The sequence below is a fragment of the Mangifera indica genome, chromosome 2, assembly GCF_011075055.1.
Source record: "Mangifera indica cultivar Alphonso chromosome 2, CATAS_Mindica_2.1, whole genome shotgun sequence".
In the NCBI taxonomy this organism is placed as follows: domain Eukaryota; kingdom Viridiplantae; phylum Streptophyta; class Magnoliopsida; order Sapindales; family Anacardiaceae; genus Mangifera; species Mangifera indica.
Genome location: NC_058138.1, coordinates 11,567,796 through 11,639,884, shown reverse-complemented (window position 1 = coordinate 11,639,884; position 72,089 = coordinate 11,567,796). Strand labels below are relative to the sequence as shown.

At 31.2% G+C, this 72,089-nt stretch overlaps 3 protein-coding genes across 3 annotated transcripts; 2 read left to right on the top strand and 1 right to left on the bottom strand.

The window, feature by feature from the left end:
- Window positions 1-14,846: 14,846 nt before the first annotated feature.
- LOC123208764 (dnaJ protein homolog) lies at window positions 14,847-17,171 on the top strand. The gene is made up of 6 exons (XM_044626283.1): window positions 14,847-15,133; window positions 15,508-15,673; window positions 15,762-15,900; window positions 16,001-16,277; window positions 16,370-16,568; window positions 16,654-17,171. The coding sequence occupies exons 1-6, from the start codon at window positions 14,984-14,986 to the stop codon at window positions 16,974-16,976; spliced, it is 1,254 nt and encodes a 417-aa protein (XP_044482218.1). The 5' UTR covers window positions 14,847-14,983; the 3' UTR covers window positions 16,977-17,171.
- A 480-nt stretch (window positions 17,172-17,651) lies between these two features.
- Window positions 17,652-20,919, bottom strand: LOC123208765 (probable receptor-like protein kinase At1g49730). The gene is made up of 7 exons (XM_044626284.1): window positions 20,569-20,919; window positions 19,646-19,901; window positions 18,882-18,934; window positions 18,727-18,794; window positions 18,353-18,442; window positions 18,134-18,203; window positions 17,652-18,030 (listed from the first exon to the last, which is right to left on the bottom strand). Exons 1-7 carry the CDS (start codon window positions 20,630-20,632, stop codon window positions 17,696-17,698), a joined length of 936 nt encoding a protein of 311 aa, XP_044482219.1. The 5' UTR covers window positions 20,633-20,919; the 3' UTR covers window positions 17,652-17,695.
- Window positions 20,920-37,996: 17,077 nt separating this feature from the next.
- Window positions 37,997-43,255, top strand: LOC123203654 (putative phosphatidylglycerol/phosphatidylinositol transfer protein DDB_G0282179). The gene is made up of 4 exons (XM_044620102.1): window positions 37,997-38,255; window positions 38,504-38,605; window positions 41,281-41,441; window positions 42,975-43,255. Exons 1-4 carry the CDS (start codon window positions 38,156-38,158, stop codon window positions 43,080-43,082), a joined length of 471 nt encoding a protein of 156 aa, XP_044476037.1. The 5' UTR covers window positions 37,997-38,155; the 3' UTR covers window positions 43,083-43,255.
- The last annotated feature ends 28,834 nt before the right edge of the window (window positions 43,256-72,089 follow it).

Sequence of the window (72,089 nt, the reverse complement as noted above, 5' to 3'; positions counted from 1 at the left end):
CACTTTCACGCACGCGACAAAAGAGCCAATCACGGGACGTGTGTAACCGAGTCGGTTAGCCGACGCCCCCACAACGTCTCATCCTCGGCGCATTTTAGCAGAAACACGACTGCAACTAAAATTTAAACATCGACAAAAAGACAAGAGTTGGAGGGAAATATGATTATAATAAATCCTGATAAGGAATTTTTGACTGAGAATGATTTTACACGTGGGATTTGGCATAAACTAATAATTTTTTAATCTTCTCTGCCGTACTTTTTAAGTAAATTTGAAGGGTAAATTTAATAATGCCATCACCCTCATCATTAAATTATTTAACAAAATAAATTGTAATTAAACAGTCTACAACAAATAACCAACAATTTTAACTTTATATTAATTTAGCTAATTAACTTAATTAGACACCATTCTCATTTCTGACTCTCCTGCAAAGCCTTAAATTAAACCATCAATCCAATCCATTTTTAACTATCATTTGCAATATCTCACACCTAAACCCCTTGCCTAGCATATTTATTGTGCTAACCCCTTTGTTTCACATATTTTATTTATTATAATTAAATTCACGTATTATTTTAATTAGGATTCCTAGTTTGATTTTCTAATTTTTAAATATTTTGATATTTTATCTATTATCAAAATGGCATATATGGCTACCTTCATCGGGTGTAAAAGTGACAAACAACAATGGAGGATAATACAATAAATATTATTGGGGGAAAAAGGTTAAAATTCATCTTAATATGATGTACGATAGATTGGTTGAGTTATTGAATGATTGTCTATATATTGATTCTAGGAAAATATTAATCAAATAGTTTGAAACCCAAGATGCAATAAATAGGGCACCTTATGACATCTAGAATGATATTGATGTCACTCATTATATTGTTTTTTGTTAGAAAAACTTTGACTTATTTGTTTTTCTATTTGATACGGATTCTTAAAATTCAAGAAGAGCATCTCCAATTCTTTGTTGTGAAGCAGATAGATTTGGAAGTGTTGATAACCTACATAACAAGCCAATACATATAATCATGAACCTTCAATTCCAGTATGTGAAAGATAATAACAATTTGCCTTGATAACCAACATTAAAGTTGAACCCCTCAGAGTGATGTCGAGGAAGGTAATAAATTCCTTTTGGATGAGCTAGAAAAGTGTAATGTAATGTAGATGTTAATGACTTGAATGTTATGTTGTGTCTGGTTTAGATTTATTGGAAATTGTTGAGGATTGGGTTAATGGACAAAAGTAAAATTCACTAAATTGGGGTTGATTTGATAGTGGTGATGAAACGGATCATGTTTTGATCAATAAACCCAAGTTTGAAGAGATAATGAATGTTATATGAGGTGAAAATGGTGTTGAATGTTGTTCAAAGTCAAGCTTACATACATTGCATGTCATGCCTAAGCTCGTCAATGAAGTACCACTAGTTGAAGACAAAGAAAAAGGCATTTTATGATTCAATCCACTAGTTACCTTCTTTCATTAAGCAATCAAAGATGTTTAATATTACTGGCGTGGCAAGAAGGCTCAACAATTTATGAGTAATAGATATTTTCATAGATAAAGAGTTTTAACAAGATGTATAAAAGAGACATACTTTGTTTTTTCGGTTTTTAATTAAAGGTATACAAGTCAACAAAGTATAAATGAGAGATTAAAAGTTATCCTAAACTATATAAATGACATGAAAGGATGGTGAAGTTAAAAGGTTATGAGTATTTTCAACTTTAGCTTTTTACTAACCAAGTAGGTTTTATATCAAATCATACCTTATCATAGACAGGTAGATGCCTATTCAGTTGGTCAAATCTTGAAAATAATGTTTATCATGATAGACTGAATATACAAGCCAAAGGAAATTATGGTTGATTTGCAAAGAGACACAAGATTAATATATCTTATATGTAAGCATGACAGATTAAAAATTCGACATTGAATGCATTGAGAGATTTACATAAGGAGTTCTTTTACTATAATTTAGAGTTCCACAATCCACTTTTTGTTACACAAATTGAGACAAATTTAAACAATTGGTTTAAGTATTTCTTCATGGTATAAGATTGTTATATAAGAGCCTTTAAGCTCAAATTCGTCGTGTGATTTGTGTTTGTTATTTTTTATAGTGAACACTTGCTAGTTTTAATAATACAACCCTAACTACCATTTTTTTTTATGACGTCCAAATATTGAGAATAATGTTTATACTATTCACCCAAATTCAATTAATATCATATCCAAAATGTTTTAGAAAGGTTGTGAATTTTATATATTTTTAAGGTTTATACTAATGAAATTATTGATAAATGTGAAGGATGACTTGACAAAATTCTTAAAATTTGCAAGTGCTTACTATAAAAATGGCTAACATTATATATTTTGGAAACCATCAGATGCTCAATGGATAATGATAAAATACAATGGTGTTTATTGAAAAAACCTTCTTACTAACGAAATAAATAAATAAATAAGACTTTTTATCTTTAAATGCATACATGTAACATCTGCTTAAATGGTTTAACATACAAAATTGCAAAGTTATGTGCTTGTAGTAGGAGATAAGTTTAGTGCCAAAAAATGTCTAAAGAATGAGGTTGAAAAGGAATTCATATGGAATGTCTCTTATGTTGAGGCTATTGAAAGTTTGATGTGTACACAAGACTTGATATCGTTTTTGCATTTGATGTTTTCAATTGATACCTTCTATATCAAGTACATTTCATGCTTGCTAGAGGAGTCATATATTAGAAAAATGTTAAGTAGTCGTTAGTAACATATTCAACCATGTACACTAAATTTGTAGCCTGTTATGAGGTAGCTCCTTAAGTTATTGTAATACTCATCTCCAGATATATACCCACGTGCATAATATACACTCAAAAAGATGTGTCAACTTAGACCTTTCCCAAACACCCGTAATGATAAAATAAATACACGATATTAAATACATATCCCATAATCCCAAAAGGTGTATTTATTAAAAACATAAAAAACACAACAATTCAATTTCATAATAGAGTATGTGAAATTCACAAGTACAAAGCCCAAAATGGATATGTAATCACAAACATACAAACAACATATCAGAGGTCCAAAATTACAAATGATCAAATTGCCCATTGTTTTATGCAACGTCTTGTGCTAACTCACTAACTCTGTCGCCACCCTACTGCTCTAAGAACCTACTTATAAAATCGTAAAAGGAACACAGTGAGTGAAATATATTCAACAACTAGGTAACCTATCGTCACCATGCACACAATAATAAAACAATAACTATGATCTCTAAATGTTCCGTATTCAAACTTATTGTCGTATTTTAGATGTTTCACTTGCATCTTAGATACCTATTGGAATATTTTAGCACCTTGTGTCTTATCTCCAATGGTTGTGTTATCCCAAATGACTAATATTAAATGATGTATATAGACGTCCCGAATGTTTACTGAAAGCATGTGATTTCCTAAATGTCAAATGTAAAATGCACTTATTACACTTATCGGTTGGGCTTTAGACTAAAGATACTCTATCACAAGATGAGTAAGATCCTAAGTCTCTCCAAATATTGCATAAACATCTCAAATGCTAAGATGTCTCATGCTGGTGTATAATAAATATACATGTATCAAGATCACATAGATTACCCTTAATATTTTCCAAGCCACACTATACATCGCTCAATGGTGAGAATAAGATAATACATCATTTTTTACTTCTTGACTCAAAATCATTATGATCTATGTCTGTGTTATTATACACATCATTAGGTATCCTAATCACTCATCGTCTCATATTGCTTTCGTTAGGGCCACAATACTCACAATCGCCTTCATTAGGCCCACAATATTCATAACTGCTTTTGTTAGGGCCTAAATCATATTAATCCTCTTATTCTCCTCTTACAAGGATAAAATAGTCATTTTCATAACTATACACTAGTATCACAACTCTATACAAGCATTGCTAGCTTTATACATGTTCATCTCCAAATTTCTCCAAATATACACAAAGATGTGTCTTTCATACATAAAGGTGTATGTATGCATCCAAATACACAAATGGGCATAGATAAAATGATACACAAGCATGCAACTTAAGATAGGATATAGGACCGTTTGTCTCATACCACACGGGCATGTGTTTGATCCTAAATATATACACTCATGAATTTCACTTATGTAGGACTATTCTTGCCTAATTATACAAGATCGTGTATCTAACCATGTATGGGCGTGTAACGTCCTTCCCACATATTAGACTTCATCTGTGTTCATGTTTTCTAGCTAACCAATTCAAAATTTCAGACACCTAAACTACTTTCAAACAATCATATGTCGAGTTTAAGCATGAATCCATACATTCTATATTGAAATATGATATCCCTCTCTAGGTACATACTCATAGCAAGAGTATGTACCCGAAGTGATGTGTCACCCCTAAAAAATTTTCAAATGACATTTATAAGAACAAACAATTAAATAATTAGATGCATGGTTCCTAATATAAACAACCATAGACCCAAAGGTGCAATTAATAAATATCATAAATATCCCAATCCAAAACAACATATTTAAACATCAACAATCATAAAAAGTATAGTGCATAAACAATCCCAACATGAATATATGTAAATAAAGATTTATAGTGCAAAATGACCAAAGTAACTAAAATGCACCTGTCATCATGCAATGTCTCTGGTTGAACCACTACCTCCACCATTGTTTCGTTACTCCATAAATCTACTTAAAGAATCACAAGGGAACATAGTGAGTGAAACACACTCAGTAAGTAGGTAAACCCATATCATTTTTATCATTAATTATTTCTTAGGTGTTCCAACTTTATCAATGGTATGGTATTTTGAATGTTTCACCAACATCTCAAATGCCTATCCAACTTATTCGATATCCTATGCCTATGTGACATCTTTGATATTAACTATATAATGTACTTTGCACACGTGTTGGTTGAGCTTAAGGTTGGGTTCATGCCATCGTCCCAATAGTCGAGCACCCTTATAATATTTTTCTATTATTAATAGTCTTTGTTAGGGTCTTTCTCCTTGTTTTTCCCTTAATTATTCCCCTTCAAAGATAAAATAGTTATTTCTATAAATATATGCAACACTTTCATATCTTATATCCCTAAATTACATTTTTTCCCAAAAATACACAAGGGTATGTCCCTTACACACGAGGGGTGTTCTCTCTCCTAACACACACCCATGTATACGATCATGTGTTGCATGACACATAAGTAGACATGTTAATGGGTTAGGCCGAGCCAACTTCGGCTCGACCCATCGAGCCCTTAGGCTGGGCTGGGTTTTAGGCCTACATAGTAATGGGCCTGCAGGTGGCTTGACCCATCGAATTTTGAAGGCCCAAGGTTGGCTCAAGGTCGGCCCTATATATATAAGGTCAGGTTGGCCTATTTAAACAATTTTTTAATTTTAATTAAAAATGTAAACACAAATTATTTTTCAATTATTAAAACCAAGGACAGTGCTCCAAATATTTTATTTATAATCTCTCACTTGTGGCAGAAGAATACGTGGTTATATAATGAAAAATATTATAAGTTTATAACATAATACAAATAAATTAATTTATATACTATATAATTACAAGCATAAATAAAATATATATATACCGTACCATTTTTCTACTCATTTTCAATGTCCAAATCTCTGAATTCTTTAGAAATATCTTTTATCACCTGATTTTGTAATTTGAAATTAGTTTTGACTTAATCTTTCATATACATTATTGACTCGATTATATTTGGATGAAAATCGGATCGTCTATCATCCAACATGCATCCATCTGCACTAAAGATGGATTTTGATGCTATAATTGACACCAAAGGTGTTAGTAGATCTTGGCTTATGGTAGCAATCATAGGAAAAGTTTATGTCTTGTCTTTCACTATGCCAAAATATCTAGTTTTTCAGCATTATATCTTTGAATAATTTTTGAATAATGGTCAATATTGATATAATTATAAAATTAATCATAATTTGTACTTTAACTGGCAGGTTGCTTACCTTTGAGCAAAAGAGTCTAAATGTGTGATTTGTTTTTGTTTAAACTACCGAAACTTACCTCTGGTACAGAACTTTGTCATGTCCTTTCATATTTTTGTTCATAAATACTATACATTTCAAATAAAAAATCTTAAACATATTCAACAAAATTAACATTGTTGTTAATTGATAAATTTTCATTAATCATATCAAATAAATTTTTAGTTTATTAGTTTTTGCCCTAGGATCTAAAACAGTAACTATAGAATAAAGTAAAGAAATTTCGTTCCAATATTTTTTAAATTTTTGTTTCATTTGCCTAGATATATTCTAAAAGTATGATAAAAGTCACGAGACCTATGTTTTTTTAAAAATATCATTTTTTTTTATCATATTGTATATTATTGAATAAGTGGTTGGATAACACACACTTGAGCAATGGTCAGTGGCTGTCTTTAATAACTCTAATATGTTCATTAGAGTAATAACTATCTCCCAATTTTGATCTATAAAAAAAAAAAATAGAATTTGTTGAATCTTTTGGTTGAGTCTTGAAGTACCATGTTGCATGAACTTCATACGCTTTCAACAAGAGGTATGTTGAATTCCACCTAGTATTAATATTCACTTTTAATTTTTTTCTTCTCAACCTCATTGATTTACATAACTGATGATCTGTTTGTACCTGTAATAAGGATAATGAAATATATATAATGACATGTCTAATTATTTGTATATGTTTTTTAGTCAAGTTCAAGCTTTTTTGAGTTATTAAATTAATAATATGACATACATATCTAATAAGAAATAATTTTTCATTAAATGGAAGAGAAAAATAATTATACATATATTTAATAACTTTACCATTATTTTTAGCATTATCAAAAGTAATAAAAAAATAAAATTATTAATTTTATATTCCTAAAAAATATTTGTTAATGCATGATAAATTATAAGACTATCATGCGGATATTCAAATTTTCTAAATGCAATAATTTTTTTTGCAGAACTATCAATCAGAATTAATATAATGGGCAATTGCATTGCATAAAGAGACCCTATATCTTGATTTGTGGCAGTCTATAAATCAGAAGTTATTGAAATAATACTATTAAAATTACTTAATTCTTTGATAGCTTAATTCATAATTTCTCAGAATGTCTGACCTAAGAGTTGACCTAGAAATTCTTTTAAATACCGGCTAAACACTATTTTGTATCATCTATTTTAAAATTTCATCTTCTACATAACTAAAAGGTTTTTCAAAGGTAACTATATTCCTGGTCATGTAGTCTTATTTCTTCATTTGATCATATATAAAAGTTGACATTTCTCCTATATATCTAAAATTGCTCGAACCTCATGCTAAATTGGCTCGGGACCAACAAATTGCAATCGGGTGAATGCAATTTGTTTTTGTTCTCTGAGCTCATGTGAAATTTTTTTACAGTAATCAATATTGTATTGGCAAAGATGCCTGTGTCACTCGTACTTGCACATGTCAAATAAAAACCACAATGTTTACATATTGTTTGACGAATTAATTTTTCTTCAATTGTTTTTTCTATTCAATCAAAGTGCTCTCACACCATTGATGTTTATTTTCTTTTTCTCCCTGTCGAATGCGAACCTATACTTGTACCGTTTTCACCTATCAGTGCTCTACTTATTTCACCTTGTGCATTATCAATAATATCATAAGCACCAGCATGATAATATTCAAATAGATTAAATTTATTTGACATTTGATCCATTTATAATATTTTGTAATGATAAAATTGAAATGAAAACAAAATTATAAACACAAAGAATTATTATTTATGAATTTAAACAGTTTTCGAGAGAGAATTGGTGAGAGAAAATGAGATTGAGAATATAATGAAAGGATTGAGATTGAGAAATTGAGAGATTTATAAATAAAATTGGAAATGAAGAAGATTTAGATTGGTTTATATAGAAGAAAAAATTAAACAACGACTACTGGCTAGGGCCATTTTGCTTTTGCCTATGTGGCAGAAACCATTCTAGCTTTTGTTTGTGGCAAAAGCTTCAATTGCTTCTATAATAAGCATAAGCAATTTAATTTTTTTTTTATATTTTTAAACAATGTCTAGTTAGGCCAGGTTGGCTCATGAACTTAGTATTAAAGCCTGTAACCTAACCTAACCCAGAAGGCCTATGGGTTAGGCCTGACATACTATAGTGTCATGTCGAGCCTTTTTTGGGTTAGGCCTAAATTTCGTGTTTCGGGCGAGACCTCCATTTAGTCTGACCCAACTGAAGTACCTACACACAGGCGTGTGTTGTGGAATTTCTAGAATTTCAATTGCCAAAAGATCATATAGTCTGACTTCCATAATTTAAATTCAGGTATCCCAACTACTCAACTCAATTCATCCAACAACAACAGGCTCTTTTTCACATTTTCAAACTGTTAATCATTATGATAACAATTTCATTCTACTAACTTACATATAGTCTACAATTACTTTATACTTCAACTAATAGAATTCATAATTTTATAGCGTACAATGTATGAGTACTAATTCATCATTAATATGAGTAATTTCAATTCTAAAGATCATCCTTATTCATCACGTAATGGCAATATTCTTAACCCTAGACCATATATAGGCATGTAAACATTCACATAAACGTGTAAGCTGCAATACACACTTGAATTATTCTTGATATTTCATCAACTCAACATAGTCATTTATGAGATAGTAATTCACAAACTCTATTTCCAACCACATAACAAATCAAACAATAGAATTTTGGCATATTCTTTCAAAATTATCAAAAGAGCAAAACGCCATACTTACCTCTCCTCTAGGGGTGCAAAAAGTCCTCATGTGGCAAGGACAACAAACCTCTAATGGCTTCCTTTTGGATATGTCTTCCCTTGGCTCACTCTTATCACTTTTAATTTTATGAAGTTTAGTGTGAATATGAGCCAAAATGTGTATGGATGTGTTTTTGTTTTCACTATAATTAGTGATACACGGATATATACTATTCATACACAGTCGTTTATGTTATTATACAAAAATGACAATTTCTGAAATCCTTGCAAAACTGCTCCTTATCCAAAAATTTAAATGCACTGATGATGCACAAGTGTAAACTATTCATACACGATCATGCATGCCTTCCAAACTTAGCTAAATTGTTTGGAAAAATATCATTTTGCCCCTTGCCACCACACACACGAGAGTGTGGTAACCCCTATACAGTCGTGCATCACATATTTAAACACATAATTAATTAATCACATATGGATACATGCGAGACCAAAGAGACTAAAATTCTCTTGGGCATACCTGTTGGTGTTACATAAAATCTTTCTAATATCCACACCTCATGTGAATCATTCCTTCATTTATTACATATCATTAACATAGTTAATCTTCAATTTTATCTGCACGATCTGCATCTCAGGTCACAACTAAATTCAATCAACATTGCACAACAATCTAAATTATTCCAACTAATAATTACAAGGCATGAATGGACACAAATTTTCAGGTTCATGTAGATACCATATCATTTAGCACATGTGTTACCGAATTCTCAATAATGCAAACCATATACGAATTGCTCAATTTCAAAATATCATGCATATATATATATATATATATATATATAGACACACACACAAATATATATGATCATGCAAATAATGTAGAAATTTGTTAAACACAAGAACCATCATACTTACCTTTTCTTTGATATCTTAGCACGTCTTCACGTGGCAAGGCAACTCTGAAAAGGTCCTCTATGACTTCCTTGGCTCCAAGAATCTCCTTGGCTCCAAGAATCTCCTTGGCTCTCTTAGCCTCTCTAATTTTTCTGTGAATATCGTAGCAAAAGTGAACCAAAACACATCTAGACTCTTTTTGTTTTAGTTGAAAACCATGATACATGATCATGTGGTTCATATATACAGACATATATGTCGTTACCTATTAATGACAATTTTCAAAACATTATGAAATTGATCTTTATCCAAAATTTAAATATGTTGACCACATGAGTGTGCAGCACAACATACACTGACATGTGTGCCTTTCAGACTTAGCCACTTTTCACACACTTAGCAAAAAAGACCATTTTGCCTTTACCAACGCATACACAGGCATGCAGCCTTCCAACATAGTCGTGTACCTCAAAAGTTACTTATATTAAATAAACAAACATAATTCAAGAGGTAAAAGACAAAAACACCCTTGGATATGTCTATAGGTGCTACAATTGTGTGGTTAAAGGATTACATGTTCAGATTGCTTGTTGTCAATAGGTAACTTATGATTTACTGTGACAACAGTGCAACTGTATTCTTCACTAAGAACAACAAAACCACCAATAGATTGAAACACATAGAAATAAAATAGCTTATAATCAACAACCTAACAAAAAAAAAAAAGAGAAATAATAGTAGAATACATAAATAAAAAGTTGATGTCAACTAATCCACTAACTAAAAGACTAAAGCTTGTAGCCTTTTTGACCATATTGAAAAGATAAGAGTGCTTGGGGTATTTTTTCATTTAAGATTAGTGGGTGCCCCTAACATAAGGGCTAAGACTTGAAACTTTTAAGATCATATTGAAAACTTAAGGGGGGGGGGGGGGGGTTTGGTTCAAGGATAAAAGAATTACTCTGGTAATCTATATTTTATTATTTATATTATTTTGTTTAGTTTATAAGTAATAAAAAGTTTCGATAATCTTCTATTACTAATGATGATGTAACAAGTAATATAAAAAAAAAATTATTACCAACACTACTTTAGATATTAAAATAATACTGAAGTAATATTTATTTTCTTATATATTTATATTTAGGGCAAAAAGACTAATTCTCACCCAAAGAATGTTGTTTTCAAAATTACCACTTTTTAACTTTGAAAATTTTATTTATCCACTCATGGACTATTAAGTTTGTAAGTTTTAAAGGCAAAATAAACTAAAATATTAATTATATTAGTTTTAAGGGCAAAATCGTTATTTTATTTATAATATTAAAAATAAACTAAAATTTTATCTCTTTTTCCCTCAAACCCTAAAAAGTAATATTTCCCCTATAAGCCAAGTTTTAAAAAAATCACTTTTCCTACCTAAGGTTTAACTTCAATATCCGACCACTTCCTCTAGCATCATCTCTTGCAATTTCTCCCTCTCGACGGTTCATCTTCTTTCGATGGTCTACCTTAGAGTCTCTTCTCCTTCCAACGACTGTGCATTACTCATCTAGAAAAACAAATTGTCTTTTCAGACAAAGACGAGATTGTTGTCAATCTTGTCTTTGTCTGGGAAGACAATCATCTTCCCAAAAGAAAATGAGTCATCTTTTTCTTTCAGACAACTCGTTTTCTTTTAGAAAGATGATTGTCTTCTCAAACGAAGACAAAATCTCTCATCTTTTTGGTTTGAATAACCAGTTGGAAGAGAGAGAGATGATGAGAAAGACACTACTAGAGGAAGAGAAAACATTGGGAGGGAGAGGCTGCCAATGATGGCATTGGAGATGTTGTCGAAAATTGAAAACTATACCCTAAGGGGAAAAATGATGTTTTTTAAACTTGGTCTAAGGAGAAATTGTTGTTTTTTAGAGTTTATGAGGTAAAAGGAGATAGAATTTTAAGAAATTAAGCTTTCGTTAACTTTAACCCTTTATAGGTGAGTAAATGAGATTTTTATAGTTAAAGGATGAGAACTTAGAAAATTAGCAAACTTTGGGTGGGAATTAGTCTTTTTACCTTATATTTACTTATTAAGTTTTTAGGATAAAAATACCTTTATTTTCAATTATAATAATAAGTAATATGAATAATATTTATAATAATTATATCTAATGATATTTAAGTAAAATAACACTTTAGTAATATTTTATTATACTCAATTAAACACAATTATTATTTATTTTTATCAAATTTTATCAAATATAATAATATTTTATACCCAATAATTTTTCATGTAATCTATCTTTCATGATAATATTTCATTTTTGATAATAAAATATCACCTAAATCAAATGCACCCTAAGAGTGTTTAAGATTTTTTGATACTTAGGGTTTATAGAAGTTTTACATTATAACAATGACATTTATTTTATTATTAAATTGACATTTTTCTTGATCGTGCTCTTTCTGATTTGTTTGTTTGTATATGTGCACACATGATAATGGCCTTTTTTGTTTTAATGTTATCTTTAAACTATTTTGTTAACTTTGAAGTTTTTTTTTTTTTTTTGGAAAATAGTAATCACTTCAAAGAAAATATTGGTTACTCGAGAGTAAAAAAATACTTTCCTTTTCTTACAAATAAAATAGAAATAATTAGTGTTACACAAGTGAAAAAAAAGTTAGAAATTTTTTGAATATGAGTTAACATTAATTATAATTTGATTTAATAAAATGAGATAATTAAATAATTTGATTAAAATTTACGAATGTATTTAATATGATCAATAAAAATAATCAAATACACTTTGCATTTTATAATTTTGATAGATAACATTAGTATAAATTTTATGATAAACTGGAACTTTAGGGAGAGAATTTTTTAATAAAATATTATATATTAGTCAGATCTCCTTCTCAAACCTAACAATTTATCGTAATTCAATAAAGTTCAAGAAAATAAAGACATGTCTCCACAATACCAAAGAAGTTCAGGAGCTTTATAGATTCAATTAATTATTCATATTAACCTTACGCTAAATTTATTTTTTTATAATTTGTGCAAAAGTCCTACGGATTGAATCAATTTTATTTCGTTAATGTATATTTAATATTACAAAAGACAATCAATTTAGTATGGTGCAAAATTTTTCGATCAATAAATCCTACTATCATAGAAGGTTTATTTGTAAACTCTCGAATGCTCAATCTTTTTGGGTAAGCACTCACTAATTTTAGAAATGCAAGCCTAACCCTTATGTCTTTGTCAATTTTTGTAGTGCTAGTTTTTAAAACACAACCATAACTCCCAATTTTTTTTTTTTTTAAATGAATCATTAGATTATTTTATTTAAGTTGGAAAGAAACGATGTTTATGCCATTACCCCAAACTCCAAAATCTTTCAACAAAATTAAGAATTTAATATAAGCCAGAAGGTTTATTCCTACCCAAGATTTCATGTAAAGATAAGGCCAAACGACTATTTCCCACCCAAGGTTTAGCGTATTCTCAAATGTCTCCCCTTTAACTATGGAAACACCAAACACCCACCCATGGTCGGTTAGATTTAACAGAACCCTAACGCCTAAAACTTCTATCTCTTTTTGCCCCCCTAAACTTTAAAAACTAACATTTTTTCCTAGCCTAAGTTTTAAAAAATCACAGTTTCACCCTAGGGTTTGGTTTTGAAATCTCCGGCGACCTCTCCGGCTCCGTTGCCGACGGCATCTCCCTCCCGAAGCAACCTCTCCTTCCGGCGATTTCTTTCCTCCCATTTGGAGGTCCGATCGGCGCCCGGAGATTTCAAAACCAAACCCTAGGGTGAAACTGTGATTTTTTAAAACTTAGGCTGGGGGAAAATTTTAGTTTTTAAAGTTTAGGGGGGCAAAATTATATTCTATTTTAGTTTATTTTTAATATTATAACAAAAATGACGATTTTACCCTTACCACCATTAGAGTTTTGTTAAATCTAACCGATCATGGGTAGGTGTTTGGTGTTTCCATAGTTAAAGGGGGGATATTTGAGAAAACGCTAAACCTTGGGTGGGAAATAGTCGTTTGGCCTAAAGATAAATACATACCTATAAGTTTTTATAAATCTAAGTATCTATCCAAAATTTAGTTTATTTTTATATATTTAAAATTTTTTTATTAGGATTAAAGATAAAATCATCATTTTATTAATAATAATAAAATAAATAAAATTATATCTTATTTTTCTCTCTTTAGTTTGAAAAGTTAACAATTTTTTTATAAAAGTAAGTTCTAAAAAATTTACTTTTCCTCATAGGGTTTGGAAAACAAATCTAACAAACAGCAACTTCATTCTCTGACAATTCTCTCTCGAGATCTTGTTAGAGAAGTAAAGAGACAATAATGACGATGGTTTAGTGTGAAAATGAGAGGTTGTTGATAGTCAGAAATGTGAAGAAAAAAACCCCTAAGTTTAAGAAAAAATATGACTTTCAAAATTAGAAAACTTTAGGTAGGACTCAAATAATTGACTTTTAAAACTTAGAGAAAAAAATACAATAAATAATATATTTTTTTAATATTATTATTAAAATAATGATTTTATTCTTATATTTAATTAGGAATTTTAATAAAATTTGATTCATCAACGAGAGTTTACATTTTTGAAAATTGACATATATAAAGTAAAATTATATCAAACCTTTCGTGGGAATAAGTCTTATGGCCAAAAAAACAAAAAAAAAAGAAAAACCTTCCTACCAAATGATGGTGGACACTTCAAAATCCAATGTCACATACACAGCTTTATTTCTTTGCATATTTTGAAGTTAAAATACCAAAAACGATACAAATCAACTAGACTTTAATTAATATTTGAGATGCTTCATTGATTAATGTTACATGTGTAACGGTAACATTTTCCATTACCGATATTTGCATAGCTTTTTGAAATATCCAAAATTTAAAATGAAAAACGAGTGCTCTATGGACGAAGCGTCTAGAATAAAATCTCCACCGTCCAAAGGAATCCCACTAAACAAAACTAAAGAGAATTCCAGACCCTTCGCATCCAAGGTTTCCTTTAATCAGGAAACAATCTGGACCGTCCATTCGTAAAAATTTCCCTATAATACAGTCCCCACAGCTTCGATCTGTTAACTTTCTGTGCAATGTTCTTTATTCCTGGCTTGTTTGGAGCAAATTCTGTTGAATAAAGGAGTAGATTTTGGGGCTTAAAACTTTTTTATCATTCTTGATTTTGATCTCGAAACTGTCAAGAGAAGAAGATGTTCGGGAGAGCGCCGAAGAAGAGCAATAACACAAGGTACTATGAGATACTGGGCGTCTCCCAGAATGCTTCACAGGACGATTTGAAGAAGGCTTACAAGAAAGCTGCAATCAAGAATCATCCCGATAAGGGAGGCGATCCTGAGAAAGTGAGTTCTCTTTTACCAACTTGCTTCTAGTCCGGTACAGTGAGTTTTAATGAATTATGCGCTGGAATGTTCTGCCGTTTTGATTTCCATTTTTGGCTTTTGGGGGTTTGCTAATTTTTGGGAATTGTACATTTATTCATTTTCGCGGATGTTAGTTATTCTTTAGCTTTTCCGTGGAATTTTAGTGGGAAATGATATATATGTGGAATCGATGGTTGAGACGGAGGAATGAAAGGAAATTTTTAGTGGTGTTGTTGATTCTTTATTAGGGTTTATAGATTTTGCGATTGATTTCATGTGAGAAATGTGGCTTTTAGCGTTTGAATGGACTGTAGATGGTTAAGATTGAATGTTTGAATTGGTCTCTGTTGCAGTTCAAGGAGTTGGCACAGGCGTATGAGGTCCTGAGTGATCCCGAGAAACGTGAGATATATGATCAGTATGGTGAGGATGCACTCAAGGAAGGAATGGGAGGTGGCGGTGGTGGCCATGACCCATTTGATATCTTCCAATCTTTCTTCGGTGGGAGTCCATTTGGAGGTATGGACTTTGTATGATTTAGAGGTAGTATTGTATTAAATTAGGCGGTGTATTTTTACTCAAGTACTGATGATCTGTTTTTGAACAGGTGGTAGCAGCAGAGGACGTCGCCAGAGGCGGGGAGAGGATGTGGTTCAGCCTTTGAAGGTTTCTCTTGAGGACCTTTACCAAGGTACCACAAAGAAGCTCTCACTCGCACGAAATATGATATGTTCTAAATGCAGTGGGTGAGTACTGATTTTTTCTATAATGCTCTTTTAAAGATTATTTCCACTGTTAGTTAATAATGTGCCACATGGGGTGGATGCCAATTTTGATCTATGACAGCAAAGGATCAAAATCCGGAGCTTCAACGAAGTGTGCCGGTTGCCAAGGAACTGGTATGAAGGTTACAATAAGGCACCTTGGTCCCTCAATGATTCAACAGATGCAGCATGCTTGCAATGAATGTAGGGGTACTGGTGAAACTATTGATGACGAGGACCGATGCCCGGCATGCAAGGGAGAGAAGGTCGTTCCAGAGAAAAAGGTGCTTGAAGTTTTTGTTGAGAAGGGAATGCAGAATGGGCAGAAGATTACCTTCCCTGGTGAAGCTGACCAAGCGGTATGCTCTGGTTTTGGTTATTGTAGCTTCTTTATATATATATTGGCTTTATGTAATGAGCTCTGCTTGTTTCTCTTATGTGTGTTCTGCAGCCTGATACAGTCACTGGAGATATAGTGTTTGTCCTTCAGCAGAAGGAACATCCTAAGTTCAAGAGGAAGGGTGAAGACCTCTTTTATGAGCACACATTGTCTCTCACTGAGGCTCTATGTGGTTTTCAGTTTGTATTGACACACCTGGATGGCAGACAACTCCTTATCAAGTCAAGCCCTGGGGAAGTTGTCAAGCCTGGTGAGTAATTATACCTGCATAACTTTGTAGAATTTTCAGATTGTATCAATAACTATTATAATCAGCTTGTAACTTTCTTGGACAGATTCATTCAAGGCTATTAATGATGAGGGGATGCCTTTGTACCAGAGGCCTTTTATGAAAGGGAAGCTGTACATTCACTTCACAGTGGACTTCCCTGACTCTCTTGCCCCAGATCAGGTGAAGGCACTAGCGGCTGTTCTGCCAGCCAGGCCATCATCTGAGCTGACTGACATGGAGCTGGACGAGTGTGAGGAGACAACGTTGCATGATGTTAACATAGAAGAGGAGATGCGAAGGAAGCAACAGTCTCAGGCACAAGAGGCATATGATGAGGATGATGACATGCACAGTGGTGGTCAAAGGGTGCAATGTGCACAACAGTGATGATGGAGAATAATGATAGATCCCAGTGTTTTGGTGTACTAGCATAATTGAAGCTAATGTGACCAGTTCTTGAGAACTTGGGCATGTGGTGTTTCTGATGGGCAGAGACAACGGTGTAGGGATTTAATGGACAACTCTTCTAATGTTCTTTAAGGCAATTATATTGGTACATGTATAATCATTAATGGTCTGAAATCTTTTGTTTTGTGATGGTTGAATTGGGACCATGATTTCTGGCTAAACTAAGCACCCGCTTCGAACTCATTGATCGGGCCCTTAGTTAGCCTGTACTAAAATCATCTGTTTTTCCGGCGAAATTACATCTTGGTGTGCCTGAGCGCAGCGGATTTTGTTTCATCAACCGATGAATTAATATAATTTGGATTCAAATTAAATCATAAGCCATCCAGCCTACAATCTACTACCATCGGTGACCGTTTGCTATTTCCTATGGAAATCATCTCACTGCCCTTCTAGTAGCCCAACTCTTTGACCGCTTATGTAACAACTTATTTTTCATCCCTCTCAATAGACTGGTCTTTCTTCGACCACTCGGTATGCCATTTTTATAAAATCTAATCACATTACTATTATATGCATTTATGATGAAGATTAATTTGATATCAATGTTATACTTAAAAAAGAAAAGCCACCTCCCAAGCAAAAGAGCAACAGTTTAAAGGAAACAAATAGCCTGAATATCATATAAGATGAAAACTTCATATAAAAGAAACCTGAGGGCACAAAAACTGTTGCCTTGGAACATCTACCTTCTTCTGGAGGTACCGAGAAATCTGTGGGATAGAAAATGTTGGGTTATCCTTAGTTTTAATACATAATCTTGCTACAGCTAAAAGCTTTTTGAGCTCTCTAGAATCATAATTATTCCCAAGATCTGGGTCTATCATCCTATCAACTGAACTGCTCAAACACGATTCTTGGATCCATTCAATTAAATCTTCGCCTCCTTCCTCTGATGACTGCCCGGTTATTAGCTCCAGGATCAGCATGCCTAGCTGAAAGATTATGCTACTGCAATGCTGATTCATACGATCTAAGAAAAAGGGGAAATTAATGAATAGATACTTGAAGAGAAATTTCTTACATATTACATGTTGTCAACTTGTCGTAAGGCTAGTAGCAGAATATTATTTTACCTTCTGAACATGAAGTGTTAGGCACAGTGACATAATTTCCAACAGAACTGAGAATGCCAACATCGGAGACCTGGAAGAAGAAAAGAGCACAGCAAATTCAAGATTGAAATTCAATTACTTGTCACTGCAAATTTGATAACAAGATTATTAAAAAAGTTGAATTATGTGCATGGCAAAATGCTAAAAATGATTACAAAAAAGAGAGGTCGTCAACCAAACCTTTGCAGTGAAGTTTTCATCTAACATGATACTGCTTGAGCTGATGGAGACATGATATATTGGTGGGTTACTAAAAAGCAACAAATATTCCTGCAGTGTATTATCACCTTAATCAAAAACCGGGAAGTTACTTGTACATGGATTTACTCAAGAAACTAGAAAGATTTATTCATAGAGATCGAGCTGCTTATTATTGTGGATCTGTTCCCTCAATCAATTAATAAACATCAGTGTCAAAGGCCACGTGCCTTTAGGTTAACACCAAGATTAAATTAAGATACCTTGTAGTTCCTTGACGAACAAATTAAAAAAAATGCATCCTTTTGGTACAGGTTCTTGGACTAACAAATATTAAGAGTGTGTAATGCACATACCAGTGCAGCTGCCACACCAGTGGCTATTTGAAGCCTCGTCTTCCAATTTAACGGGGTTTTCAGAGGATCTGCCAAACACCAATAGCTGTCAGCGCAAATTATTTTTTACAATTATGGGAAGGATTTTCTAGCACGAGTTTCACTCTTAGGATTACCATTAAGATGTTCTTTCAAGCTTCCATTTTCTATGTTATCAAACACAAGCAACCTGCCAAAGTTAAAAGAAATGAAAACTTTGAGGTGACAACTTTAATCTGTGGTTTACACTGATGAACCAAACAAAGTATAAGCACTGATTGATTATATACATAGGCAGAATATGATACCATTTATTTAGACATTCTAAATAATCCTATATAATACATTAACACCAGAACATGATCTAAATCATATATGCTCCTAAATGACACTGCCAAATCAATTCTTCGTCAAATATCTAGGCTGAGCTTAGAGAACCAATTCTCAAGATTTTTACATCTTCACCAAAAAACTGACAAAACACACACATAGATTGTGCCCTATTATATCAAAAAAACTAGTTTTGTCTTTTTTTTTTTTTTTTCAATTCTCATCATTTACCTTCCTACAAATGAAGTTGTAAGTAACCTATCCCTTTTACAATATACCACTGAGTCTAAAATTACAGGCCGATACTAAATGCAAAACTCCTAAAAAATTTTTAAATGATACTCAAGTCATGCTTTTAGCCAGAGGAGAATTCATCAGAATTCCCACAAAAGTAAAAGGTCTAGAAAGAATATGAGTGATATCGAATGTTTTATAACTAAGGAAATTCCAAAATCTCTTATAGATCAGAGAGTTTGTACATTCCCAGATTACTAATGCAATTATGAAATGACCTCATTCCCATCTCTATCCTCTGTCATCAGGAAAAATATGTCAGAATTCAGATTCAAACCTCTTCCGTCCAGTGGAAAACCCTCGAAGTGCAAGAAGGTGGCGGTGATGTAATCGCCCCAATAGTTGCACTTCTCTGTAGAAGGCATCTTTTTTTACATTAAGAGTTTGCACTTCTCTTACCAAAGCAACCTCACCATCTTGAAATCTTGCCTTATAAGCAGCCCCACGGGAGTTCGTGTAAAATATTCTGTGAAAACTATCCGTTGCTCTCTTAATTTCCTTGTAAGAAAAACGCCTTAGAAAAGATACTGGGCCTGGAACAATAACTTGCCGAATTTCATATGTAATTTAACAAGAATCTGACTTAAAAAAATGACAGACTATATCATAAATTTGACAGAACTTAGTATGACAAAATGGTTGTTCAAGTGAAGCAATTACTAGAGAATAGAATAGCTTCTACAATTAACATTTAAAATTTCATGTTTCTGAGAGAGAGACTCCATTAATTCTCCACAATTAGGAGGTCCTTTCTAATTATACAGGAAAGAATTCATTGTAATCTAACCTCCAGAGTTCAAGTTACTGGCAATTTCAAACCAAAATGTCAGTACATTTATGTAAATTTCAGAAAAAAAAAAAAAAAAAAAAACCCTTCTAACCAATCTAGTTATTTCCACTCATTAATTCTTCAGAATTTCGTGCATAACAAATAAATCTACTAATATTTTCACATTCTTCAGAATGAAGCATATCACAGAGATTGAGGCCAATCCAAAATACAATTCAGCAAACTCAAGTTGCAATCCTTCAAATTCCATTGATTTACACACAATTCAGCAAAATCTTAAAAAAACCACCATAACCCCACATAAAATTCAAGAAAATTAAGTCCAAAAACCAACAACTTCACTTGAAAGACTCCACTACAGGCACTGAATAAGCTTAGAATTACGAGATTAAAGAGAAAAAAGAAGATACCAGAACGAGATCGATGCAGCCATGCAAGAAGAAGACGCCTGAATTTGATGGTGAAGCGATCCATTAATTATGAATCGAAGCACATGGGGTTCGCAAGTTTTTAACAGAACAGCACAGAATCTCCTCTTTCAAGGCTTTGATAAATCTTTTGCTTTATTTTAAACACAACAAAAGAGAAAAGTGATTAAATGAGTTTGCGGCAGTGAAAACAGTTATGAACCATCGAATGACACGTCAGTTTTTGGGTAAGGTTGCCGGGGAACAGTGGTGGTTAATTATTGAGTTGAGATATCTTCTAGTGGCCGGTGACCTGGCAACCCTGCAAATTCCAGTTCAATCTGTAGAGTTACATGCCAAGTGTGGGGAGCCTTGTTCCAAAGAAGTGTCGTTTTTGTATGGCCAAGGTGCTATGCCCCACCCAAGTTTTAGCGTATCCCCAAAAACCTATTTATGTCATTTTCTAAATATTTATATCAAAACTATTATATTTAATTAAAATTACTAATTATAAAAAATAAATTTATTATTTTATCAATAATATTAAAATTCATAAAATTATATTTTATTCCTTTCTCTTTAGTTTATAAAACTAATAAATTTTTTAAAGATTAACTTTTATAAAATTCACTTTTTCTCTTTAAAGTTTGAAAAAAAAAATCCAACCAACTATCTGGTGAACAACAATCCCCCTCTCCAATGACCTTTTTGGTTGTCCAGACAACAAAGATGTTATCCTTCGCCATTTGAATGATGCTTTTATCATCCAAACAAAACGTTGTCTAAGTAACGAAGGATGATGCCATCGTCATCTAGATCTGGATAAAGAACGTTGTCCTTCAAAGTAGTGGATGGTCGTCTTTCGTTGTTCTTTGTGATCAAATTTGAAAAATAGTTGAAAAATCATTAGGCGTCCATCAAAATGGTGGTTGGAAAAGGAAAACAAACTCTACAAATAAAATGTTAACTTTTCAAATTTTGAGAATGGGGGTGAAGTGCTAGTTATCTATGAAGGAAAATAATATTAACTTTTAGGGTTTTAAGATTTAATGGTAAAACAACAATTTTACCCTTACTTATAATTAAAAATTCTAGCAGAAGTTAACCTATGAGTAAATGTTTATGTTTCTAAAATACCGTTATATATTTTTGAGATTAGATTAAAACTTGATTGGAAAATTGTCGTTCGGCTTTTTTATATTATTTAAATGGGTATTATTATTATTTTTAATGTGTTAAACACTAAAAACAGATATGTAATTTTAAATAATTAGTAGTCTCTGCAGACTATTTTTTAAAGTCAAATTAGATATTATTTTTCTTAAGCTTGTCGCAAAATTTACCTTTTTAAATACTAGAGTAGACAATTTCCCACCTATGTTTTCTCTAACAAATTTTGCGCCTTTTAAGTCTAACAAGTTAAATCCTTACTTTTCCTCTATTTTCGTAAATAAAATCTTTTAATGAAAAAATAATAGTATATATTTTTTATTTTATATTTTATCTTCAAAATAATATAAATTTAAGGATGAATTATAATTTTTGAAAATTATAAAGGTATTAAAAAATTTTTAAGGTTTTCCAAAAATTTAAAAAAGTTTAAGGGTGTTACTAAAAATTTTTAAATTTTCAATATTCCTTTTGATAGTTACATAAATAATAATTACATCCCAAAGAATTAAACAAAATATAACATTTTAATGTTGGTTAGAATTTTAATATTTTTAAAGGTTCAAGTGATAATTTTTTAAACTAATAAAAATATATAATAAGATGATATTTATATTAAGTGTTAATATAATTTTGTAATTTAAATAAAATAATAAAACAATCATATGTGAGAAAACTTTATAAAATTCACTAACGGAAGAAAATTACTAGTGAGAATTTAGCTTTGTAAAATTTTAAAAGTGAGAAATATTATTTCATCAAACCATGGGTGGGAAATAGTTATTTGGCCAATATAAGAAACAGATCCAAATCTTGCAATTTTTTAAAGTGCAAAAAGAAAACGAAAATTGCAAAACAAAGATAATTTATCACATTATTACCCGCGGGGTTCAAATAAATAATAAGGTATAAGAATAATATTATATTTCATATAAAAATATTAGATTATAATATAAAGATGAATTACATTATAATAAATGATATAATGCATAGCATCATAATATCCACATAACTAACGGCACTTTGTAAAGTATAAAGTATGGTGTATTAATTATAGAAAGCACATGGGGAATGGTGGTGGCCTTCATTGCCATTGGCCACCCTCTCATTTATTCCTATTCCTATTCCTATTCTATGTCTTTTGTCTTTTTTTCATAATATCATTACAACTATTTCCTACCATTCCAATTATCTTCGCCAAATACCATAAGCTTGGGTTGGTATAACAACCAATTTTAAATTTTACCCAATATTAAAGAGGCATATTAAGCACGTGATGCTGTAAATAAAACTATGGGCCAAAAGACTTGCTCCCACCCAAGGGTAAGTGTAATACTAAACTTTTAAACTTATGAAAAACCAAACGATATTGACCAAACCCCATTGACTGATGATATTGATTTCTTTTTATAAAGATAAAATTATCTTCGTTAGAGCAAATTAATGTAATTGATAGGTGAAAACAAGTAAGCAGAGGAGTTTAGTTAGAAATGAGAGACAATGCGACAGAAGACAATGAAATTCGTCATCTTTGATGATGGTTTTGAAACTCTAAGAGAGAAATTATCACTTTTTGAAATTTGGATGAAGAGAAATTATTAAATTTTTAAACTGAGAGAGAAAAAATCTAATAAAACTTTTGTTTTTCTAAAATTTTTCATTAAATGACAATTTTACTTTTTAACTTCAATTGAATTTTTTAACAAAATTTTATTCATGGATAAGAGTTTGAGTTTTTAAATTTTAGAAAGTATAAGTTTGAAATTATACTTAACCTTAGGTGGGAACAAGTCTTTTTTTTAAAATTATATATATTCAATTTTAAATATTTAATTAAGTATTTAAATAATATTAACTAAATAATTTTAAATTAATAAAAAATATTTATATATTTAATTAAATATTTAAAACTAAATATAGATAACAAATATATAGCATGCACTAGAATGATTTTGAGTACAAAATCTAATGTTCACTTTTATTATTTTTACTCTTCTTTCTCTTTTGACCATTTTCAAGTGTTTCTACTTTTACTTTCAAGTGGACCATATTACTAACTTTAATGCTCTGAATATTTTACACTGCGTATCAATCTTCTATGCAGTATATTTAAATGAAATTGCATAAGATCCCATTCCGATGCTAATGTATAGTTTATTACAGTTGTTTCTGTCTAATATCTTACTCTCATAAGTTGGGTTTTTCATCCATCATGAGCTCATCACCCTTTTTTAAAATTAAATTAGGGATTTTGGTCGCATTAGTTAGATAGATAAATTCGAGATATAATAATTAGATTTATAGGTATTACAATATATAAATTAATGTTTTATAAGTATAATAAAAAATCAAACTCAAACTTTCGTTTTGAAAATTTTAATACTGTACTTATTTTGTTAATTCTTAGAATCTACCCATCACCCATATTTGATCTTTACGGTAGACAGTGACGGATCCAACAGAGATCAATGACCCTTCTTTTTCAGATTCTCCTAATTTATTTCTTGTCTACATCATAAATTTAAGCACCCAATTTAGAAAGTTCTTTTTTTTTTTTTTTAAATGTACCTTGTGTGTTTAGTTTTTCTTTTTCAAATAAATATTTATGGGGTTTAGAACTATAATTATAATATTTGTTTATTTGGCTTTTTTTAGTGAGTGCTTGTTGATTTCAGAAATATGTTTTCAACTTCCTTTTCGTTTTTTGTTTTATTATTTTTTTCGCATACAGTTAAATTATTCTGTTTAAATTGAGGAATAACATTCTGACCTAAATTTGTCAACAGCGTTGAGAGGGTAATATGCTTTTAGAGGTAAAATTGATAAAATTGTTGATAAATTATAAAATTTTATTGTTAATATTTTTGAAAGCAATGAGTGTTCACTACAACAAGAAGACCAGACACACAAGGATGCCAACTAAGGCTAGATCATATTCCCGAAACTAAGAAATGCTCACTACAGCAAGATCAAACACACATAGTGATATATAGTAGTTCGTAGCCTACAAAAATTCTACTCGAAGCACATCCAAATGATTCTCAAATCTGTGATACCTTTAGGCGAATCCCACATCAACAAAGCACGGGAGAGATGATGGGTCTGTTTATGTATCCCACATTGGTTAGTGGTGGGAGAATTTGACTGGTTAAATAGCCTGTAAGCTCCTTAACTGTTAAGACGTGTTTTGGGTTACAAAGAGCAGAAGTAAAACCATGATGGACTGTAAGTCCAAAGTGGACAATATCTTGACAGTGGGCTGGGTTATTGGACCAAGGATGTTACAAATGATATCAGAGCAGCTCCGCATATCCTCTTGAACGATGGTGGGACAAATCTCAGCGAGGACGCTGAGTCCTGTAAGGGGGGTGTATGTGATACCCTTAGACGAATCTCACATCGACAAAGCACAGGAGAGATGCTGGGTCTGTCTATGGATCCCACATTGGTTAGTGGTGGGAGAATTTGACTAGTTAAATAGCTTGTGAGCTCCTTAACTGTTAAGACGTATTTTGGGTTGCAAAGCCCAGAAGCAAAACCATGATGGACTGTGTGTCCAAAGTGGACAATATCTTGACAGTGGGCCGAGTTATTAGACCAGGGATGTTACAAAATCTCTCAATGAACAACTAGCAATCAAACAAGAAAGAGTCTCTCTAGATCGAGGCAACAACTACACTCCTACTAAAAGAGAAACCGATCAAGAATTTTTTATAAGATTTTCTCATAATGTTTATTCAATAAGAAGATATTAAGAGCCTTCCTAACAAGGATAATGTCGATAGCTGCAATATTTCTTTTTCATTTGAATTAGAATTAGGATAATATCAATTAGGAATTTAGGATCCTAAGATGAGAGAGGATCCAAATCTTACTAATTTGCGTTCCTTCTTTTCCTCCAAAATTTTTGTTAGTTTGAATTATTTCTTTCCAACAAAAATCCTATCTTATGTAAAACTCTAAATTATGTACATCAGTTGGTGATAGAAAATCGCATCAACAGTTTAGTGTTAGAAGAAGAGCCTAACCATATTCCACCTTAACGATTCTTAAAAATTTTGACAATGACTCATGACAAATGGCATAATAAAGTTTTGCATAATCAATCTACAGAAGGCTCAAAGAACAATCTATAGAAGCCTCTTCATTTTGCATAGCATAGTTAGTTCAATATGAAGGTTGACATGACCTAGCCTAAGCAAGGTAAGACTTCTAAGCCTAAAGAAACTGTAAATGATCTCCCCAACATAACTCAATGAACACATAACTCTATTACATCGCTATGAACTATGCTAAAAAGGTTTACTTCCTAGTGGAAAATAGTCACAAAAATGATAAAGAGAGTGACAAATAAATAAAAATAGAATCTTGAATTCTATTTGGCACCCCTCATGCCTAAAATCTATTGGCTCTTTGTAGAGACCTTCTTGATTGGGGAAAAAATAAAAACATTTTAAAAAGTTAGACACCATGTTAGACATCCTTAGGATGACACTTTAGACCAACACTTCTAGTCCTTAGGACTCACAGACTTAACAGTGCTTTGACCTTAGCTATTGATAGGATAAACAACCAAGCCTACCCAACCTTTATGCCATTAGCATACAAGTATCTAAATGACCATCAGGCCTTTTAGGAGAAGGTGACTGAATATACCCAATACATATAATTTCTCAAATTACGGTACAAGTTCCTTGTCTTGTTAGTCATGCTAATCAATTGGTTTGTCGAACCAACTCATTGTTTGATTATAATCGATAAGACAAACCCAAGATAGCCAACTCAAAGTATTAAATAACATTACATGGATAACACTTACACATGTTTAGTGTAGATCTCCCATTTGTAAGATAACATCCATCCAATACCTAAGGACATTAGTGCTTTAATTGATCTTGATTCACAAGGTGGAACAAGTCATCAGACCTATAAACTAGATGTGTATATTCATCTGAATATCCTTCAAGTCTCTTAGAAGAAGGTGGCCAAACACACCCTAGACCAAATCATGTTGAGAAGGTTTGCTATGTCTCTTGATGCCTTAATAGAAAAGACTAACAAATTAAAAATCAGGGAAGAAGGCACTCGTCTAGCTCATTAAATGACACCTTTCATTGACTTTTAGTTAACCGCTTTAAATGCCTCAACAACAAATAAGGGCAACTTAAAAAGAAAAGCTGATGAAGTATAAAATTAGGATCCCAAAAGATCTAGAGTGAAGAAACTTAGAAAAGACCAATTTGTATAGTTAGTATTCTAACCACCCTTATCAATTAGATTTATGTAATGAATAAATATAAGGTGTAACCTCTCTTAACCAATAAGTGTGCTACAGAAAAACGGTAAGAGTTCCCTTATTTTTGAGGGTCCGGGGAAATTTTTTTAATTTTTAATTATGCCCTGTAACACTCCCAATTAGTAATTCACACAAACTAGTCATACCAATCGACTGAATTTTCATCAACTTAATCACAATTAACAAAATAAAATACTTAATAGTAATCATCATAAAAATTATCATCCACAGAAACTTTATAATTAATTTTAATGATTAGCCATAGATATATATACATATATATATATATATATATATATATATATATATATATATATATATATATATATATATATATATATATATATATATATATATATATATATATACATATATATATACACACAATCACATATATACCTATAGGAAACAAAATATATACATATCCACCAATATTTATATCAAGTATATATATGTGTATATATTCACATATACATCAAGACATATAAGTTAACAAAAATATGGTGTCTTTCTCCTTTAGCCTCATGTCTCACTAGTGCTCCCTGGGAACCTTTGCTGCAACTCTCTATCTGTAAAATATTAAATTAAATGGAGTGAGCGACCATGGTTCAGTAAGAAAATTATACTCAATACTCAAAGCATTTCATACCAATACTAATCTCTTCCATACTCAGCGTGTCTGGGCTATTTACAAATAAAATAATTGACATAGAACATGCATTAAACACATATCATAATTCTCTTTTTTCACCCATTTATTCATTTCCTTACTATATAAATATGATTCATTCATTATGATTTATGCATGTATAAGTGCCATGACTTTTCTATTTTCTGATTATACATCTTTCTCAACTCTTTATCAGCTACATAAGCTTGCATGCATGATTCTATTGCAAATGACTTCCATAAAATATTTACTAATTCTTTCTCTTTTTTTTTTTTTCAAATATTTTCATTGACCGGTCTAGACTACATATGACAGTACTTGCAGTCATCATACAAGGTACAATTCTCTCTTACACGCATATTTCACTATTTTTTCTTTGCTTTTTACTCAGTACAACTGATATTTTTCTTTGTTGTCTACACAGTACAACTGGCTATCCACATAGTACAACCGATATCTTTCTTTGCTGTCTACACAGTACAACTCGCATGTCAGGATTTTAAGCATGCTTTCTGCTTTCCTATATCATATGAGTCATTATAAAACCAAAAACACTTGTTTTCCATTTTTTGAAAACATGCATAACTTAGAAAATGTTTTTCCTCCATCTTTATTTTTCTGAAATCATGCATATGTTATGATTCCTCATGTATACATGTATAACCATAATATGAAATATGTTCTTTCATTGTTTTTCCTTATTTTTTTCAAGCCTTATCAAGCATTAGATTATTTTCTCATGCATTTACATATATCTCATGCATTCCATATGAATATACATATTTATTATAATGGTTTTTTTTTTACACATATCATACATATAATTAAGCAAAATTAACCTACATCACATAAAATAACATTTTTGCCCTTATGGATATAAAGGTTATTCCACATATCATACACATAATTAAGCAAAAATTAACCTTATGGATAAAATTACATGCTTAGCCTTAATGCAAATTCTTTCATCAATCCATCATTTCTCATATATTCAACACATAAAATCCACAAAGCTAACCATAGGAATATGAAATGTCTAAAATACCTTTATGGCCAAAAATTACATCATAAATCCTAATGAATTTTTTTTTATCCTTTTAAGCATAAATCACCTTAATTCTAATACCTTACACACTTATACAAGTAAAGGTTATTTAAATAACCTAATTCAAATTACTTCAAGTATGTAAAGTATGAAATTGTTATCTTTTTTTTTGCTAATTAGGTGATTTAAGTCTATCCTCCTTCTTTTCTTCTTCCTGGCAACCTTAATAAACCAAAAACATAATCATCCATCAAAACTCTAAACTTCACATCTCTTAAAAATTAAATTTTTTACCTTAGAACTTACCAGAATTGATAGATCTATACTTTTTATAACTGGAGGCTCTGAAAATTAGGTGGTTTAGCTAGGTTTTTTGATGAATTTTGCTTGAAGGAAAAACTTTAGCTAAAATTATGGAGATTCTCGGCCAAGGAAGTAGAAAATGAATAGTTGATTGGTTTTATAAGCCTTTTGGACCAATTTACCCTTAACCTCTTTCAAAATTGACTATTTTATCCTTAGCCAATTACCAAAAATCCTTAGCAGCACCACATAATTTCAAGTGTGCCATTCAATTTTCATTCCTACTTTGTCTCTTAAATCCTTCTAAAATAACTATTTTACCTCATTTGAAAATTATTGCTCATTTAGTAGTTTTCTATAATTCTTTTGCAATTTCTTTAAACAATAAATTATAAAATCAACTCTAGGGGTAATTTTGAAAATAGAGTTCACTGGCATACTTGAATTCGGGTGTTACATAAGGGATTATTCCCATAACCACATGCAATGAGGAGATCATGTTAATTGAGATCACTAAAAATGTCTACCATTATCATCATGTATTGGTCATAACACCAACCAATGACAAGATCTCCATTTAATATCTCATTGATAAAGGATTCCTTAACGTAAGCTTATCATGCATGAGTGAACAAGTGGGAGAACAAGCTTGTAAAGGTGAAATGTAAAACAAGTGGGAGAACAAACTTGTAAAGGTGAAATGTCACTTTGACTAAAAAGCCAAAGTTTACAGAAAGACTAGAAGAGAAGTCTAACATAGTCTTGTTAATTATTTTCTTTAGTTTGATGTTCATTTACCACTTATATATATATTCAAGTTAAAGAAAATTAATCATGAGTACTCATTTTATTACCTACTATGGTTAACAAAAGGCATTTATGTTGTGGCACTACAATACAAGCTAATTTTGATTAGTATTCAATTATTGATAGTATGCATATGTTTATAAAGGAACATGACAGTAACATCAATCATACCTTAAATATGCATTTTATTTTATATTATAAAATTAAAAAAAAGATTCACAGTACGACCACGAAAGAATCTTTTCAGCCTTGTGATGAGATGTAAGAGTGCATGCTAACCTTGAAGTCTCTTGAATAGTAGGTTCCTCAAAAACTCCATCCATGACTCTTCTAATTAGTTCAAGTCAAGTGTCACCTACCTTAACAATATATGTGTGTTAAGCCTCTTCTCTAGTTTGAGATTGTCTCTAATCCTATGCCTACTCCTTATATCTTTGGCCTAATAAAGAAAAGTCCTATAAATTAAAGCCAAATAGAATAAATGACCTGCATGACCATATCTTTAGCTCAATCCTCAACCTTGACTTTGACAAATGATAATTTCCTTTTCAAATCATCATCATAGAGAACCTTTTACAAGGTTACTCTCTAGATGATCCAGTCACTTATAGTGCTCTTCAATAATCTCTTTTAGATAAGAAGATTTCGTGTAGCTTATTATTCTAAGCCTGAAGACCATCCAACTCTTCCTTTCGCTTTTGCAAGCACTCCAAAAAAGAATTTAAGGCATTTATTAGTGACATTTTTTATGCCTTGAGACATGTTATATGTGCCTCAAATTGCTTATCTATCTTTACCATCTTTTTTCTTAAGACAAATATATGATCCCTAAAGCAATCCAAATCTTAGAGTTAATCATACTCACAAAATAATGTCGACCGTGTCTCATAAAAAAAAAAAGAGTAGCAACATCCTAAGGATTTATAAGAAACCATTGTGTTCCAATAATGAACATTGTAAGGTACAAGTACGAGGAAGCAATATAAATATCACCTTCATACCATCCTTGATAGTTTTACAGCTTTAAAAGAGCTACCATACCTTGAAACTTCACCTACTCATCCCTAAAGATACATTTATGCATCACTAGCATGGGATGAAAACTCAAAACCAACTCCCTAACATCCCTAAAAGTGTAACACCTTACCCCAAAATTTCTATTACTCGAGGTAAAGTGCTACTAAATCAAGATCATGCATGCTCAAACACTCATAAATAACATGCTCAAATTTCTAAATTTTGAATAACATCAATATTTTTATTAATAATAAATCATCCAAGTCTAATATCCAATTACATAATCTAATCCCAAGCATTAGAATCAAAATAAAACCATTATTCAAATGTGTATTAAGTAAAATTTATAATCTATCAAATCAAATCATAATCATAAAGTCAATATGATCCTATGAGTTCATTTGTTGCATGTTTCTTTATCATTGACTAGTTACTTCATCGTGATAACCTTTATACCTTTCACCTGCAAAATAAAAAAGGAGTGAGTGAAAAAACTCAGTAAGTAGGAATGATATATCATACAATCAGTCACTTAAATTTATCCCTTTCCTTTTTTACCCCAAGATTTATCTTATTTCCAAATCTAAGGCTCATCATATCTCGGTTGAAAGAATGGAATCTTCGTACCTACTCTAGTGACTAATCTCTAAGGCTCTCTAATCTTGGTTGTCTCATCTCTTTGCCAATTGACATACTCATAGTTCTAATGTATCAATCTATTGACTCTAATCAGTAGATTATTTATATCCTAATAAGTCCTAAGTCAATCGATAAACACATGATCCTAGCAATTATCTCTTTATCTAAGGACACCAATAAATGGATTATACCCTATTTATGGGCGTGCTTAGGTCACAGGTACTCCTTCAAGCCAACCCATAGTCTTTTAATCTATGTTTTATAGGTATTTGCTTATCTTAATTCTCTTAGGATAATTGAATCCCTATCGATACCTAATCATTTAGATGTTTCTTAGACATCAATCTAGTTTACTCTATTGCTACCTGGGTTTATCAATCATCTTTTTTGGACAAATTCGTATTTTTGACTTTACAAAACTTCTTAACACCTCCATGAGCCTTGATTCTTAATCAAAATAATAGAAATTCATCGTTCCACAATCGGGTCAAAGTCACAAATTTCTCCTTTATATACAGTTATACACTCGATCACATACATGTGTACTTTTTCTAGGGCATGTACCATGCCCAATGCTTCAGGGTAGACATGCATACAAATCTATGTATAGGCATGCCTTTTTCGAATGCATGCCTGTGCATTCTAAGACTACCAATTATTTTTTTCTTCTTTGGAACCATATGTCATGATCGTACTTGTCTATATCTATAGGCATACATGATGCCTATGAATTAGTTCACAAATATGAATGATTGTACATTCTCGTTATATGTTCATTTTTCAACAAATCAAGTTTCCAAAAAATAGGTGTACGAGTATACACGTAATAGTTCATGGGCATATACCTTTTGTTTTTAGGATTTCCTATGCCTATGCATGGTTGTGACACACACACACACAAAATTATGCATAGTATTTTGAAAATCATTTTTAGGCCAATCCTTGGCCATGTTTTCCTATTCAATCAGTGGCCCAAATAATACTCATCTTTTCACGCTAACAACCTATTATACAAACTTATAACTTGCGAATAAATCAAAAGCTAGTGATACATCTAGCATGAGTTACATGCATAACATCAATCTGGTTTCCTTAATGCAAAAGCATAATACAATTCTAGAACACTTAAGGAATCAAGAACAAGAAATTATAAGCAGAGAGACACCCCTACATACCTCAACTCTTGTAAAAAGAGTTTGAAGTTGAGCTTTCTCTCTCTCTTTAATTCTTGATCACCATTATGACGGTTTTCACTAACACCTCTAGAAAACTCAACCTTCTCTAAGGATCTCGGTTGGCTAGGGTTTTTTGTGAGATGCAAGGCAATTTATATTGGTTGGAATCCTTATCTTCTCTAGATTCCATCTTTATATGTGACTTTGTATAAAACACAATGTATATTCGTATATCCTAAGGATGTATAGGCATACATCCCCTTAATTTGCGCAGGTGGCATTACACGTGGTTTGTCCACACGATAGTAAGTGTATAGACATGCATTTGCCATGCACAATTGTACTCCACACCAAAATCAACATTCCAATTTCAATCTTAACCCCATTAAACTTGAATTTAAAAGCAACTCTAGGGAAAAAAATAAAAATATCCCTAAAGCATACATGAAGGTGTTACAGAAAGTTTAATTAAAAGGGTTTAAGTATATGTTCATTGATTTTATGAAAACATATCATCGAGTTTTTATGCATGAGACAACTTTATGATGTTGCATGTTTTCTAAGTTCTTAAGGTGTACAACCATGTTTGGAACTTGATCTTGTAGTATACATGTGGGTCAAGGATACCGGTAGTACTTGTATGGGATGTGTTTTGTCTCTTTTCACAAATTTCATGGCATGTTCTCATGAATGTTGTTGATAGATATGTTTTCATATGAGGGATATTGCAAGGGAGAACCCATGAGATTCTTCATATACAAGCTTGCAACAAGGCAAAAATATGTTAATTGCAATCAAATAGATATGTAAATGGAAACGAGACTACATAACTATGTTACTCATGTGGTTAGAGTGTCAAATCTTTGCCTTAACAAAAACTTATTGACATAGAAAATGTATTTAGAAAAATGTTTTTTTATGAAAATAAAATGTTTTCACCATTGTTATACATATATTTTACATATTCTGCATATGGGGTCATCGAAGTTTAGGGTCTAGAGGTGTACTTTAGATGACTAAGTAAATTTTCCAAGGTATAGTATGTCATCAAAGTTTGGGTTAGAACATGATCCCTAGATAACTAAGTAAAAGTGTAAGACATACCACATCATCAAAGTTTTGGGTGAAAGTATACCCTGTATAACTAAGTTCAAATGGGATGTAAGATTATAGCATGAGAAAGTAATAAGCAAAATGAAGCGTAGGATATAATATCCCTTACTTATTGAGTGATTATCACTCATTCTTTTTCTCATAACTAGTAAAGATGGTAGACATGAGATGACTAAAATGGTGCATAAGGGCATATATGTCATGATGTTTGATTATGATGATTTGATATCATGTATTTATGCCATGTTTGTGTATTGCAAATTTATTATGAGTATTCTATTTTTTGAAAATTTTCGATTGAATAATTTTAATGAGGATATTTTAGTAATTTTATGATGTTACAATTTCGCACAAGTCTTATTAAGTTATATCATGCATATAATCAAGTGAAATAACACTTCTCTTTGGAAAACATATTTTTGGAAGGGGTGTTACAATCTCTATAATGGGGGGTTAATGTAATTTTAATATGCGTGATAGCAGGTTTAATAATAATTCACTATACGTAACGGGGATAAGTGCAAAAATTTTAAACTAAAAGGAGATAGTTAATTTTCCACACATAATTTATATGTGATTAACATAAAATATCCGTCAGCTCATTTTTATAATTTTTATTGATTTTTTTAAAAATCATTTTTGAATCTATTTTTTAATTTTTTCATTTTTATGAGCATTCGCCAAAATTTTTTATTTTTTTTTAATGGATATGGTGTTGACTTTAAGCTTATTATGCACATTTTAATATGTAGTTTCTTGATTTGCATGTATAGTACCAAGTTTAAGGTTTATAAGAAAATTATAATAGCCTTTTTAAACTTTTTAACGCCATTTTACTGAATTATAAACTTTGAACCTTAAAACCTCCTTTACTCTAAAACTAAATATGTAAATCATGACTACCTATATATAACATCATAAATATGTGAATTCTATATAATATTAATATGACCATTATATTATAAATACGAGTAAATATGAATGAATTAAAAATTACATTAGTTCAATCACTATATAACAAATATAAATGTAAGACACTTTTCTTATCAAGTAGGGTTTAAGGTTTAAGTACGTATTTATAATGCACATTACACTAGGTTGTCTTAAATGAGGTTTAAGTTTTAGGATTTATGATTTATAACTAATAAAAATAAACATATTCAAACATAGATTTAGAAAATGATATAAAATATTTAATGCACGTACAAAAAATGGGTTGACTTGAGATTTTATGCTAATCGCATATAGATTACACATACTAGAAAAATAATGAACCCCCCTCTTAGTTTAAAACTATTACACTTACCCACTTAAATTCCTATTACATTTAGTAAAATTCTTCACTCCCAGTATGCATAGTTAAATTACATGAACCCCCCATTATGCATAGTGAAGTTCATAAGCCCCCTATCACACAATAATTTCCCCTGGTTTCTAGAGGGATATTATAATTTTCATCAATATGTGTACTAGGTAATGTTATGCTTATTACTGAAATCTATTCTATGGTTCATCTTGATTGCTTAATTTTCCTAAAAATTGATTCAGCCCTTACAAACACATTCTTACTCTCTTCAATTCCAACCTAATTCACAACTAAATCACAAAAAATAATAATAATAATAATAATAAATCCATTAAATTCAACCGATAAACCTAATATCATAATTACCTTTTTTTTTCTTACTTTGAACCTCTTACTAACACATATTATTTAATTTTGTGTTAAGACTGATTTTAATAATTGGATATAATAATCTACCTTGTTTGATTTCTTGTTTTACAAGGTAGAGAAAATGTAAATGAGAGTTTAAAAACTGATAGGATTAAATTAAATTAGAGTTTTCTTGAGAGGTTAAAGATGAGAGACAAATAATATTTAACTAAGATAGTTTGGTCATAGACTTGTCAATTGAACCAGGTAGACCCAAGTCCCGATTGTTTGATCCAGAAAAGAAGTGTTTTAGGCAGAACAAAATCTGGGTAATGGATGAGCTGAACATAATTTATGTTTAATAAACATGTCGAAGTCAAGCTTAAACAGAGACTGTTTAGGCCCAAAAATGTATGAAATTGTTGAAATGCTACTGTGTGTGAGATAGAGCCTGCATTCATGCATTTGTGTAAATTGCAATGCTTTAACTAGAATCCAATGCTTGCCTTATTGGTCAAATGGGAAAAATGTGCAGGAAGAGTCTGATGGAGCAACAAAAGAAGTTGATACAACCAAAGAAGCATGGGGTTGTCGGGTGTGTTTGTCTTTAACGGACGAAGTTGATATGAGAATAATTCTGTAATAAAATTATGTATATAATTATATACATAAATAATGATATATTATAAAATAATTAGATATTAATTTATTTTTAATTTTTAACTATTCAATTATATAGAAACAAATAATTATTTATTTATAAAGTTATATATAAAAATTATATATATATTATTACTCATAATTTTGTGTGACTATGTACATTGTCATAGATGCTCATCCGTCGTTGCCAGATATCCATTTTGTAGACTTTAAGGTCACAAAGACCATCAAATTTATTGCCCACCATTTTACTAATTTGATAGTTTTATCAATTGAATAATATTATATATATATATATATATTTATATATATATAATTAAGTATATAAATGATATATTATTATATATTTATTATTTTATTTTTAATTTAAAAATTAATCAATCACATAATAAAATATTATTGATATATTCAATTATATATTTTAAAAAATATATATGTATTCATCCTTTTCTTTTTTCAGAGAAAAATAAAATAAAAAATTCTAGGCGGATCCGGGAGTGAATCCCGTAGTGTTCAAGTGGAGGTTAGCTTGTTCATTTAACATGTTCTTGTAAGGCCTGAACATATTTTTGGAATAAATTTACATAATTTTATTTATATTTATTATAAGTATATATAGTTTTATTATTAGTCCAAGTGCAAATAATTTCAAGCATTCAGCCTAAGAAGTTATTTGTAACCTCTTTTATCAAATTGCTAATGAATTGGTCCGAACAAAAAATGTTGATGGGTGTATTTCTAGATTATCAAACTTGCGAGGCATTGTAAAGATGGGAAAACCCAAAATAGGTCTGAAGTGTTAGTAATTTTAGAGCCAAAGGACTTAGTCCCACCCAAAGTTCATTCTTATCCCCAAGTTTCCACACTTCATCTTTTAAAAACTCGTATACCCACCTATAAACAATTAAAGTTAACTAAATCCATTAGTTATATTAATTTCTCTCTTAAACCCTAAAAATTAATAATTTTTTCTTAACCCAAGTTTTCAAAAATAGTATTTTCTCCCTAAGATTTCAATTTTTTAGATTCAATTTTTTCAATGATAAAGAAATTTCTCCAATGATATCTAGACAACGTCTCTTTCTCTTTGGCATGTCATCCTTCTAGCACTATTTCTTCTCGGGGCTGTGCAACATCATCGTTAGAGAATGAATACGAGATCTTTGTCGATAACAAACATTTTTTATCAACAAAAAGTCTTGATCATTGATGAAGACAGTTTGTTTTTATTACAGACGAAGACAAATTGTTTTCGTTCTCTAATAACAATGCCACATAGCATCAAAAAGAAATAGCATAGGAAGGAGGACACGTTGAAGAGAAAAAGATGTTATCTGGAGATTGTCGAAAAAGTCTCTTTATTATCGAAAAAATTGAATATAAAAAATTAAAAACCCTAGGAAGAAATACTATTTTTAAAAAATTGGATTAGAGATAAATTATTAGTTTTTAAGGTTAGAGGAAAATAATATAAAATTTTAGTTTTTTTTAATATTACTAATTAAATGATAATTTTACACTTAAAACTTATAGACTTAACAACTCATAGGTAGATATATGAGTTTTTGAAGGATAAAGAATGAGAATTTGGGAAAAAAATAAACTTTGGGTGGAAATAAGTCCTCTCACCTAATTTTATTGAACTAAGCTTAATAAAATAAAAAACTTGATACTCGAATCAGCGAGATTGAAGCTCTGAGTCTAAAAAAATTTTAACCCAAACTTAAACACACCAAATCCTGTTCATTAGACCCGATTGACATGCCAAATTGGTCATGTGGTTATAAAAATTGGAGATGTAATTATTTTTGTATCAACTCTTTAAAAAAGTAGTTAATTAAATTAATTATGCTAACTAAAATGACGAAAGGGTCAAATGAAAATTTATATGAAATGAAGGGTGAACGAAAATAAGCCAAAATATTCTTGAATATATCTCTGCTAGATTCTGTGGTTCGTCAGCTTTGGCGTTGTGACGCATAAACAGTTGCTCAGACAGTTCCTGTGAATTTTTACTCTCTTCTTCTTTCTATTCAAATCCATGTTTCAACCAAAAGGGATCTTCAAGCTTACCGGATTGGCAGTGGTTATTTTTTATCTCTTATTTTCTTCAATTCAAGCCATAGATGTTACGTACTGCGGTCAGTTTCTGCAGTTAATTCTATCTCGTGTAGCTTTTTCTTTCTTCTTTTTTCAATTCATTGCCTTTGTTTCGGTTTGTTTATTTAAGTAGTGTGAGTTTAACTTCTGGGTGCATTTATGGAAGCTTTTAGAATAATTTAAACGTTTTGAGGTGACTTATTGCTAGTTTAAACTCATAAGTGATGGATATTAAATAATAAATAGACGTTTTAGTTCTAACCGAGTTCTTGATTGATTGAAAATGCAGATAAGAAGGGGAATTATAAAGTAAAGGTCCATGGAGTTGAGATAATTCCTGATCCTGTAGTGACAGGCCAGCCAGCCACCTTTAAAGTTTCAGCCTTTTCAGGTAATTTTCCATATATTTGTCTTTCTCAGTCGTACCTATTGTAAATACAGGATTGATTGATCTATTTGAGTAGTTTATTGGACCATTAAACTTGGAATTTGTTGATTGTGGTAAGATGAAATTTTGAGCTTTTTTCAGGTGGTTTACCTTAGATTATGTGTTGGGTCTTATCTTGAATGTTCTGTGTTCACTGACCATTCTTTTGTTGTTCCTCTCCTGAGTTTGTCTTTTTCTCGGTACTCCTTTGTCAACATCTTGTCCACTTCTGAGCTTTAGCATATTGCAATTTTGAAATGCAGATTTTTGTTGGGAAAATATATTGGGATGAGCGCTAATAGTATTTATATTAGTCAGGAATAATGCAAGAAGTGTTTTTGCATTTTAGAGTTTGAGTATAAATAACATGTGCCATTTGGTATGATATTCATCATGGCTTTGTGTGGGAAGGTCTTCAGACCTTAGGTGGTTTCAAACAAACCTGAGTCACAATCAGCCTGATTCTTATGGTCCTTTCTACAGCGAGATATTCCTTTGTCTTTTTTCTGGGGTTGTTTAATCTCAAGAATATGTCCTACTCTATGTAGAGTTTGCTTGCGCAAGGATTTATTTGTGATATCATGACACTAGTTCAGTCTATTCTTATATTTTGAAAATGCCATTTAAAGTTGGGCTCTGATACGCATATGTGGTAGTATCCAAAATGATTAAATTGTATAATACCATTTTAGGAAAAAAAGGAAAAGAAATGACTGAATTTCTCTACGTTTCTATGGCTTTTCCTTCTTCTCCTGTTTTTCAGTCATTGAGAAGAGAAAAGGAAAGAAATCACATGTATGGATGTAAACACCCCCTTCAAAAAAGATGTCAAAGATAATCAAGAATCCATATACAAAAGATTCACTAAACCATCTTGTTTCTAAACTTTAGGCATGCTTTTCATGTTGTTGAGTGGCCTTGTGATGTGTGAAGCCATTATGTGATTGGCACAGGACAGGTTTTATTCAACAGGCTGTTTGTTTTTTTAGATGGAGTTGGCTTTTCATTATTGTGAGAGATTCAAACTCTTCACAATATTGGATTTTAATTAAAGAAAAAGAGAAGAAAAAAAATTAAATAAAACATTGGGAAGTATAATTTTAGATATGAAAACTGGTTGTGGTATATGATGGTGATAAACATGGGTGTTTATTACTGGAAAGTGTAATAAACTATTTGCAAAGTAATGAGCCATCTATATTCTCATTTGATGTTCAGTGACACTGATTTCTTGAAAATCCATGAGGACACTAATTATAAAGTTAGGCTTTAATTAAATTGTTGTATTTATCAACTGTTAACTTACATCGCTGATTATTTTGATGAGAAAGCATGCATAAAAAAGATGAATTGCCTCATTGTAGTTGATTTAAAGGGTTTAGAAAAAAAAAAAAAAAGGACTTCAGTCTGTAAAAGTTTTTGTTACATATTCCACATATCTATTGAAACCCTTAAAACTGTTGACACTATAGTGTTAATCACTGAACAAGTCATATATTCTATGTTGTTCTGGCATCTGCATAGTGTTAGTGAAGATTATCCTATCAAGTTTTGTGATGCTCAATTGGTTTGTTTTTTAAACCTTCAGCCTGTCCTGCATTGTCTAGTAACATTTTTTTCTTTCATCCTTCTCTTTCTCTGTGTAAGTGTCATGAGTTTATACTGTGACTCACCAAGTGAAGATATCGCAAACAGTTTTCAAGGTAGTATTTAACAGGAATGAAAATTTGCAGAGTTAAATTATTTGTAATTAAGTTATAACTGTTGTAGTTCAGTTAAACTGTTACTATTTAATTTAATTTGATTTAGCTAATTTTTACTGTAAAATTAAAATCTGAAAACAGGGAATGCAATGGTGTCAGTTCGAAGTTTCATATGGAAAATAAATATATTGAATTCCATCAAGTAGAATAATTTACAATTTTAGTATAAGAGATTCCCTGTTATAAAATCAGTACTACTAATTATGCTTACCAGGATTTGTGCCGTTGACTGTTGTGTTTTCTCTATATTTATATCTATGGTAATTGTTGGTCTTGAATTTTAAGATAGGGACTCTTGGTAATAATGGGGAATGTTTGTAAAGTAAATTGCTAATGCTCATGGTGACAATGACACTGGTTATGGTAGTTGTTGTGACAAAGGTAGATATTATATTAATGATGGCAATTATAAGCATTTTAGTGATAAATCTATCTGGTAATTTTACAGAATGTGGTAATTGTGATGATTATGTCACTTATAATTTTCATGGTGGTATTGGATTGTGATGCAGTTTTTCAGTTTTAGATTTCAAGCACTTTTGGTAGTTTCTGTGTCAAACTGCATAATCATGTTACCTCCAAAAATTTTGGCACCTGCTGAGATAGTTTCCTGACTTAAAGTTGTAGATTATTATTTTACTTTAAAATTTGATGATAGATCATATTTCTACCCATAGAGCTAACTTCAAATTTTTGGGGTGAGGCTTGTTTCATCAGATAAAGATTTCTTGTTTCTGGATGCCCTTGGTCTTTTTGATCCATATATTTTACCTTCTTATATCACACATATGTATACATGTGTATACATTTTGTGTTTATTCCCTTTATGTTTTCCTCGGAGTTTCATAAAAAAACTTATTGTGTCCCTTTTCACAGCTCAAGCTATCCCTGGTGGGAAAGTGGTGATTGACGTTTCCTACTTTGGAGTGCATGTCCATCAAGAAGACCATGATCTTTGTGAAGAATTGTCCTGTCCTGTTGCTGAAGGAGACTTTGTGCTCTCTCACACCCAGACTTTGCCCGGTTTCACTCCTCCTGTAAGTTTCATCTCTATTACTTAAAACATTGTGATTTATGAGACTGTCATAGGTACCCCCAAATTATTAGGCCATGTTAAATTATCAACTACTATCATGATACCTTAAAATGCCAAAACAAGTGGACACTGATACTAAGTTATGAACATTGGCCTTAGCAAGAGGTATATGGGCGAATTTTATTTACAAGTAACCTTGTGGAATAGGAGAATATGTTAATAATTAGGAGAATATACACCTACGCAGGAGGGTGTAGAGACCCTTTGTTGCTTTTGTTGATTAAATTTGGAGCAATAGGAACAAGATAGATAAATAAATGAGTGCATGGAGGTGTTGGTTTTCTTCCATTCTTTTTATTAATGAAACTTTACATCCCATTTCATTCTCTGAAGTAAATAAAGTAATGGCTATTAGAAGTTACAGATAATACAAGGACCATGGAATACCTACCTCTAAGTTGGAAGTATAGCAAAACAGAAGTACAAATGTTTAAGCAAGAAATATTTACCACAAAAAAGGAATAAAACTATTAGCCAACTTGTGTGGAAGAGCTCTTTAGTTGTACTTGTTAGTTTAAGCTTCTAGGTGGAACCATCTTTCATCGTTAAGTTGGATCGAGCAATGCTAGGTATACACACATGATGTGTGTCATGTGGTTGGACGTTAATTTATTGTTAATTCAAACACATCAACACACTTGATAACACATTATGTATATATCTATTTGTGTGGTCAAAAGTGTGTACATATAGTTTTATTGAAGTTGTGGATCATATTTCACCACCTTTTATATTGCCTTTGATTCCTTGAGATGGAAAGAACTATAAAATAATGAGAAAATGTCAAAATGTATGATTATGGGAAATATGATGAAAGATTAGGATAATCATTGAATTGAATCAATAATTAAAGAATATGATAATAACTGAATAATTGAAGATTAGGATAATTAGAAGAATAGAAGGAGACAGCAAGAGTGAGGGAGGGGAGGATGAATAGTGTCGTTTAGGTTTTAAGTAGCCTTTGGTTGACTGAGAGGTTACAACTTTGAGAGGAGTTGACACATCTTATTGTCAGTATTGTTCTTTTTTCTTTCTATTAATTTCAGAAACGGTTTGTTGGTTGTGTAAATATTATAACATTTGGGGTTGCTTTCTACAAGTTCCTATCATATGGCAAATTTTATTAGCAACTCATATTTCTTAGCATAACAATAATCTTATGCACATCTTGTTTGGAACCAGTGGCATTATCCTTATTCAGTGTTTTAATTTCACGTCATTTGTCTACAAATAGCATACATATTTTGTTGATGTAGAAGTATATTTTTTCAGTTACACTTGACATGGCAATTTCTTCTATCCTTTGATAAAGAAACCAGTTTGATTTTTCAAAAAATAAATTTTGCTTGCTAGTTTTTAAGTTAAGTTTATCTGGTTTGTTATTCTTTTATTTGATTTTCAAATTTTAGTATAATTAATCTTTCCTTAATTAATTATGTCCAATTGTTTGATATTGGTGTGGGTTGTGCAGGGTTCTTATAAGCTTAAAATGACAGTGGAGGACAAGAATAACAAAATGTTGTCTTGCTTCAGCTTCAATTTCAAAATCAGTTTTGGGTCCTTGGCCTCCGATAGCTAAGCCGAAAAGTGTGCGGCGTACTTGTGTGGTTGAATCTAAGTTTGTGTGTTTGTACATAAAATCACTTGAACTATCCAAATAAGTGTGCCAAAAAGTGTGCTGTGTTGTGTGTAGATTACAGTGTTGTGCCAAACTGTGTTGGTAATGAAGTGAAAACCACCTCAATTACAATATTTTTTGGTTAACAAATTTGAGTTAAATTCTAAAAATACTAAATCTGGAATACGTATGTGGAAACAGTTGATATGTATGGTAGTACCCTAGGTAGATGGAATACACGAAGATCTTATTGGGTGATTTAGTGTCAAACTTTAGATTGTTCAGGTGATTTTAAAGTGTTAATAATCACTGATTAGTGTACTCTTATATTATTTGTTGCATCATCTTGATAGTAGAAGATTATTTTATTATATGATAAACTAAATAAAATAATGCTAATAATGAAAAATAAAATACCTATTTGTTGTTGTCTTGGAAGAAAGCACCTTGCTGGTTTAGCCTCAAAATTAAAGTTATGTTTTTGCTGAGTATAGGGTGTTGGCTTCCCTATAGAGTTGCAAGGATGTTTAGCTTTCGTAGAATTGATACTAACGCTATTTTTTTGTGTTGTTTGGGTGGCATATTTTGTATAGCTTAGTCAAGTCGGTCAAGCCTATACATTTACTTATAAAGTTGGGTGATACAAATGTTTTGTTTGATTTTCTTTTTATTTTGTATCGTTGTAAGAACTATGATAGGTTTTTAAAATGAATTATTGTTAGTTTGTCATAGTTTTTGTTGTAAAGGCCTTGACTAGTTTTAACTTGTGTCTTGGGTTGTCTTTCTTGTTGGGAATGATAAGTGTAGATTGTTCTCGAGGTTTTCTGTTGGAAAACTTGTTACTCTTCTTTTAATATATACTTTTACCTATAAAAACAAGGGGAAAAAAAAAAAAAAAAGGAATACCAATGTAGTCAAAGATTACCCTGAATCAAAGGCAGTTTTGATGGTTTCTAAATGTTGATTTTCAGGCAAAAATCCTCCCTACATATTACCAATGTTTTACCGCGTTTACCTGAAGCATGATTTCACAACTATTTGAATAATATAACTGTTGCCTTCTTGTTACCTGAAATAATAAAGTTGTACTGTGGGTGGAATTGTATAACACTGCTCTCCTGATTTATGGAGCATTGTATGCATCTATTTTCATGCCTTTGTGCACTGTTGGTAATTAGTTTGAGCATTGCTTATCTACATTAATACTATAAACTTCATTATTATGTCATTGAAAGGCCTGAACCAATAATTTAGCTACAATGATTTACTTTGTGTGCTTCATTTTCCAAGTGTTTATGTTGCAATTTACACCGCTGATGATATCTAAGCATGCATTTTGTGACACAACATTCATTTATTGATGATGCATAAAGCATAATCAGTAAATTTCAAGAAATCACTAAATTGAAAGACACCGAAATAAGATTAATGAATTGTAGCCATTGGATCTTGGTATACTGTTGAAGAAGAGGAGAGAAAGGGAACTTTATAAACCCAAGCTTGTTCAATTGAAAACAAAGCCAAAGCTTTTTAGAAAGGAGGTAGAACTATTCACAGTATCATTTATCTTGAACTAAAAAGTAAGTTTACCTTCTGTCATCTCCTGCTTCTTCCTTCGATTTATCACCAGGCCAACAGCATTTTCTTCAACTAAATCAACAACCTCTAAAAACAAAACCATCTGCCGCATTTGCTTGTCATAATGCTTGAAGATTATCTTCCACCAAATTCAACAAGAATTGCTTCTTCTTCTTCTACTTGAACATTTTTCACATCCTCCCCCAAACTGAAGTGTACCATACTTTGGTTTGAAATGAGAATTTTAATATTGGTAAACATCTGTATTTTTAAACACAATTATCTCCAATGACCAATATACACAATTAATTCTACAAGCATTTGAGATTCATGTAGTGTAACTAATTCACACTATTTGAGATCTGAAATCTTTTCATCGTTGAATTTCTTCGTCTTCGATGAAGAGATATGTTTCAAATCATTTTTTGTACACTGGCCATTGGTTTAGGATAGAGAGGGGAGGTTGTCAGTGTTGAAGATAATGGTCGAAGGGGCAAAGAAAAAATTTGAAGGGGAGAGTATAACTTTTCAAAGTTAAAAAATTTTATGCAAGAGTGAATTTATTAGTTTTTAAAACTTGAAAGAGAAATATAATAAATTTTATATTTTTTAATATTATTAATAAAGTAACAATTTTACCTTTGTCTCTAACAAAAAATTTTAATGATAATTAGTCTATAAAAAAAAACTTTAAATTTTTTAAATTCAATAAGTGTGATTTAAAAAATATATTAAAATTTCGGTGAGAAATAGTTGTTTGTGTTGCATATCTGGTGGATTTTCCACCACATGTGGTAAATGTTGACAAATAGCATGGGACTGCATTAAATTAGCTCGGAAAATTGGCTGTAAACATAGCCATTTTTGTTGACTGCAGGGGCGACAAACTCCTATAAATACCCCCCCTCTCTTCATGTAACATATATATTTCTTCATCCAGAAATCAATTTTCTTCAATTGCTTTTGCTCTTCCTCTCTTTCCTTCTCAATTCTTCTTTAATCATTTATCTTTTTATACTTGTGTATTAAATTCATAACACGTTATCAGCACGATCAGCTCAGGTATATTATATCTTTCTATTATGTCGTTATGCTGCTTAAATATTATAAATATGGATATCCTAGTTGTGATGTCCGGGTTGACTTTTAATTTCTGTTATATTTCTGCTTAATTTTTCTTTATAATTATATAATATTTGCAACCTGAAGTTTGCAAAATTGTAAATCTAGACCTGAAGTCTTGAAACTCTTGAATCTGGACCTGAAATCCCGAAACTCTTGACCTGAAATCTGAAATATCATAAATCTGAACCTGAAGTTCTGAATCTTATTTGTAACTTGAAGTTTACAAAATTATGAATCTGGACCTGCAGTCCTGAATATCATGAATCTGGATCTGAAATTTTGAATATCATTCGTAACTCGAAGTTTATGAAATCATAAATTTAGACCTGAAGTCATAAATATCATTTGTAACCTAAAGTTTACAAAAACCAAGAATCTGGACCAGAAGTTGTGATATTATTTAAATATTTATTTTTATTGTATTCCATTTATTTGAATATTAATTTATTTGTATGTTTATTTATTTGAATATTTATATCCGATTTACAACCTGAAGCTTGTAAAATCGTGATAATATATATATGGGCCCAAAGTCACAAGTTTTACGATTTACAATTTAAAGTTTGTAAAATCATGAGAATACATATTTATGGGCCGAAAGTCTCAAGTTTCATCAAAGCCTTTATTTTAAAATAATAATATCACCTTTGCAACCTGAAGTTTACATAACGTGTGAAAAATATGGACTTGAAGTCCAAAACATAATCAGAATACGTATTATAATATTATGAATACTAATTATAAAACTAGAAGTTTTGTAGATATGAGATAATATATGGACCTAAAGCTTCCAAAATTAATCATAATATTTCTCCTACAAAATCAGCTGTTTTGTAAATATGAGATAATATTTGAACCTGAAGTTTCAAAGATTAACTCATATATATTGTCTACAAAACCGAAAGTTTTGTAACTATGACAATAATTGAACCTGAAGTTCCTAAAATTGGATGGATAATATTAAATGGGCTTTTCCTGAGCTTTGAAAACTAACTAAATAAAATATCCCAGAAAGACAAATACAAGACTATTATCTTTCGGTATCATATCCCTGAAGGATTGCAAGCCGAAATATAGATATAATAATAAATCCATTAAATTTGTGGAGAAATTTGAAAGATAGATTTGAACATCAGATTTAATAATACTCCCAATAACTTTATATTTAGTATAACTCTATAATATTCTTCACATTTTATTTTATGCTCTTGTTGTAGCAACATCGGAAAAGAAAATTCTGAATTAATATTTTCTTGTTATATATCATTCCCTGAAGTGAACGCAACTACCAGAAGTAGTTATCATAAATATGAGAAATAATAGAAATCTCAGTCATACCACCAGAAGTGGACCAAGACTGAGACGAAGTAAATTATAATATAGAGTAAACCACAAAATAATAAGTGTGGTTATAAATGTCATTGGTAGTGTATTTGTAGTACACACAAGCATTGGGTGGATCTATATTAAGCACCCATAAGAATTAAATTTTTATTAAGTTAGATCCTGTCAATCTAGTGATTCTTGATGTTTCAAATCCTCTTTCAAAGAATAATAATATGGGTCACTTGAATAGTGACGAAGATGCCCAAGATTTTTATAAGTCCATCATATATATTTTGAAGTCATAAATATTATTTTGTCTTTCTTCCTTTCAATATTTTGTGTATGTTATAACTAACGTAATTTTTAAATGAAAGGAAATGGACTCTAAAATTGAAGCGTTGACTTCAAAAGCTGATGTGGGAGATGTGTGTTTGGTGGATAGTGCAACAACGCACACAATTCTTAAGGAAAAGAAAATTTTCTTATCTTTAGCATTAATTGAAGCTAAAGTAACTACTATATTAGGATCAATTGATTTGATAAAAGGCTCCAGAAGAGCCACAATTATGTTAAACAATGAGACCAAATTAAGCATCAATGATGCATTATATTCAAATAGATCCAGAAGAAATCTACTAAGTTTTAAAGATATAAAAAATAATGGTTATCATCTTGAAATCATGTGTGAAAATGGTGTAGAATTTATCTGTATAACTAGTAATGCCTCCAGAAGAAGGTTTATATTAGAAAAATTGCCTTCTTTATTATTTGGATTGTATTGTATAATCATAAAGGCAATTAAAACCTACGCAGTATCGAACCAGAAGTTCGTTGATCCAAAAGCATTTATGCTTTAGCATGATCGTTCAGGCCACCCAAGATCTACAATGATGCGTAGGATTATTGAAAATTCACATGGACATATATTACAAAATCATAAATTTTTATTGTCCAGTGAACAATTTTGCACCGCCTGTTCTCAAGGCAAATTGGTAATACGACCTTCCCCCTCCAAAATTGGAGGTGAATCCCCATCATTCCTGCAAAGGATTCAAGGAGATATATGTTGACTCATTCATCCACCAAGTGGGCCATTTCGTTATTTTATGGTCTTAATTAATGCATCTGCACGATAGTCTCATGTTTGTTTATTGCCTACTCGAAATGTTGCATTTGCTAAATTGTTAGCACAAATTATCAAATTAAAGGCACATTTCGTAGATTATTCGATCAAGTCAATACGGCTAGATAATGCTAGTGAATTTTTATCCAAAACATTTGATGATTATTGCATGTCTATGGGGATTGAGGTTGAACATCCAATCTCGCATGTCCACATACAGAATGGATTAGTTGAGTCTCTTATCAAACGACTCCAGGTAATTGAACGCATTTTATTATTAAAAAGTCAATTACCTACTTCTATGTGGGGACATGCTATATTACATACTACAACGTTAATTCACTTACGACCTTCTTCTTATCATCAATATTCTCCCCTACAATTAGTCATTAGTTACCAACCTAATGTGTCTCATTTGAGAATATTTGATTGTATTATATATGTCTCTATTGCGTCTCATCAACGCAAAAAAATGGGACCCCAACTTCTCTTGAGAATATATGTTGGATATAATTCACCATCCATTATCAGTTATCTGGAACCATTAATAGGTGATCTTGTTACTGTACGATTTACAGATTGTCACTTTGATGAGACAACTTTTTCGTCTTTAGGGGAAAAGAAAATGCCTTCTGAAGTTAGGCATGAACTTACTTGGTATGTACCTACCATGTCTCATTTAGATCCACACACATCCCAAAGTGAAACTGAAGTACAAAGGATAGTGCGTTTACAAATTATTGCCAATCAAATGCCTGATACATTTGTAGATATGGAAAAATTGACAAGATCACATGTTCCAGCTGCTAATGCACTAGTAAGAATCAATGTGACTACTGAATAGTCCATTCGAGCTGTAACTGATTCATCTACCTCACGCTAGAAGCATGGTAGACCTGTTGGATCAAAGGACACTGTTCCTAAAAAAAGAAAGACAAATAATCAAACAAATAATCCTCCAAAAGAGGTTATGGTCTATGAAGAGACTCAAGCTCCTGAAGTGGCACAAACCCCTGAAGTGGTACAAAATCCTAAAGAACAGGAAAATGAGAATATTGAAATATCTTTAAATTATGTTTAGACACAAGAGATGTGGAATCGTGAAACAATTATAATTGATGATATATTCTCATTTGCAGTAGCTACTGAAATTTTGAATGATGATGATTTTGAACCACGTACTGTGGCTGAGTGCAAACAAAGACATGATTGGCCTAAATGGGAAGAAGCAATTCAAGTAAAATTAGCTTCTCTAGCAAAACGTCAAGTGTTTGGGCCTATAGTTCCAAGACCTTAGGACATACAACCAGTTGGATATAAATGGGTATTTGTGAGAAAAATAAATAAGAAAAATGAAATTGTTAGATATAAAGCTAGACTTGTAGCCCAAGGCTTTTCCTAAAGGCCCGATATAAACTTTGATGAAACATATGCACCTATAATAGATATAATCACATTCAGATATTTAATTAGTTAAATAGTCTCTGAAGGACTAGATATGCGTCTAATGGACGTAGTTACTGCTTATTTGTATGAAAATTTGGACACTGAAATTTATATGAAACTCCCTGAAGGATACAAATTCCCTAAAGCAAAAAAGGTTAATTCAAGAGGCTTGTACTCAATTAAATTACAACGATCATTGTATGGATTAAAACAATCCGGACGTATGTGGTAAAATCGTCGTAATGAATATTTGAAAAAAGAGGGCTATGTGAATGACCCTATATGCCTATGTGTCTTTATCAAAATGTCAGAATCAGAATTTGCTATTATAGCAATTTATGTTGATGACATGAATTTAATTAGGACTCCTGAAGAGTTTTCAAAAACTGTTGAATATCTGAAAAAGAATTTGAAATGAAGGATTTGAGGAAAACAAAATATTATCTCGACCTACAGATCGAGCACAATTCAAATGGAATACTTATCCATCAATTAGCATGTATTGAAAAATTATTAAAACACTTTAATATGGATAAGGCTTATCCTTTGAGCACCCCAATGGTTGTTCGGTCTCTTGATCCAAAAAAGGACCCATTTCATCCTAAAAAAGAAAATGAAAAGATACTTGGTCTTGAAGTACTATATCTTAATGTCATTGGAGCCTTATTATATTTGGCCCAATGCACGAGACTGGATATATCCTTCGCAGTTAATTTATTAGCCTGATTTAGCTCTACACTAACCCGTCACCACTGGAACGGAATCAAACATACACTCAGTTACCTATGTGGAACTAGAGATTTGAGATTATTCTATTTTGTCAAATTCTCTAAAAATCCTAGTTTGGTTGGATATGCAGATGTTGGTTATCTTTCTGACCCCTATAAGGCCCGTTCACAAAGGGGATATGTTTTTACTTATAATGACACAACTATATTATGGTGCTCCACTAAGCAGACCTTGGTTGCAACTTCTTTAAATCATTCAGAAATTTTAGCTCTCCATGAAACTAGCCGAGAATGCATATGGTTATAGTCTGTCATTCATCATATCCAGAATGCATGCAGTCTTCCTTCTACAACAGACATTCCTTCCATATTATATGAAGATAATGCAGCATGTATTGCCCAAATTAGAGGTGGATACATCAAAAGAGACATAACCAAACATATCTCACCGAAGCTTTTTTACACTCATGAGCTCCAGCAGAGTAAAAAGATTGATGTCAAACAAATAAGATTTAGTGAGAATCTTGCAGATTTGTTCACTAAGACACTACCGACATCAACATTTGAGAAGTTAGTGTATAACATCGGTATACGACAGCTCAACAAGCAACCAAGTTAATCCTGCTACAAAAAGGGGGAGCGTTCATCAGGGGGAGCATTCATCAGGTAAAATTTTGAAGTTTATCCAATATTGGACAAAAGGTGCATTGCACTCTTTTTTCCTTCACTAGGTTTTGTCCCACTAGGTTTAACGAGGCAGTTTAAACACGTCCAACGCTAACTTACAAAACATTTAATAATTATGTTCCTTTGCTTTGGTTTTTATCCCACTGGGTTTTTCCTTAGCAAGGTTAATATAATTATCTATAAGTGGTGGAAATCCAAAGGAGAGCATATCTGGTGGATTTTTCAACACATGCAGTAAATGTTAACAAATAGCATGGGAATGCATTAAATTAGCTTGGAAAATTGACTTGGAAAATTGGCTGTAAACATAGCCATTTTTGTTGACTGGAGAGGCGGCAAACTCCTATAAATACCCCCCTTCCTCTCTTCATGCAACATATATATTTCTTCATCCAGAAATCAATTTTCTTCAATTGCTTTTGTTGTTCCTCCCTTTCCTTCTCAATTCTTCTTTAATCATTTATCTTTTTATACTTGTGTATTAAATTCATAACAGTTTGGCCTTATTTCAATATTTTTGGTGTGACTGCAAAAGACATGATTACAAGCCAAAGAGCCAACACTTGGATTGTTACATCAAGTCATTGCCGTATCCGTACAAGCCAACTTCAATTTTTTAAATAAAATTTTCAAACCAAGCTATTTTCTTTCCCACATGGCTGAGGGCTTAGTATTCAACCAATGGATCACCTATGTTCCATTCCAATCCAACATTAGTGTACGCTTCCAATTTCAACGAGTTAGGTATAAAATACAACCCGTGAGTCAATATTTCTCTGATATATCTGAGCACTCTTTTTTATGCTTGCAATTGCCAACTGATTGTCTTTAATTTTCGAAATAAATAAACTAGAATCTGATATAGAGCTAATGAAACCCTTTTCTAATTGATAACCTTTCAACCTTTCAAACTATATCTTTGGAGCTTGTTCCAATTTATATATGGCTTTGATTAGTTTGCACAGATGTTTTGGTTTATTATTACTTGCAAAACAGGTAGTTTGAAGGTTTTAGGGAATAAATTAAGACAAGGCAACTAAATAAATTCAATTTTTTTTTCTTAAAACCCTAATCTAATTCCTTCATCAATTAAATCTTTAATAATAGAACTTTCTCTTGAAATCGTAATCTAGTTCCTTTTAATTTGGGTTGATTGATTGGTTTTTAGTGAAATTAATAATTTTATTTAAGCCTAATAATATGACACTTAATGGGTTGTGGTTTTGGGTAGTCCATAAGACTGGAATGTCACTTAAGAATAAGCCTGGGATCCATCCTAAAAGGTTTGGGCCCAATTTACCTAAAGAGAAAGGTCAAAGACATTAGTTTCAAAAAACACAACAAATCCTAGTTGCATTAGGATTCCCACGTGTTCTAGTCCAACATGGACTCTTAGAGCCCTAATTAAATTATGTGTCTCAATTCTTCCGAAATTATTATGACAATCCTCAAAGCAATGCATCTCAACTCCAATACTTTAATAATTCACGTTGATTCAAATTCGAAGGTTTCATTAACATTGATAATTCAACCCCCTATGACAAATTGATTCTCTTTCATGTTAGTAGTAAATAAGGTTGTAATTATATTTCAGTTACTTATTTCTTTTATTCAAATGTTATGATTAACCTTTAGCAATATATCACGATTGTCTAAATGACAAATTTTCAGTAAAAGATATAAAGTTATTAGAGATCTGATTATCATATAATCAAATCCTTTTATCATTATCTAATATGTCATAAAAAAAAGAGACACAGAAATAACGTCTACCTTAAATGATCCCTTAATTATTAAATTCTTGAACTAAAAAGCAAATACCTATTAATATTGGATAGATGAATATCTTATTTCCAATATGGACATAGATTTTGATAATCATTGACATTAATCAACTAGAATTTATTAAATTTTTTTTTCTCTATTTGGGAGTGATAAATTCTATATTGATCTATGCATAGCCTTAATGAACTTCTCAATATGTCTGATTATAATTGATCTTACAACCTTTAATTAAAAGTTGTGCTTAGTAGCATAAAAAATTATGTCATTTGGCATATAAGGTTTTTTACTGATGTCAAATTTAAGAATCACAAGTATTACTATTTATTAGAGGATTGATTCCATAAATACTAGGTTACCATCTACATGGAACCTTTAGTGGGTTAGTTTAGTGAATTTATTCATGATAAACACCTATACATTATACCAATTTATCCACTGAAGGAAATAATAGACATGATTCATGCCAAATTCTGTACATTCTGAAAACAATGAAATAGTAACTTTTTGCACCCAGATTCATGTTTTTGTTCGATGGATAATCCAAATGCAATTTGGGGTGTGACCATTTGTCTTTTTCACAACTCTATTTGCTTTTATATTACCATTTTATTTTCTTTGGGAGACTTGGTTTTTTGCATTTCTAGAGTCTATCAAAGTTGGGAGGAGAAGCAGAAATTGATAAAATGATGTAATCAATTGGGATAACAATTTTTGGACATATATATAATAATCCAATTGCCATCCAACTTTTTCTACAATTGCCTTTTGACAGTTTAATGTAATCGGCTCGGGTCAACCCATCATAAGTAGACCCAGTCCAACATCTCTCACTCATATATGACAGAAGACCTAAACCAAATACTTACAAACAGAAATCCCATAGGTTGTACATTTCATACTTGCAAATATATTGTGTAACCTCGTGAACAACTTGCACTTAGGAGTTAATTACTATATATCTGTGAGAAATAATATAATTGCTTCAATCTAAATAAAATATAATAAAATGTTAGTCTCATTATACCTAAGACTTACTCGATAACACCAACTACCTTCAATCCTTCAATTATTATCGTATTATTTTCTTATCTATCTATGATTAAGTCAATTCTCTTATATGAGTGACAAGATCGATTAGCTAATGGATACACATAATATATAAGTCTTCCTCTTTTACTCGAAATTGTCAATTTAAAATTAACTACTTTTCTAGTCATGTTCATTAGATCGAATCGTGTGTGGCCATAAGTGTCAAACTAAAATAACAAACATTAAAAGTAAATATAAACAAATAGTAGAAAGTCTAAGGGTATCAATATGACGTAAACCTCATAAAGTCTCACACCGTGAGGGAATATTGATTTATTCTCTCACCATTTCAATTGGTCAACTTATGCACGCATGGACTGAAACATGTGCTATAGTGTGTATTCTCCATAAATGTCATTACATCAACACTGTATAGATCTTAGTTCAATCGCTACATTTAGCACCTAATTTGAGTTCTTAATCACTTCCACACTTGCAGATATTTATACTTATTAAGAACTTACATCTTGTAAGTAATGCCCTTTGAAGGAAAGTCTTACTAAATTGCCTATTTTGAGCATGCATTTAACTTAAAACAAGTAATAACTTCATTAAATAGCTGAATAAAACTTCATTTATTAAAACTTATAAAATTACTAAATTACCCTTATTAAATTAAACAAAAAGCATTCAAAAGATGTCAAGTCAAGAAATGAAAGCTAAAGATCATAACATGTGTAGTCTAGTATATAAATGAAATCTAAATAAAATAAAAACTAAAAAAGATGGAAATGCCCTCGCTGCTCTACACTTGTAGATTGTTGCTTATCTCAGAGCCATCACGATCACTTGTAACTATACACAAAAAAGTAAGGAAAGTGAGTGGTAAAACACTTAAAAAGTAAAAGACTAAACTAATAACTTTTATTAAAATCCTAAAATACCCTTAAAGTGGACCCATAATAACTCTATCATCCAGAGTCAGCATTAAATTCCTTTATGGCTAATGATAGGTCCTCTGTATGGTCTTTGTACTCATACTATCCTCTAGGGTTTCCTTAGTTGTATGTCATAACTCTAAGGTCAAATTATGTCCCTTTCAATCACTAGGGAACCATTCATTCAAATTCCTATCTGGCGTGACCATACTAAACTCAGTGGAAGCATCTGAATCTAAAAACTATAACTAAAGTCGTACACTAGATTGATCAGTTTGGATCAGATACAATGATTTGACATCTTAGCTACATGAGTTGTTTTCTGTTTCATTACACCAATTACTCAGGGCCTCACTGTAAGTTTGGAGCGACTGTTATCCTGTTATCACATCTTGGGTTATAGCTAGATCAAGCTTATAGACAAACTTTTCGATCCATCCTTTCTCTATGTTGGTTATCTTAAGGGTATATCTTGTCAAGTGATTAAACTTGGTAGAGTATTCTTTCATTGAATTTGTACCTTGTGTCAAGGTGAGAAACTCTTATGCTTTGATGCATGTCACATTTGCACCCCTATATTCAACCTTAAATCTCCCCCTGAACTTAGACTAACACATCTCTGAAATCTTAGTAGTCTCTTGGACCAAGTTTCACCATATTCTTGCATTGGACTTGAAGAAGTAGGTAGCATATCTGATTCTCTCTTGGTTGGTCATATCAAATAGGCTCATAACACTCTTTACCGATTCTAGCCACTCCTAAACTATAATCAAATCTTTAGCACTATCAAATTTCTAAGATTGGTACATACTAGGTAGGTTAAAAATGGGAAGTAGTTGAGCTTTAGCTGGTGTTGCTATTAGTGCCACTGTTGATGCTAAAGTCACCTCTACAAATCTCTCAGGTTGTGCCAATAATAACTATGCCGACTTACTACCCTGATTTGGAATACCTCCTTACTCCTTGAATATCTCTTGAAAAATATCTTTGACATCATGAGCACTCAAACCTGGCTGGGAAACTTGAGGTTCTACCCTTTCACTTTGACTTCTTGTAGGTTATCTATCTGAGTGTTTTTGGTCTTCGCTTGGGTTCTTCTCGTCTTTCTTGAAAAACCTATAATTATAAGTCTCCATAAAACTCAACAAGTATAAACAAAGTAATCAGCTGCAAGTGCAATCATGAGGCGTGAGGGACTTACATTCCTGTTGAATTTATCTACACAAATACTTTAAAACACCTTTTGGGTACCAAAATCATGCCTTGATACTAACTTATAATACCTATCTCCAAAAATACCACCCTTTAGCAGAAAGTGTCACTAAATTGCCTATTTTGAGCATGTATTGAACTTAAAACAAGCAATAACTTCATTAAATAGCTTAATAAAACTTTATTTATTAAAATTTATAAAATTACTAAAATACCCTTATCAAATTAAACTAGAAGTTTTCAAAAGATTTCAAGTCAAGAAATGAAAGTTAAAGATCATAACATGTGTAGTTTGGTACATAAATGAAATCTAAATAAAACAAAAACTAAAAAAGATAGAAATGCCCTCACTGCTCTACGCTAATGGATCACCGCTTGTCCCGTAGCTATCATGCACTTACATATAAAAAAAATAGGGGAAGTGAGTGGTAAAACACTCAGTGAATAGGAGATTAAACTAATAAATTTTACTAAAGTCTTCAAAATGCCCTTAAACTGGGATACTACTCTTAGGTACGTAGAGTACTACTATGTACTTGAGGTCTCTATATTATTATTTAGGACGACCCTTAATTCTCTAGCCTAGTTCCCCTATTCTTTTCTTTCTCTTGTCCTAAATACATGAGTGGTGTACCTTTAGACACACGAAGGTATGTTTCTTTGATTTACTCGCACACGACCACCTCCCAATAGCTTATCCTTGTGTGCTCCTATTCATTGATACATGGCTGTGTATTTAGACTAGTAGGGTGTGTGCCTCTTTAGGTATTTATTCTACATTCATTTTCTATTCTCTTCCCAATTGTACTACTTCATAAGAGTATTTTGATAATTTCACCCCACACACGGTTGTGCTAATGTTATACATAAGAAGTCCACGTGTCCTAGTTGACCATCAATCGGTCAACGACGTCCATCAATCTTAGGATTGTAAAAAAACTCATCCCAAATTTTAGAGATCACATACACAAGCGTGTGTCCTATACCACACGACTGTGTATCAATTCTAGAATTTGGAGGAGTTGACCTGAAATCTTACACTAATCGTTCTCTATGCAATTCCTTCATCTCAAAGCATGCTAATTACATTTCTTGTTTATTCATAATGCTTTTCAAGTATCCAACCAACTCAAATCAAGAATCATCACATTACAAATCCAAATATATAACAAGGCAAAGTGTTTAGGGCATCAACACAAGGGAATACTCATAACATCATCTAAATTACCAAATCATTAAAATATCTCCTCCCCATCATTGGCTGCCAAGGTTAACCATAATGGCATAATAGATATATTATTATGGTAAACGACAATCATCAAATAACATGGTTTGGTCATCCTATATTTAATATGTACCCAATCAACTATCAAACTATTATTATGGACAACAATTCATCACATTCAATCATGCTTTGGTTTCAATAGCAATTATCATCACATGCTTAAAAATCATCAAAATCGTCTCAAAGTGGATAACATCACATAACAGGTCCTACTTACCTTAACTCTATAGAATATTGAGCAAGCAAGCAAGCAAACCCTTTTTACTTTTCTCTCCTTATCACCACGTCATCGAAATCATGTTGTTGAAGATGCTACACAATAGTCAGATTGTCGAACTCTCTCCCTCACTCAAACTTTAGGGATTTTGTGCATTTAAGGATTATGAAATTATAATCCCAAGAACGTAGTGACGTGTCATATATAAATTGAAGAAATGACAACCTGAATGTTTCTAACATCTAACTTCATGTAATTTGTGCCAAAAGCTAAATTTCATTAAATTTAACACAACAACAAAAAAATTCATGATAAAAAAAACACAGAATGCTAGATAATCATGAAACCTTGGCTCTGATACCAATTAAGAAAATAATGAACATGATTCATGAAAAATTTTGTACATTTTGAAAATAATGAAACGATAACATTTCGTATCCAGATTCATGTTTCTATTTGATGGATAATCTGAATGCAATCTGAGATGCGATTGTTTGTCTTTTCTATAACCTCATTTGTTTTTGTACTACCATTTCATTTTGTTTGGGAGACTTGATTTTCTGCATTTTTGGAGTTTACTAGAGTTGGGAGGAGAAGCAGAAATCAATAAAGTGACATAATCAATTGGGATGATAGTTTTTGGACATATATAATAGTCTAACTGTCATCTAACTCTCTTCCCAACTATCTTTTGATAGTTTAATGTAATTGGATCTAATCAACTTGTCATGGGTATATCCAAACCCAATATCCATAAATAACCTTAACATATGAAATATGTTACTACCTTTTGGTAGGGTTATTAAACATGATGATAGTCTATTTTCATTATCATTGTCCTTACTTATGATAATACTCTGGCTATAGACATATCTAAAATAACTATCTAATGTGCTCATAGAATTCTCATAATATCAAGCTATAATTGATCCCCTCGCCATGGTTCTACAATTTTAAAGATGTTTAGTTTAGACATAAATACCTTTATACAAACAAAAAAAATAATTTATTACTAAGGAATCATGATGCAAATATTGATTATATGACTAAATGGATTGACTCTAGAGTACATACTTAAGCAATTGTGTCATATAAACAACCTTATGCAAATCTACATTAAGAAAGAAATTGATTATACCAATTTGATGCATTTTCCAATCCGAAGACATTGCTGGAGAGATGATAATCCTAATGGTTGTTGGTTTTATAATAAGGCTTAATATATCAAAGTAATATATGCTAGGGGTTTGTTTAAAACCCTTAGCAATTATTTTAGCTTTGAGCTTTTGGACAAAACCATTAACATCGTATTTGTTTTTGTAGACCCACTTATGGCAAACAACATTAACCCTACTAATTCATGGTAGTAGCTCCCAAGTATTATTCCTTATTAAGGTTATGGATTCTTCTGTCATAATCTTAAACCAATTTGGATCAGCTAAAACATTAATCACATTAATAGGTTCTTTAGAAGAATAATAAAAAGAAATCAATGTCAATAACCTACAAATAGAAAACATCAAACTTATCGAGTTATATGGTCAGAATGAGTTTTTGTATGTGATCATTGTTCTTGTACAATTAAATTCATTATTTTCTTTAGAACCGTAGAGGAGACTAGTTATAGAGAAAAGACTAGTGAAATTCAAATTTGTTATATGTTGAGTGCATAATTTACATACATTTAGTATCTAGTCACTAGGTTAGGTGCATTTTAGTTAGAAAATTGTTAGTTTTATTTAATTCTAAGTATAGTTCATGATATTTCCTTACTTTAGTTAGATTTTGGTAATTTTATTTAATTTTAAGTTTATTTCATGATATTTCCTTGTTTTGTATTTATTTTGTGATTTCAAGATATTTAGTGAAGATTTGGAGGCAACTGGAACAAATTTTAGAGCAAATTCGACAACTTACACATAATTAAGTAGGATTTCCTAATGTAGACAAGATTTCTTAGTATAGACTGGAAACTAATACAAACCAAAACAAGAAACTAATACTAGCGTATCTGACAGAACATGTAGAATGCTAGTATATCCAAGATTCTTAAATATGCGCTAGGTGTCAACCCTAAGCTATTTAAATATGTGTTTCATGCAAAATATTAGTTCTTTTTTGCCTGTTCAACCTATTAGTCACCCAAAACTCATTGGAGATCAAAGATTTACTGTGAAAACTGAAGATCAAAGAGAAAAAATCACATATTACTTCAAGAATCCAAGGGGATCATGGCTAAATTTCTTTCCAAGATTTTTTACTTCATCTTTTTTATTCTTTTATACATTATGGATTATTCTTGCCATTTGATTTGTATTCTTGTTATTATTATGAGTGGCTAAATATTTTTTCTAGCGATTAAGAGGGATCTTTCGATCCCTATGGCTATGTAGTTGCTTTTATTATTTGTTTAATAAAATTATGATGATGCTTTTGATTTAATAATTAGAAATTGAACTCTTGTGTGATGTTAATTGCCAGATATCATACATGTTTGTAGGTTGATGTAGGTTATCGAAAGATAGGTAAACTAGTTCATGCAATCATTAAACCTAGAAATCTAAGTCTGGAAATATATTATAATCCTTGTGATTGTCACAAAACTTAATGGTTATATATTAATTGAATACCACGAAAGTAAGTATTCGTTTAATGTTTGCATGTTTAATTCACTTCAAAAGAGGAATTAGGTAAAATAGGATAATCAACTATTGAAACACATCAAAATCATCAGTTACATAAAATTGGAAGTAGTACTAATTATGTTGGATTGATAGTGAAATCTTAACCCCTAGAATTGTTGAATAGATAAAAAAGTTCATTAGATAGGTTATTTGATCTTCAACATTAGATTAATTTAATTAATCAGGTTTAGTTTAATATTTTATTTAGCATTAAATTCAGTTACCTTAGCTAATAAAAGTTGTAAAACAAACTAGTACTTAGCTCTCAATCCTTGTGAGAATAATCTGTTAAGTATTACTTGATAACTTGTGCACTTGCAAGCAAGACATAACAAATGTTTTACGTTGTTGCCAGGGATTGGAGTTAATTAATATTAGTATAATTTGTGACTTTGCTAGACTAGAGTTGTAAATTATTTTATTTAGTTTCATTTTTTGTTTTCAATTTCATATTTTATTTCCAATTTAATTTTTCTTGCTTTTCTTGTACGTACCCTTGCGGTTTATGACAAGATTGACAAGCTTTGGAACTCTAGAGTTTGATCCTCAGATTGAAAGGACTCTTAGTCACCTAAGGAAAAGTAAATGAGAAGAAAAGGAAGAAGACAAAGTAGTGATGGATATGGAGCAACAATTGCTTGACATGAATAATCCACGAGCACTTTAAGATTATGATGCACCTAGAGCTCACGATAGGTTTTCAAGTGTTGTCAGACTTGTGGTAGCAAATAAATCTGAGATCAAGTCATTAATCATCCAAATGATCTAGCAAAATTAATTTGGGGGAGTAACAATTGAAGATCCATATACGCACCTATTAAGATTTTCATAGATATGTGATACTTTCAAAATCAATGGAGTTTCAAATGATATGATCAAGCTAAGGTTGTTTCCATTCTCTTTTCAAGACAGAGCAATAGCATGGCTAGATTTAAGAGTTCTAGGATCATTCACCACATGGCATGCATTTTCTCAAGCATTCTTAACCAAAGACTTTCCAATAGGAGGATCTTTAGAGACAATTTCCACAACATGGCTTGTCAGACTAGTTCCTACTTCAAACTTTTTACAACGCACTCTTGAGACAGATTAATAGTATTTCAGATGTTGTCACTAAAGGTTCTTTCATGAGGTTAACCATAGAAGATAGAAAAGTTCATTAGATAAGTTATTTAATTTTCAACTTGTGTATATGCGAGCATGACACAATATTATGGTTTAGTTTGTTATTTCATTAAGCAATAAATTCAATTACCCTAGCTAATAAAAGTTGCAAAATGAACTAATACTTAGCTCTCAATCCCTGTGGGATCATTATCTTAAGTATTACTTGACGACTTGTGTATATGCGAGCAGGACACAACATCATGGTTTTAGGTAATTTTGATGGGATCATGAGATCCAAATTTAATTTATTTTTAGGTGGCACTAAAAGGGTTATAAAGAGGTGTAAGGTATTATTTTTAGGGTTATATCAGCATAGTAAAGTCTATGATTGGTGACAAATGAGATGTGCTCTTTATTTAAGCCAAACATAGGAGTGAAAGCGATTCATATGTCTTTGTGATTAATAAAGACAAAGGAGCTGTTAATGGGAGCAAGTAAACTTTTAACCCTTTATGATTGGTTTTATGATTCATATGTAATGCATAATATTGTTTCCGTAAACCGATCATGCAGTGTTCATGGTTAAGATCTTGTATAATTCTATTTTAAAATTACTTTCATTGTGTTTACATCATTTCAAGGCCATGAGTTGTATTATACTCTAGTAAAATTACATAAATGTTCTTAGATGGTAAAATCATGATGTAGGGATTTGTATGTATCAACTTATTATGATATGTTTAGATATCGAGGCCATTCTTAAAATGTCCAAAGTCTCGATATTATCTTAACCGAGGACATTGATAATATGGTTAAGACAATCATAGTGTTGAAAGATCACACTTAATGGTGGTGATAGATCTCTTATATCAAAATTGTTTGCAAATGGGTGTGTAACACATAGGTGCACGTTGTGTAGATATGTCCATTAGACTAGCTTGCTAGAAGGATTTCATATTGGATGGTTATCCTAATGTATACATAACATATCCTTTAACAAATGATGGTCCATGTATTCATTTGATATGATTACAATACAATTACATCGGTACGATGATAGACTTTAGGGAACTTACTTTATAAAGATTTTTGCAAGAAACGCAACATTCTCATCAATAGAAGCTACAACAAATGAAACCTTAAAGAAGAACATTAGTTTGAAAAAAATCTTACCTTGGTAATGGGTATGGAATAACTTGATAAGAGATTTGGTTTTAAAATTATCTCTTCAAAGAACACTTAGGGAAAACTTTGCGAACCACGTAAAGTTCTAGTAGCTCATTTATGAGCAATAAGGAAAAAGTGGAAGAACATTTGCTTCGTCCAAAGCCACTCCTAAATACGTGTTGGCTATTTAGGCCATTTACACAACGTGATATCTAGGCCATTTACACCACACCTTAACAATAATGAGATATTTCTTATCATTAAGGAACTAGTATATAAAAAAACATCAACAATTGATAAATTATAGTCATTCTGCCTATTGTTTTGGCCACAACTGTATTATTACTCTTAATTACTACATTTACTCACATGTAACTCTCTTACTATAAATATGAACAATGAGTAAGGGATTAATAACACTAAAATCATAAACGCAAATAGGATAAGTTGTTATCATTATTGAACTATCTTGTAATGCATTTCAATCAATTCAATAATAAAACTGTAGATGTAAACTACTTTAAGCTTTCTAATGGAGCCATGTAAAAATTATTTGTTTTCTCTTTTTATATTTAAATTCATTGTATTTTTGTTTTTGAATTTTACTCTTTTATTGTACTTTTTATTGATACAAATATGTCTATCTATCTATGCAAAAAGACTTAGGTCTTTCATTTTATATGTATTAATTATTATTTTTTTAATGTATTGTTGGTACTGTGCACGTGAATCTTGCACAACATGTTGTAATCTCTCAGCAATAATTCCATCAGATAAGACAACTTTAAGATGAATAACAAGGCAACAACTTCAATCATATTTATTGATGGATAATTACACTTCATCTGTTTGCTCCTGTGTGACAATTGCCTGTCTTGCTCCCTTCACCATTTATTTCACTTATAGATAAATGTTAGGATCTATTTTTCTTTTAAGGTCATTTAAGTATTAATTTTCTTGCATATGGATCTGATTCTAATTGTTGACTTAAAATTACTGTGTCAACGCCACTCAACTTAAGCAAGATATCCAATACAGTATCATAAAATCTTAAATTTCTTATATTGTATTAGACAATTGTCTAATTAAAAACATATTTATAAAATCTGTACACATACACATTAATTTAATTGTAATATATATTATGTGATGTGATGTTTAAAATAAAAGTCTGAATTTTCTCAGCCATAAATAGATACAGCAGTGTGTTGTGCCAGTTTCGACGTGGCCCACCAAGGTTATGGGTCATGTGGGACGTAAGGCCTTTGTAGTTGTAGACATTCATATTTGGTCAACCCACAAAAATTGGAAGGCCCACGAAACAACCCTATACATATAGGGTCAGTGTTCGGCCTTAAATAGATAGTTTATAGGTCGACTCGTTTTTATATTAATAAAAAAATAAATTTTAAAAAATAATTATTTAAATTATTTAATATAAATTTTCTTCCAAATTAATATAACTTAGGATAGTGAATTACAAATTGATCCTCCAAATCGTATTTTGTTTATATTTTCAAATAATGTAAAATTTTTTTATTACTAATGATCATATCTAATCAAATAAAACTTTTTATTTTATCGGTTATGCGACAATGGACTTGTCTTCTATAATTATATATTCTTGACTGGTTCGACAATAGAACTGGGATAACTATTTATTATATGCTTAACTGCCAAGAAGAATCGATACAATAATTTTACATCATGACGACATTAATAAAACAAAAAGTTTTCTTTAATTAAATACAATAATTAATAATAAAAAATACTTTTATATCATTCGAAAATATAAACAAAATGTGATTTAGAAAATCGACTTATAATTTATGATTTTCGGTTGTATTAATTTAGAAAGAAATTTATATTAGTAAATTTAAATAATTATTTTTTAATAAAAAAACCAAACACAAAAAATAATATAAAAATTGAATGAATAGAATATAGAGAAAAAATAAAATTGGAATTGAAATATTAAAATTAAATATAAAAAATATTAAATATGAAAGAGATTGAAAAAAGAAAATATAAAAAGAACGAGAGATCGAAAAATTAAGTTAGGTATGTATGGTTTAGAGACTGGGAAGGTGTGGGTTTGTATAAAAAAATAAAAGAAATTAAACAATTTGAAACTCCAACGGCTACTGGCCAGACAGGAGTCGTTGGGCTGCAAGCAGCGTTGTAGGCTGCAGCCTACATGAGAGAAAAACTAAATTTTGTTAGTTTTTTTTTTTTTCTTAAAATGGATGAATAATATAATTGACTAAGTCAGACTAATCTGCTGGCCTGGCCTTCAGGCTTATGGCACGGCCTGAAAAGCTCCTCGGTTGACATATTTTGGTCGAGCTGATTCGATTTATTTGACATCTCTACCCATAAATATGGACGCACAGTATGACAAAGCAATTTATTTGACATCTCTACCCATAAATATGGATTAACAATTACATTTTATCTCCCGAATTCATTCGGGCCTATCAAGTCTTTTTATCTTGATTCAATGTTTTGGTCCGCAAGCTAGATAAGATGTACGACTACCTGGATCAGCACGACCACAAAATTTGGGCAAAGTCCAAGCTTAACATGATCTGGAAATATGTGGACACTATCTATGCATATTATAAAATAATAAAATAATAAATAAATTAAAAGAAAGCATTGTCTTTGCAGGTGCATGAGAAAGCAATTTATTGCAATTACATTTCATCTCTTTTTATATTTAAATTCATCATATTTTCATCTTGGAATTTTACTCTTTTAATATACTTTTTCTTGATATAAATACGTTTGTTTATCCCCACGAAAAGACTGGGCATTTCATTTTATATGTATTAATTAATTTTTTTATATATATTTTTGGTGTGAATCATGCATGACGTATCGTAATCTCATGTCATGCATGATTCGTTCATGTAAGACAACTCTCTAAGATAAATAACATGACAACAACTTCAATCTGTTAGCTCCTGCATGACAATTGCCTCTCTTGCTCCCTTCACCATTTATTTCACTTATCGATAAATGTGAGGGTCTATTTTTTTTTAACGTCATTTAAGTATTAATTTTCTTGCAGAAGGATCTGGTTCTCACTATTGACTTGAAATTTCTACGTCAACGCCACTCAATTTCAGCAAAATATCCAATATAATATCGTAAAATTTTAAATTTTTTATATTGTATCAAACAATTGTCTAATTAAAAACATATTTATAAAATCTGTACACCTACACATTAATTTAATTGTAATATATATTATGTGATGTTTAAAATAATAGTCTGAATTTTCTTAGCCATAAATAGATACGATGGTGCACTGTACCAGTTTCGATATGGCCCACCAAGCTTACGCATCATGTGGGGTCTAAGGCCCTTGTAGTCGTAGACATTTATGTTTAGTCAACCCGCAAAAATTGGAAGGCCCATGAAACGACTCTATACATATAGGGTCGTGTTGTGTCTAACCTTAAACAGGTGGCCCATAGGTCGACTCGTTTTTATATTAATAAACAAGTAAATTTTAAAAAATAATTATTTAAATTATTTAATATAAATTTCCTTCTAAATTAATATAATTTAGGATAGTGAATTTTAAATTTCCTTTCAAATCGCATTTTATTTATATTTTCAAGTAAAGTAAAATTTCTTTTATTACTAATTATTATATATAATCAAATAAAACTCTTTATTTTATTAGTTGCGCAACAATGGACTTGCCTTCTCTAATTATATATTCTTGACTGATCCAACACTAAAATCGGGATAACTATTTATCATATGCTTAACTGCCAAGAAAAACTGAGTAACTCGCGTTGGTGGTCATTTGACAGTGTCTCTTGCATTTTTTCTATACTTACAACTGTCATAATTCCGTTAATGTCTATTAACAATTTAGTTTCTATTTTGTTTTTAGAATTTTGATAATGAAAATATTCAACATGTTTTAAATGAAAAATGTGTTCAAACAATTGAAATGACTTCAATTTTGCATAATTAATTGATAAAAAATGAATGTGTAAACACTGTAACAGAAACTGTGTGGGCTCTATGTTACATGTTTACTAGTATCAATTCCTGCTCAGTTGAGTCTATAAAAGTAGAGTCGTCTCAGTCGCTTCCACACTTTTTCCGTTTAGAGTAAATTAAGTTTTTTTCATTATAAAAATATTTTAAAGAAAAAAATAATTAACAAAATTATAAAAACAAAAAATAAATTATGTTAAGGGAATTGTGACAACAACAAATATAACAAAAATTATGAGTGACACTGTCTGAAGGTCATGCACGTGAGTTACTCGATTCTTCTTACTACTAGAGTGTACCAAATGTAGTTGTCTAGTTCAAGCGTAGGGTTACCTATAAAGATGTAGTTAGAGAAAACAAATTCATTATGACGACATCAATAAAACAAAAGTTTTCTTTAATTAGATGCAACAATTAATAATAAAAAATAATTTTATATCATTTGAAAACATAAACAAAATGTGATTTAGAAGATCAACTTGTAATTTACGATATTTGGTTATATTAATTTAGAAGGAAATTTATATTAGTAAATTTAAATAATTATTTTTTAAATTTATTTTTTATTAAAAAACTAAACATAAAAAAATTAATACAAAAATTAAATGAATAGAATGTGAAGAGAAATTGAAATTAAAATATTAAAATTGAATAAAGAAAATATTAAATATGAAAGGGATTAAAAGAAGAAAATGTAAAAGGAGAATGAGGGACTGATAAATTAGGTTAGATGTATCTAGTTTAGAGAGTGAAAGCTGATGGGTTAGTATAAAAAAATAAAAGAAATTAAAAATTAATTTTTTTTTTTCAAAATGGATAAACAATAATAGACTAAGTCCGACCGATCTGTTGGCCTGGCCTTTAAGCCTATGATCAGATTGTACTTTACTGACATATTTTGATCAAGCTGATTGGATTCATTTGACATTTCTACCCATAAAAGAAAGCAATTTATTGTATATACGGATTAACAATTAGATTTCATCTCTGGAACTCATTCAGGCCCGTCAAGCCTTTTATCTTGATTCAATGTTTTGCCCTGAAAGCTCGGTAAGATGTACGACCACCTGGATCGGCACGACCACAAAATTTGGGCAAAGTCGAAGCTTAACATGATCTTAAAATATGTGGACACAACCAGGGACACTATTATAAAATTATAAGATAATAAAAAAATTTAAAAAAGGCATTGTCTTCACTGGTCCATGAGAAAGCAATTTATTGCAATTACATTTCATCTCTAGAGCTCCTCCGGGCCTACCAACCGCCAAGTCTTTTATTTTAGGCCAAAAGACTTATTCCCACCCAAGCTTTGTTATAAAATCAAATTCGTATATATCAATTTTTGAAAATTCAAATTTTTACTCTTAGATAGATAATTAAAATTAACAAAAACTATTAGTTTCAAAGGTTAAATTATTATTTAATTAATAATATATTAAAAATAATAAAATATTATTAATTTCCTATTTAGGTTTAGAAAACTAATAATTTCCCTAAGATTAAACTTCGAAATGTTATATTTTTTCCAATAGAGTTTCCTTCTTTTCTTCCCCCCCCCCCCCCCCCCCCCCCCCCTTTTCTTTGGCGTCATCACTGACCAGATTCTCTCTACCTCCCCTATCTTCCTCATGCATGATTCTAATGCAAATGATTTTCATAAAATATTTGCTAATTCTTTCTTTTTTTTTTTGGTCAAATATTTTCATTGACCAGTCTAAACTACATATGACAGTATTCGCAGTCACCATACAAGGTACAATCCTCTCTTACACGCATATTTCACTATTTTTTTTCTTTGCTATCCACACAGTACAGCTGATATTTTTCTTTGTTGTCCACACAGTATAGCTGATATTTTTCTTTGTTGTCCACACAGTACAACCGATATATTTCTTTGTTGTCCATACAGTATAGTTCGCGTTTAAGAATTTTAAACATACTTTCTACTTTCCTGTATCATATTTTTCATTATAAAACCAAAAACATTTATTTTCCATTTTCTGAAAACATGCATAACTTAGAAAATGTTTTTCCTCTTTCTTTATTTTTCTGAAATCATGCATATGTTATAATTCCTCATATATACATGTATAACCATAAGATCAAATATGCCCATTCATTGTTTTTCCTTATTCATAGTATTTTCTCATGCATTTACATATATCTCATGCATTCCATATGAATATGCATATTTTTTATAATGGTTTTTTTACACATATTATGCACATAGTTAAGCAAAATTAACCTACATCACATAAAATGACATTTTTTGCGTTTATGGATATAAGGGTTATTCCACATATCATGCACATAATTAAGCAAAAATTAACCTTATGGATAAAATTACATGCTTACCCTTAATGTAAATTCTTTCAACAATTCATCATTTCTCATATATTCAACACACAAAATCTACTAAGCTAACCCTAGGAATATAAAATGTCTAAAATACTCTTACGGCCAAAATTATATCATGAATCCTAATGAATTTCTTTATCCTTTTAAGCATAAATCATCTTAATTCTAATATCTTACACACTTATATAAGTAAAGGTTATTTAAATAACCTAACTCAAATTACTTCAAATATATAAAGTATGAAGTTCTTACCTTTTTTTTGCTAATTAGGTGATTTAAGTTTATCCTCCTTCTTTTCTTCTTCCTAGCAACCTTAATCAACCAAAAACATAATCATCCATCAAAACGCTAAACTTCACATCTCTTAACAATTAAATTATTTTACCTTAGAACTTACCAGAATTGATAGATCTACACTTTTTATAACTGAAGGCTATAGAAATTAGGTGGTTTAGCTAGGTTTTTTGATGAATTTTGCTTGAAGGAAAAACTTTAGCTAAAATTATGGAGATTCTCGACCAAGAAAGAAGAAAATGAATAGTTGATTGGTTTTATAAGCTTTTTGGACTAATTTACCCTTAATCTTTTCCAAAAATGACTATTTTATCTTTAGCCAATTACCAAAAACCCTTAGCACCACCATATAATTTCAAGTGTGTCATTCAATTTACATTCCCGCTTTGTCTCTTAAATCCTTCTAAAATGACCATTTTACCCCCTTTGAAAATTATTGCTCATTTAGTAATTTTTTATAATTCTTTTACAATTTCTTTAAACAACAAGGTATAAAATCAACTCTAGGGATAATTTTGAAAGTAGAGTTCACTGGCATACCTGAATCCGGGTGTTACATTTCTTCCCTCCTTAAAAGAATTTTGTCCTCGAAATTTAAATGAATAAGTTGGGAAATCTCTCTCTCATTTGTTGCTCAACCTCCCATGTGGCTTCTTCCACCTTATGATTCTTCCATAATACTTTCACTAATGGAATTGTCTTATTTCGGAGCTCTTTTATTTTTCTGTCTAGTATTTGCACCGGTTGCTCCTCATAAGCTAAATCTTCTTTTAATTCCACATCATCTGATTTCAATACATGTGAAGGATCGCTAATGTACTTTCTCAATAAAGAAATATGAAATACATTATGAACTCGATCCATACTAGGTGGAAGTGTAAGTCTATAAGCCATCTTGCCCACTCTTTCTAAAATTTCAAATGGGCCAATAAATCTTGGAGCAAGTTTCCCTTTTTTTCCAAATCTCATCACGTGCTTGTAAGGGGTTACTTTCACAAGAACTTGACTCAAATGATCTCGCTCTCCTATGTCATCCCAATGTAATAGGGATCTACACTTTCTTCCATAAAGAGCCTCATATGGTGTCATTTTAATGGTGGACTGGTAGCTATTATTATATGCGAATTCTATCAATGGAACCATTTCATGCCAGGTCATTTTGTAATCTAAACAACATACCTTCAACATATCCTCTAGTATTTGATTCACCCTTTATGTCTAGCCATTTGTTTGAGAATGATATGTTGTGCTAAATGCTAACCTAGTACCCAATGCTCTCTATAAACTACCCCAAAAAGCTTAAACAAATCTGGGGTCTCTATCTGACATAATAGTTTTGGGCACGTCATGTAATCTCACAATCTCCCGTACATAAATCTGGGCCAGTTGATCTGAAGTAAAACTATCTTTCACTGGAAAAAAATGTGATGATTTAGTCAATCTATCTATAATCACCCATAGTGCATTATAACTTTTTTGTACTCGAGATAGGCCAATAATGAAATCCATTGAAATATCTTCCCACTTCCATTCAGGAATACTAAGTGGGTGGAGCAAACCTGAAGGTCTCTGATGCTCGGCCTTGACCTGTTGACATACCAAGCACTTAGCTACATAATCACCAATATCTTTCTTCATACCTATCCACTGATAAATTTTCATTAAATCCTGATACATCTTTACTCCCCTAGGGTAGGCAGTGTAAAGTGTATTATGTGTTTTGCTCAAGATTTTCTTTCTCAATTCTAGATCTTGGGGAATACATACCCTATTTCTGAACTTAAGCACGCCATCTATCATTTGAAACTCAGTTGCTTTCCCCTCACATATCTATTGACTCATTTTCTAGCACCATAAATCTTCTACTTGCTTCTCTTTTATTTCATTGACGAGATTAGGTTGAATTTCCAATCTGGTCACTCGATTCCTTATCACCTCAATCTGTTCCCTCTGAAACTCTTCCTGTAACTCTATCTGAGTGGTGAGATGAGCTATGGTAATCTTTCTACTCAAGGCATCGACTAACACATTTGCTTTACCCGGCTGATATTTAATATTACATTCATAATCTTTGACTAGCTCCAACCATCTTCTTTGTCACATATTCAAGTCTTTCTGAGTGAAAAAATATTTTAGACTTTTATGGTTGGTGTAGATATTACATTTAACTCCATATAAATAATACCTCCAAATTTTTAAAGCAAAAACCATTGTCGCTAATTCTAAATCATGGGTAAGGTAGCTTGTTTCATAATCTTTTAACTACTAAGAGGCATACGCTATCACCTTACCCCTCTGTATCAACATGACTTTTAAGCCATTATGCAAGGCATCGCAATAAATATCATAGTCTACACCCTCTTCTGGTAATACTAAAATAAGAGTTGTAGTCAACCGTCTTTTTAGCTCTTGGAAACTCTTTTCACAAGCATCAGTCCATAGAAAAGGAGTTCCTTGTCTAGTAAGAGTTGTTAGTGGCTTGGCCAACCGGGCAAAACCTTGTACAAATCTCTTGTAATAGTCGGCTAGCCCTAAAAAGCTTCTGATCTCTTTCACCGTCTTCGGCCTCACCCATTCAAGTATTCTTTCCACTTTACTGGGATCTACAACTATACCTTCCTTAGTAACCACGTGTCCCAAAAATACTATCCAATCCAACCAGAATTCACACTTAGAGAATTGGCATACAATTTCTTTTCTCTTAATCTTTGTAGCACAAATCTCAAGTGTTCGGTATGTTCTTCCTCTGATCTGGAGTATATCCATATATCATCGATAAATACTACCAAGAATTTGTCAAGACAATCATGAAATACTTGATTCATTAAATCCATAAAGATTGTTGAGGCATTAGTC

Bases quoted from the DNA above. Each gene is read 5' to 3' on its own strand.
- LOC123208764 (XM_044626283.1), top strand. From the start codon at position 14,984: ATGTTCGGGAGAGCGCCGAAGAAGAGCAATAACACAAGGTACTATGAG. The intron at 15,134-15,507 runs GTGAGTTCTCTT...TCTCTGTTGCAG, and splicing joins AGGGAGGCGATCCTGAGAAA to TTCAAGGAGTTGGCACAGGC. The intron at 16,569-16,653 runs GTGAGTAATTAT...TTTCTTGGACAG, and splicing joins TGGGGAAGTTGTCAAGCCTG to ATTCATTCAAGGCTATTAAT.
- LOC123208765 (XM_044626284.1), bottom strand. From the start codon at position 20,632: ATGGATCGCTTCACCATCAAATTCAGGCGTCTTCTTCTTGCATGGCTG. The intron at 19,902-20,568 runs GTATCTTCTTTT...TTATTGTTCCAG, and splicing joins GCTGCATCGATCTCGTTCTG to GCCCAGTATCTTTTCTAAGG. The intron at 18,443-18,726 runs GTATGTGCATTA...AATACACTGCAG, and splicing joins CTGGTGTGGCAGCTGCACTG to GAATATTTGTTGCTTTTTAG.
- LOC123203654 (XM_044620102.1), top strand. From the start codon at position 38,156: ATGTTTCAACCAAAAGGGATCTTCAAGCTTACCGGATTGGCAGTGGTT. The intron at 38,256-38,503 runs GTCAGTTTCTGC...TTGAAAATGCAG, and splicing joins CATAGATGTTACGTACTGCG to ATAAGAAGGGGAATTATAAA. The intron at 38,606-41,280 runs GTAATTTTCCAT...CCCTTTTCACAG, and splicing joins TAAAGTTTCAGCCTTTTCAG to CTCAAGCTATCCCTGGTGGG.